Source organism: Hypanus sabinus (genome assembly GCF_030144855.1).
Source record: "Hypanus sabinus isolate sHypSab1 chromosome 24 unlocalized genomic scaffold, sHypSab1.hap1 SUPER_24_unloc_24, whole genome shotgun sequence".
Taxonomy (NCBI): domain Eukaryota; kingdom Metazoa; phylum Chordata; class Chondrichthyes; order Myliobatiformes; family Dasyatidae; genus Hypanus; species Hypanus sabinus.
Window position 1 is genome coordinate 123,252 of NW_026778938.1, and position 70,140 is coordinate 193,391.

At 54.8% G+C, this 70,140-nt stretch overlaps 1 protein-coding gene across 1 annotated transcript; it reads left to right on the top strand.

The window, feature by feature from the left end:
• Positions 1-38,792: 38,792 nt before the first annotated feature.
• LOC132385496 (urotensin-2 receptor-like) lies at positions 38,793-40,079 on the top strand (the record flags this gene model as incomplete). Its single annotated transcript, XM_059957609.1, has 1 exon — positions 38,793-40,079. A coding segment is annotated over exon 1 (1,287 nt), but the record flags the coding sequence as incomplete, so codon positions are not given.
• Positions 40,080-70,140: the final 30,061 nt, after the last annotated feature.

Sequence of the window (70,140 nt, forward strand, 5' to 3'; positions counted from 1 at the left end):
GGGAGTGGGGATCCCAATGGGTTTGGAGGAAGTGTGAGTGGGGATCCCGGTGGGTTTTAAGGGATTTTGAGTGGGGATCCCGGTGGGTTTGAATGGAGTGGGAGTGGGGATCCCGGTGGGTTTGAAGGGATTGGGAGTGGGGATCCCGGTGGGTTTGAAGGGAGTGTGAGTGGGGATCCCGATGGGTTTTAATGGAGTGGGAGTGGGGATCCCGGTGGGTTTGAAGGGATTGGGAGTGCGGATCCCGATGGGTTTGAAGGGATTGGGAGTGGGGATCCCGGTGGGTTTGAAGGGATAGGGAGTGGGGATCCCGATTGGTTTGACGGGAGTGGGAGTGGGGATCCCGGTGGGTTTGAAGGGATTGGGAGTGGGGATCCCGGTGGGTTAGAAGGGAGTGGGAGTGGGGATCCCGGTGGGTTTGAAGGGATTGGGATTGGGGATCCCGTTGGGAATAAAGGAATTGGGAGTGTGGATCCCGGTGTGTTTGAAGGGAGTGTGAGTGGGAATCCCGGTGGGTTTGAAGGGATTGGGAGTGGGTATCCCGGTGTGTTTGAAGGGATTGGGAGTGGGGATCCCGGTGGGTTTGAAGTGATTGGGTGTGGGCATCCCGGTGGGTTTGAAGGGATTGGCAGTGGGGATCCCAATGGGTTTGAAGGGATTGGGAGTCGGGATCCCGGTGTGTTTGACGTGATTGGGAGTGGGGATCCCTGTGGGTTTGAAGATATTGGGAGTGGGGATCCCTGTGGGTTAGAAGGGATTGGGAGTCGGGATCCCGGTGGGTTTGAAGTGGTTGGGCGTGGGTATCCCGGTGTGTTTGAAGGGATTGGGAATGTGGATCCTGGAGGGATTTAAGGAAGTGGGAGTGGGGATCACGGTGGGTTTGTAGGGATTGGTAGTGGGGATCCCGGTGGGTTTGAAGGGATTGGGAGTGGGGATCCCGGAGGGTTTGAAGGGATTGGGAGTCGGGATCCGGGTGCGTTTGAAGGGATTGGGAGTCGGGATCCCGGTGGGTTTGAAGTGGTTGGGCGTGGGGATCCCGGTGCGTTTGAAGGGATTGGGAATGTGGATCCTGGAGGGTTTTAAGGAAGTGGGAGTGGGGATCACGGTGGGTTTGATGGGATTGGGATACGGGATCCAGGTGGGTTTGAAGGGATTGGGAGTGGGGATCCCGGTGGGTTTGAAGGGATTGGGAGTGGGGATCCCGGAGGGTTTGAAGGGATTGGGAGTCGGGATCCGGGTGCGTTTGAAGGGATTGGGAGTGGGCATCCCAGTGTGGTTGAAGAGATTGGGAGTGTGGATCCCGATGGGTTTGAAGGGATTAGGAGATTGGATCCCGTTGGGTTTGAAGGGATTGGGAGTGGGGATCGCGGTGGGTTTGAAGGGAGTTGGGTTAGGGATCCCGGTGGGTTTGTAGGGATTTTGAGTGGGGATCCCGGTGGGTTTGAAGGGATTGGGAGTCGGGATCCGGGAGCGTTTGAAGGGATTGGGAGTCGGGAACCCGGTGGGTTTGAAGGGATTGTGAGTCGGGATCCCGGTGGGTTTGAAGGGATTGGGATTCGGGATCACGGTGGGTTTGAAGGGATTGGGAGTGCGGATCCCGGTGGGTTTGAAGGGAATGGGAGTGGGGATCCCGGTGGGTTTGAAGGGATTGGGAGTCGGGATCCCGGTGGGTTTGAAGGGATTGGGAGTGGGGATCCCGGTGGGTTTGAAGGGATTGTGAGTCGGGATCCCGGTGGGTTTGAAGGGATTGGGATTCGGGATCCCGGTGGGTTTGAAGGGATTGGGAGTGCAGATCCCGGTGGGTTTGAAGGGAATGGGAGTGGGGATCCCGGTGGGTTTGAAGGGATTGGGCGTCGGGATCCCGGTGGGTTTGAAGGGATTGGGAGTGGGGATCCCGGTGGGTTTGAAGGGATTGGGAGTGCGGATCCCGGTGGGTTTGAAGGGATTGGGAGTGGTGATCCCGGTGGGTCTGAAGGGATTGGGAGTGGGGATCCCGGTGGGTTTGAAGGGATTGGGAGTGGGGATCCCGATGGGTTTGAAGGGATTGGGAGTGGGGATCCCGGTGGGCCTGAAGGGATTGGGAGTGGGGATCCCGGTGGGTTTGAAAGGATTGGTAGTGGGGATCCCGGTAGGTTTGAAGGGATTGGGAGTGGGGATCCCGGTGGGTTTGAAAGGATTAGGACTGTGGATCCCGGTGGGTTTGAAGGGATTGGGAGTGGGGATCCCGGAGGGTTTGAAGGGATTGGGAGTAGGGATCCCGGTGGGTTTGAAGGGATTGGGAGTCGGGATCCCGGTGGGTTTGAAGGGATTGGGAGTCGGGATCCCGGTGGGTTTGAAGGGATTGGGATTCGGTATCCCGGTGGGTTTGAAGGGATTGGGAGTGCGGATCCCGGTGGGTTTGAAGGGATTGGGAGTCGGGATCCCGGTGGGTTTGAAGGGATTGGGAGTGGGGATCCCGGTGGGTTTGAAGGGATTGGGATTCGGGATCCCGGTGGGTTTGAAGGGATTGGGAGTCGGGATCCCGGTGGGTTTGAAGGGATTGGGATTCTGGATCCCGGTGGGTTTGAAGGGATTGGGAGTGCGGATCCCGGTGTGTTTGAAGGGATTGGGAGTCGGGATCCGGGTGCGTTTGAAGGTATTGGGAGTCGGGATCCGGGTGAGTTTGAAGGGATTGGGAGTGGGGATCCCGGTGGGTTTGAACGGATTGGGAGTGCGGATCGCGGTGTGTTTGAAGGGAGTTGGATTAGGGATCCCGGTGGGTTTGTAGGGATTTTGAGTGGCGATCCCGGTGGGTTTGAAGGGATTGGGAGTCGGGATCCGGGTGCGTTTGAAGGGATTGGGAGTCCGGATCCCGGTGGGTTTGAAGGGATTGGGAGTGGGGATCCCGGTGGGTTTGAAGGGATTGGGAGCGGGGATCCCGGTGGGTTTAAAGGGATTGGGAGTGGGGATCCCGGTGGGTTTGAAGGGATTGTGAGTCGGGATCCCGGTGGGTTTGAAGGGATTGGGATTCGGGATCCCGGTGGGTTTGAAGGGATTGGGAGTGCGGATCCCGGTGGGTTTGAAGGGAATGGGAGTGGGGATCCCGGTGGGTTTGAAGGGATTGGGAGTCGGGATCCCGGTGGGTTTGAAGGGATTGGGAGTGTGGATCCCGATGGGTTTGAAGGGATTAGCAGATTGGATCCCGTTGGGTTTGAAGGGATTGGGAGTGGGGATCGCGGTGGGTTTGAAGGGAGTTGGGTTAGGGATCCCGGTCGGTCTGTAGGGATTTTGAGTTGGGATCCCGGTGGGTTTGAAGGGATTGGGAGTCGGGATCCGGGTGCGTTTGAAGGGATTGGGAGTCGGGATCCCGGTGGGTTTGAAGGGATTGTGAGTCGGGATCCCGGTGGGTTTGAAGGGATTGGGATTCGGGATCCCGGTGGGTTTGAAGGGATTGGGAGTGCGGATCCCGGTGGGTTTGAAGGGAATGGGAGTGGGGATCCCGGTGGGTTTGAAGGGATTGGGAGTCGGGATCCCGGTGGGTTTGAAGGGATTGTGAGTGGGGATCCCCGTAGGTTTGAAGGGATTGGGAGTGCGGATCCCGATGGGTTTGAAGGGATTGGGAGTGGTGATCCCGGTGGGTCTGAAGGGATTGGGAGTGGGGATCCCAGTGGGTTTGAAGGGATTGGGAGTGGGGATCCCGATGGGTTTGAAGGGATTGGGAGTGGGGATCCCGGTGGGTCTGAAGGGATTGGGAGTGGGGATCCCAGTGGGTTTGAAGTGATTGGGAGTGGGGATCCCGGTGTGTTTGAAGGGATTGGGAGTGGGGATCCCGGTGGGTTTGAAGGGATTGTGAGTCGGGATCCCGGTGGGTTTGAATGGATTGGGATTCGGGATCCCGGTGGGTTTGAAGGGATTGGGAGTGCGGATCCCGGTGGGTTTGAAGGGAATGGGAGTGGGGATCCCGGTGGGTTTGAAGGGATTGGGAGTCGGGATCCCGGTGGGTTTGAAGGGATTGGGAGTGGGGATCCCGGTGGGTTTGAAGGGATTGGGAGTGCGGATCCCGATGGGATGAAGGGATTGGGAGTGGTGATCCCGGTGGGTCTGAAGTGATTGGGAGTGGGGATCCCAGTGGGTTTGAAGGGATTGGGAGTGGTGATCCCGGTGGGTCTGAAGGGATTGGGAGTGGGGATCCCGGTGGGTCTGAAGGGATTGGGAGTGGGGATCGCGGTGGGTTTGAAAGGATTGGTAGTGGGGATCCCGGTAGGTTTGAAGGGATTGGGAGTGGGGATCCCGGTGGGTTTGAAAGGATTAGGACTGTGGATCCCGGTGGGTTTGAAGGGATTGGGAGTGGGGATCCCGGAGGGTTTGAAGGGATTGGGAGTAGGGATCCCGGTGGGTTTGAAGGGATTGGGCGTCGGGATCCCGGTGGGTTTGAAGGGATTGGGAGTCGGGATCCCGGTGGGTTTGAAGGGATTGGGATTCGGGATCCCGGTCGGTTTGAAGGGATTGGGAGTGCGGATCCCGGTGGGTTTGAAGGGATTGGGAGTCGGGATCCCGGTGGGTTTGAAGGGATTGGGAGTGGGGATCCCGGTGGGTTTGAAGGGATTGGGATTCGGGATCCCGGTGGGTTTGAAGGGATTGGGAGTGGTGATCCCGGTGGGTCTGAAGGGATTGGGAGTGGGGATCCCAGTGGGTTTGAAGGGATTGGGAGTGGTGATCCCGGTGGGTCTGACGGGATTGGGAGTGGGGATCCCGGTGGGTTTGAAGGGATTGGGAGTGGGGATCCCGATGGGTTTGAAGGGATTGGGAGTGGGGATCCCGGTGGGTCTGAAGGGATTGGGAGTGGGGATCCCGGTGGGTTTGAAAGGATTGGTAGTGGGGATCCCGGTAGGTTTGAAGGGATTGGGAGTGGGGATTCCGGTGGGTTTGAAAGTATTAGGACTGTGGATCCCGGTGGGTTTGAAGGGATTGGGAGTAGGGATCCCGGTGATTTTGTAGGGATTGGGAGTGGGCATCCCAGTGGGGTTGAAGAGATTGGGAGTGTGGATCCCGATGGGTTTGAAGGGATTAGCAGATTGGATCCCGTTGGGTTTGAAGGGATTGGGAGTGGGGATCGCGGTGGGTTTGAAGGGAGTTGGGTTAGGGATCCCGGTCGGTTTGTAGGGATTTTGAGTTAGGATCCCGGTGGGTTTGAAGGGATTGGGAGTCGGGATCCGGGTGCGTTTGAAGGGATTGGGAGTCGGGATCCCGGTGGGTTTGAAGGGATTGTGAGTGCGGATCCCGGTGGGTTTGAAGGGATTGGGATTCGGGATCCCGGTGGGTTTGAAGGGATTGGGAGTGCGGATCCCGGTGGGTTTGAAGGGAATGGGAGTGGGGATCCCGGTGGGTTTGAAGGGATTGGGAGTCGGGATCCCGGTGGGTTTGAAGGGATTGGGAGTGGGGATCCCGGTGGGTTTGAAGGGATTGGGAGTGCGGATCCCGATGGGTTTGAAGGGATTGGGAGTGGTGATCCCGGTGGGTCTGAAGGGATTGGGAGTGGGGATCCCAGTGGGTTTGAAGGGATTGGGAGTGGGGATCCCGATGGGTTTGAAGGGATTGGGAGTGGGGATCCCGGTGGGTCTGAAGGGATTGGGAGTGGGGATCCCAGTGGGTTTGAAGTGATTGGGAGTGGGGATCCCGGTGTGTTTGAAGGGATTGGGAGTGGGGATCCCGGTGGGTTTGAAGGGATTGTGAGTCGGGATCCCGGTGGGTTTGAAGGGATTGGGATTCGGGATCCCGGTGGGTTTGAAGGGATTGGGAGTGCGGTTCCCGGTGGGTTTGAAGGGAATGGGAGTGGGGATCCCGGTGGGTTTGAAGGGATTGGGAGTCGGGATCCCGGTGGGTTTGAAGGGATTGGGAGTGGGGATCCCGGTGGGTTTGAAGGGATTGGGAGTGCGGATCCCGATGGGTTTGAAGGGATTGGGAGTGGTGATCCCGGTGGGTCTGAAGGGATTGGGAGTGGGGATCCCAGTGGGTTTGAAGGGATTGGGAGTGGTGATCCCGGTGGGTCTGAAGGGATTGGGAGTGGGGATCCCGGTGGGTCTGAAGGGATTGGGAGTGGGGATCCCGGTGGGTTTGAAAGGATTGGTAGTGGGGATCCCGGTAGGTTTCAAGGGATTGGGAGTGGGGATCCCGGTGGGTTTGAAAGGATTAGGACTGTGGATCCCGGTGGGTTTGAAGGGATTGGGAGTGGGGATCCCGGAGGGTTTGAATGGATTGGGAGTAGGGATCCCGGTGGGTTTGAAGGGATTGGGAGTCGGGATCCCGGTGGGTTTGAAGGGATTGGGAGTCGGGATCCCGGTGGGTTTGAAGGGATTGGGATTCGGGATCCCGGTGGGTTGGAAGGGATTGGGAGTGGGGATCCCGGTGGGTTTGAAGGGTTTGGGATTCGGGATCCCGGTGGGTTTGAAGGGATTGGGAGTCGGGATCCCGGTGGGTTTGAAGGGATTGGGATTCGGGATCCCGGTGGGTTTGAAGGGATTGGGAGTGGGGATCCCGGTGGGTTTGAAGGGTTTGGGATTCGGGATCCCGGTGGGTTTGAAGGGATTGGGAGTCGGGATCCCGGTGGGTTTGAAGGGATTGGGATTCGGGATCCCGGTGGGTTTGAAGGGATTGGGAGTGCGGATCCCGGTGTGTTTGAAGGGATTGGGAGTCGGGATCCGGGTGCGTTTGAAGGTATTGGGAGTCGGGATCCGGGTGAGTTTGAAGGGATTGGGAGTGGGGATCCCGGTGGGTTTGAACGGATTGGGAGTGGGGATCGCGGTGTGTTTGAAGGGAGTTGGATTAGGGATCCCGGTGGGTTTGTAGGGATTTTGAGTGGCGATCCCGGTGGGTTTGAAGGGATTGGGAGTCGGGATCCGGGTGCGTTTGAAGGGATTGGGAGTCCGGATCCCGGTGGGTTTGAAGGGATTGGGAGTGGGGATCCCGGTGGGTTTGAAGGGATTGGGAGCGGGGATCCCGGTGGGTTTAAAGGGATTGGGAGTGGGGATCCCGGTGGGTTTGAAGGGATTGTGAGTCGGGATCCCGGTGGGTTTGAAGGGATTGGGATTCGGGATCCCGGTGGGTTTGAAGGGATTGGGAGTGGGGATCCCGGTGGGTTTGAAGGGAATGGGAGTGGGGATCCCGGTGGGTTTGAAGGGATTGGGAGTCGGGATACCGGTGGGTTTGAAGGGATTGGGAGTGGGGATCCCGGTGGGTTTGAAGGGATTGTGAGTCGGGATCCCGGTGGGTTTGAAGGGATTGGGATTCGGGATCCCGGTGGGTTTGAAGGGATTGGGAGTGCAGATCCCGGTGGGTTTGAAGGGAATGGGAGTGGGGATCCCGGTGGGTTTGAAGGGATTGGGAGTCGGGATCCCGGTGGGTTTGAAGGGATTGGGAGTGGGAATCCCGGTGGGTTTGAAGGGATTGGGAGTGCGGATCCCGGTGGGTTTGAAGGGATTGGGAGTGGTGATCCCGGTGGGTCTGAAGGGATTGGGAGTGGGGATCCCGGTGGGTTTGAAGGGATTGGGAGTGGGGATCCCGATGGGTTTGAAGGGATTGGGAGTGGGGATCCCGGTGGGTTTGAAAGGATTAGGACTGTGGATCCCGGTGGATTTGAAGGGATTGGGAGTGGGGATCCCGGAGGGTTTGAAGGGATTGGGAGTAGGGATCCCGGTGGGTTTGAAGGGATTGGGAGTCGGGATCCCGGTGGGTTTGAAGGGATTGGGAGTCGGGATCCCTGTGGGTTTGAAGGGATTGGGATTCGGGATCCCGGTGGGTTTGAAGGGATTGGGAGTGTGGATCCCGGTGGGTTTGAAGGGATTGGGAGTCGGGATCCCGGTGGGTTTGAAGGGATTGGGAGTGGGGATCCCGGTGGGTTTGAAGGGATTGGGATTCGGGATCCCGGTGGGTTTGAAGGGATTGGGAGTCGGGATCCCGGTGGGTTTGAAGGGATTGGGAGTCGGGATCCCGGTGGGTTTGAAGAGATTGGGATTCGGGATCCCGGTGGGTTTGAAGGGATTGGGAGTGCGGATCCCGGTGTGTTTGAAGGGATTGGGAGTGGGGATCCCGGTGGGTTTGAAGGGATTGGGAGTGGTGATCCCGGTGGGTCTGAAGGGATTGGGAATGGGGATCCCGGTGGGTTTGAAGGGATTGGAGGTGGGGATCCCGATGGGTTTGAAGGGATTGGGAGTGTGGATCCCAGTGGGTTTGAAGGGATTGGGAGTAGGGATCCCGGTGGGTTTGAAGGGATTGGGAGTTTGGATCCCGGTGGGTTTGAAGGGATTGGGAGTATGGATCCCGGTGGGTTTGAAGGGAGTTGGGTTAGGGATCCCGGTGTGTCTGAAGGGGTTGGGAGTGGGGATCCCAGTGGGTTTGAAGTGATTGGGAGTGGGGATCCCGGTGTGTTTGAAGGGATTGGGAATGTGGATCCTGGAGGGTTTTAAAGAAGTGGGAGTGGGGATCACGGTGGGTTTGAAGGGATTGGGAGTGGGGATCCCCGTGGGTTTGAAGGGATTGGGAGTGCGGATCCCGTTGGGTTTGAAGCGATTGGGAGTGGGGTTCCCGGTGTGTTTGAAGGGATTGGGAGTCGGGATCCGGGTGCGTTTGAAGGTATTGGGCGTCGGGATCCGGGTGAGTTTGAAGGGATTGGGAGTGGGGATCCCGGTGGGTTTGAACGGATTGGGAGTGGGGATCGCGGTGTGTTTGAAGGGAGTTGGATTAGGGATCCCGGTGGGTTTGTAGGGATTTTGAGTGGCGATCCCGGTGGGTTTGAAGGGATTGGGAGTCGGGATCCGGGTGCGTTTGAAGGGATTGGGAGTCCGGATCCCGGTGGGTTTGAAGGGATTGGGAGTGGGGATCCCGGTGGGTTTGAAGGGATTGGGAGCGGGGATCCCGGTGGGTTTAAAGGGATTGGGAGTGGGGATCCCGGTGGGTTTGAAGGGATTGTGAGTGGCGATCCCGGTGGGTTTGTTGGGATTGGGAGTGGGGATCCCGTTGGGTTTGAAGGGATTGGGAGTGCTGATCCCGGTGGGTTTGAAGGGATTGGGAGTGGGGATCCCGGTGTTTTTGAACGGATTGGCAGTGGGGATCCCGGTGGGCTTGAAGGGAGTGGGAGTGGGGACCCCGGTGGGTTTGAAGGGATTGGGAGTGGGAATCCCGGTGGGTTTGAAGAGATTGCTAGTCGGGATCCCGGTGGGTTTGAAGTGATTGGGAGTGGGGATCCCTGTGGTTTTGAAGATATTGGGAGTGGGGATCCCTGTGGGTTAGATGCGATTTGGAGTCGGGATCCCGGTGGGTTTGAAGTGATTGGGAGTGTGGGTGTGTTTGAAGGGATTGGGAATGTGGATCCTGGAGGGTTTTAAGGAAGTGGGAGTGGGGATCCCGGTGGGTTTGAAGGGATTGGTAGGGGGATCCCGGTAGGTTTGAAGGGATTGGGAGTGGGGAACCCGGTGGGTTTGAAGGGATTGGGAGTGGGCATTCCAGTGGGTTGAAGATATTGGGAGTGGGGATCCCGGTGGGTTTGAAGGCATTGGGAGTTTGGATCCCGGAGGGTTTGAAGGGATTTGGTGTGGGGATCGCGGTGTGTTTGAAGGGAGTTGGATTAGGGATCCCGGTGGGTTTGTAGGGATTTTGAGTGGCGATCCCGGTGGGTTTGAAGGGATTGGGAGTCGGGATCCGGGTGCGTTTGAAGGGATTTGGAGTCCGGATCCCGGTGGGTTTGAAGGGATTGGGAGTGGGGATCCCGGTGGGTTTGAAGGGATTGGGAGCGGGGATCCCGGTGGGTTTAAAGGGATTGGGAGTGGGGATCCCGGAGGGTTTGAAGGTATTGGGAGTAGGGATCCCGGTGGGTTTGAAGGGATTGGGAGTAGTCATCCCGGTAGGTTTGAAGGGATTGGGAGTGGGCATCCCAGTGGGGTTGAAGAGATTGGGATTGTGGATCCCGATGGGTTTGAAGGGATTGGGAGCAGGGATCCCGGTGGTTTTGTAGTGATTGGGAGTGGGCATCCCAGTGGGGTTGAAGAGATTGGGAGTGGGGATCCCGGTGGGTTTGAAGGGAGTGGGAGTGCGGATCCCGTTGGGTTTGAAGCGATTGGGAGTGGGGTTCCCGGTGTGTTTGAAGGGATTGGGAGTCGGGATCCGGGTGCGTTTGAAGGGATTGGGAATGTGGATCCTGGAGGGTTTTAAAGAAGTGGGAGTGGGGATCACGGTGGGTTTGAAGGGATTGGGAGTGGGGATCCCGGTGGGTTTGAAGGGATTAGGACTGTGGATCCCGGTGGGTTTCAAGGGATTGGGAGTGGGGATCCCGGAGGGTTTGAAGGGATTGGGAGTAGGGATCCCGGTGGGTTTGAAGGGATTGGGAGTTTGGATCCCGTTGGATTTGAAGGGATTGGGTGTAGGGATCCCTGTGATTTTGTAGGGATTGGGAGTGGGCATCCCAGTGGGGTTGAAGAGATTGGGAGTGTGGATCCCGATGGGTTTGAAGGGATTAGGAGATTGGATCCCGTTGGGTTTGAAGGGATTGGGAGTGGGGATCGCGGTGGGTTTGAAGGGAGTTGGGTTAGGGATCCCGGTGGGTTTGTAGGGATTTTGAGCTGGGATCCCGGTGGGTTTGAAGGGATTGGGAGTCGGGATCCGGGTGCGTTTGAAGGGATTGGGAGTCGGGATCCCGGTGGGTTTGAAGGGATTGTGAGTCGGGATCCCGGTGGGTTTGAAGGGATTGGGATTCGGGATCCCGGTGGGTTTGAAGGGATTGGGAGTGCGGATCCCAGTGGGTTTGAAGGGAATGGGAGTGGGGATCCCGGTGGGTTTGAAGGGATTGGGAGTCGGGATCCCGGTGGGTTTGAAGGGATTGGGAGTGGGGATCCCGGTGGGTTTGAAGGGATTGGGAGTGCGGATCCCGATGGGTTTGAAGGGATTGGGAGTGGTGATCCCGGTGGGTCTGAAGGGATTGGGAGTGGGGATCCCAGTGGGTTTGAAGGGATTGGGAGTGGGGATCCCGATGGGTTTGAAGGGATTGGGAGTGGGGATCCCGGTGGGTCTGAAGGGATTGGGAGTGGGGATCCCAGTGGGTTTGAAGTGATTGGGAGTGGGGATCCCGGTGTGTTTGAAGGGATTGGGAATGTGGATCCTGGAGGGTTTTAAAGAAGTGGGAGTGGGGATCATGATGGGTTTGAAGGGATTGGTAGTGGGGATCCCGGTAGGTTTGAAGGGATTGGGATTGGGGATCCCGGTGGGTTTGAAGGGATTAGGACTGTGGATCCCGGTGGGTTTGAAGGGATTGGGAGTGCGGATCCCGGTGGGTTTGAAGGGATTGGGAGTTTGGATCCCGGTGGGTTTGAAGGGATTGGGAGCAGCGATCCCGGTGGTTTTGTAGTGATTGGGAGTGGGCATCCCAGTGGGGTTGAAGAGATTGGGATTGTGGATCCCGATGGGTTTGAAGGGATTTGGAGTGCGGATCCCGTTGGGTTTGAAGCGATTGGGAGTGGGGTTCCCGGTGTGTTTGAAGGGATTGGGAGTCGGGATCCGGGTGCGTTTGAAGGGATTGGGAGTCGGGATCAGGGTGAGTTTGAAGGGATTGGGAGTGGGGATCCCGGTGGGTTTGAAGGGATTGGGAGTCGGGATCCCGGTGGGTTTGAAGGGATTGGGAGTCGGGATCCCGGTGGGTTTGAAGCGATTGGGATTCGGGATCCCGGTGGGTTTGAAGGGATTGGGAGTGCGGATCCCGGTGGGTTTGAAGGGATTGGGAGTCGGGATCCTGGTGGGTTTGAAGGGATTGGGAGTGGGGATCCCGGTGGGTTTGAAGGGATTGGGAGTCGGGATCCCGGTGGGTTTGAAGGGATTGGGAGTGGGGATCCCGGTGGGTTTGAAGGGATTGGGATTCGGGATCCCGGTGGGTTTGAAGGGATTGGGAGTGCGGATCCCGGTGTGTTTGAAGGGATTGGGAGTGGGGATCCCGGTGGGTTTGAAGGGATTGGGAGTGGTGATCCCGGTGGGTCTGAAGGGATTGGGAATGGGGATCCCGGTGGGTTTGAAGGGATTGGGAGTGGGGATCCCGATGGGTTTGAAGGGATTGGGAGTGGGGATCCCAGTGGGTTTGAAGGGATTGGGAGTAGGGATCCCGGTGGGTTTGAAGGGATTGGGAGTTTGGATCCCGGTGGGTTTGAAGGGATTGGGAGTAGGGATCCCGGTGATTTTGTAGGGATTGGGAGTGGGCATCCCAGTGTGGTTGAAGAGATTGGGAGTGTGGATCCCGATGGGTTTGAAGGGATTAGGAGATTGGATCCTGTTGGGTTTGAAGGGATTGGGAGTGGGGATCGCGGTGGGTTTGAAGGGAGTTGGGTTAGGGATCCCGGTGGGTTTGTAGGGATTTTGAGTGGGGATCCCGGTGGGTTTGAATGGATTGGGAGTCGGGATCCGGGTGCGTTTGAAGGGATTGGGAGTCGGGATCCCGGTGGGTTTGAAGGGATTGTGAGTCGGGATCCCGGTGGGTTTGAAGGGATTGGGATTCGGGATCCCGGTGGTTTGAAGGGATTGGGAGTGCGGATCCCGGTGGGTTTGAAGGGAATGGGAGTGGGGATCCCGGTGGGTTTGAAGGGATTGGGAGTCGGGATCCCGGTGTGTTTGAAGGGATTGGGAGTGGGGATCCCGGTGGGTTTGAAGGGATTGTGAGTCGGGATCCCGGTGGGTTTGAAGAGATTGGGATTCGGGATCCCGGTGGGTTTGAAGGGATTGGGAGTGCAGATCCCGGTGGGTTTGAAGGGAATGGGAGTGGGGATCCCGTTGGGTTTGAAGGGATTGGGAGTCGGGATCCCGGTGGGTTTGAAGGGATTGGGAGTGGGGATCCCGGTGTGTTTGAAGGGATTGGGAGTGCGGATCCCGGTGGGTTTGAAGGGATTGGGAGTGGTGATCCCGGTGGGTCTGAAGGGATTGGGAGTGGGGATCCCGGTGGGTTTGAAGGGATTGGGAGTGGGGATCCCGATGGGTTTGAAGGGATTGGGAGTGGGGATCCCGGTGGGTCTGAAGGGATTGGGAGTGGGGACCCCGGTGGGTTTGAAAGGATTGGTAGTGGGGATCCCGGTAGGTTTGAAGGGATTGGGAGTGGGGATCCCGGTGGGTTTGAAAGGATTAGGACTGTGGATCCCGGTGGGTTTGAAGGGATTGGGAGTGGGGATCCCGGAGGGTTTGATGGGATTGGGAGTAGGGATCCCGGTGGGTTTGAAGGGATTGGGAGTTGGGATCCCGGTGGGTTTGAAGGGATTGGGAGTCGGGATCCCGGTGGGTTTGAAGGGATTGGGATTCGGGATCCCGGTGGGTTTGAAGGGATTGGGAGTGCGGATCCCTGTGGGTTTGAAGGGATTGGTAGTCGGGATCCCGGTGGGTTTGAAGGGATTGGGAGTGGGTATCCCGGTGGGTTTGAAGGGATTGGGATTCGGGTTCCCGGTGGGTTTGAAGGGATTGGGAGTCGGGATCCCGGTGGGTTTGAAGGGATTGGGATTCGGGATCCCGGTGGGTTTGAAGGGATTGGGAGTGCGGATCCCGGTGTGTTTGAAGGGATTGGGAGTGGGGATCCCGGTGGGTTTGAAGGGATTGGGAGTGGTGATCCCGGTGGGTCTGAAGGGATTGGGAATGGGGATCCCGGTGGGTTTGAAGGGATTGGAGGTGGGGATCCCGATGGGTTTGAAGGGATTGGGAGTGGGGATCCCAGTGGGTTTGAAGGGATTGGGATCCCGGTGGGTTTGAAGGGATTGGGAGTTTGGATCCCGGTGTGTTTGAAGGGATTGGGAGTAGGGATCCCGGTGATTTTGTAGGGATTGGGAGTGGGCATCCCAGTGGGGTTGAAGAGATTGGGAGTGTGGATCCCGATGGGTTTGAAGGGATTAGGAGATTGGATCCCGTTGGGTTTGAAGGGATTGGGAGTGGGGATCGCGGTGGGTTTGAAGGGAGTTGGGTTAGGGATCCCGGTGGGTCTGAAGGGGTTGGGAGTGGGGATCCCAGTGGGTTTGAAGTGATTGGGAGTGGGGATCCCGGTGTGTTTGAAGGGAATGGGAATGTGGATCCTGGAGGGTTTTAAAGAAGTGGGAGTGGGGATCACGGTGGGTTTGAAGGGATTGGGAGTGTGGATCCCGATGGGTTTGAAGGGATTAGGAGATTGGATCCCGTTGGGTTTAAAGGGATTGGGAGTGGGGATCGCGGTGGGTTTGAAGGGAGTTGGGTTAGGGATCCCGGTGGGTTTGTAGGGATTTTGAGTTGGGATCCCGGTGGGGTTGAAGGGATTGGGAGTCGGGATCCGGGTGCGTTTGAAGGGATTGGGAGTCGGGATCACGGTGGGTTTGAAGGGATTGTGAGTCGGGATCCCGGTGGGTTTGAAGGGATTGGGATTCGGGATCCCGGTGGGTTTGAAGGGATTGGGAGTGCGGATCCCGGTGGGTTTGAAGGAATGGGAGTGGGGATCCCGGTGGGTTTGAAGGGATTGGGAGTCGGGATCCCGGTGGGTTTGAAGGGATTGGGAGTGGGGATCCCGGTGGGTTTGAAGGGATTGGGAGTGCGGATCCCGATGGGTTTGAAGGGATTGGGACTGGTGATCCCGGTGGGTCTGAAGGGATTGGGAGTGGGGATCCCAGTGGGTTTGAAGGGATTGGGAGTGGGGATCCCGATGGGTTTGAAGGGATTGGGAGTGGGGATCCCGGTGGGTCTGAAGGGATTGGAAGTGGGGATCCCAGTGGGTTTGAAGTGATTGGGAGTGGGGATCCCGGTGTGTTTGAAGGGATTGGGAATGTGGATCCTGGAGGGTTTTAAAGAAGTGGGAGTGGGGATCACGGTGGGTTTGAAGGGATTGGTAGTGGGGATCCCGGTAGGTTTGAAGGGATTGGGAGTGGGGATCCCGGTGGGTTTGAAGGGATTAGGACTGTGGATCCCGGTGGGTTTGAAGGGATTGGGAGTGGGGATCCCGGTGGGTTTGAAGGGATTGGGAGTTTGGATCCCGGTGGGTTTGAAGGGATTGGGAGCAGGGATCCCGGTGGTTTTGTAGTGATTGGGAGTGGGCATCCCAGTGGGGTTGAAGAGATTGGGATTGTGGATCCCGATGGGTTTGAAGGGATTGGGAGTGCGGATCCCGTTGGGTTTGAAGGGATTGGGAGTGCGGATCCCGGTGTGTTTGAAGGGATTGGGAGTGGGGATCCCGGTGGGTTTGAAGGGATTGGGAGTGGTGATCCCGGTGGGTCTGAAGGGATTGGGAATGGGGATCCCGGTGGGTTTGAAGGGATTGGGAGTGGGGATCCCGATGGGTTTGAAGGGATTGGGAGTGGGGATCCCAGTGGGTTTGAAGGGATTGGGAGTAGGGATCCCGGTGGGTTTGAAGGGATTGGGAGTAGGGATCCCGGTGGGTTTGAAGGGATTGGGAGTTTGGATCCCGGTGGGTTTGAAGGGATTGGGAGTAGGGATACCGGTAATTTTGTAGGGATTGGGAGTGGGCATCCCAGTGTGGTTGAAGAGATTGGGAGTGTGGATCCCGATGGGTTTGAAGGGATTAGGAGATTGGATCCCGTTGGGTTTGAAGGGATTGGGAGTGGGGATCGCGGTGGGTTTGAAGGGAGTTATGTTAGGGATCCCGGTGGGTTTGTAGGGATTTTGAGTGGGGATCCCGGTGGGTTTGAAGGGATTGGGAGTCGGGATCCGGGTGCGTTTGAAGGGATTGGGAGTCGGGATCCCGGTGGGTTTGAAGGGATTGTGAGTCGGGATCCCGGTGGGTTTGAAGGGATTGGGATTCGGGATCCCGGTGGGTTTGAAGGGATTGGGAGTGCGGATCCCGGTGGGTTTGAAGGGAATGGGAGTGGGGATCCCGGTGGGTTTGAAGGGATTGGGAGTCGGGATCCCGGTGGGTTTGAAGGGATTGGGAGTGGGGATCCCGGTGGGTTTGAAGGGATTGTGAGTCGGGATCCCGGTGGGTTTGAAGGGATTGGGATTCGGGATCCCTGTGGGTTTGAAGGGATTGGGAGTGCAGATCCCGGTGGGTTTGAAGGGAATGGGAGTGGGGATCCCGCTGGGTTCGAAGGGATTGGGAGTCGGGATCCCGGTGGGTTTGAAGGGATTGGGAGTGGGGATCCCGGTGGGTTTGAAGGGATTGGGAGTGCGGATCCCGGTGGGTTTGAAGGGATTGGGAGTGGTGATCCCGGTGGGTCTGAAGGGATTGGGAGTGGGGATCCCGGTGGGTTTGAAGGGATTGGGAGTGGGGATCCCGATGGGTTTGAAGGGATTGGGAGTGGGGATCCCGGTGGGTCTGAAGGGATTGGGAGTGGGGATCCCGGTGGGTTTGAAAGGATTGGTAGTGGGGATCCCGGTAGGTTTGAAGGGATTGGGAGTGGGGATCCCGGTGGGTTTGAAAGGATTAGGACTGTGGATCCCGGTGGGTTTGAAGGGATTGGGAGTGGGGATCCCGGAGGGTTTGAAGGGATTGGGAGTAGGGATCCCGGTGGGTTTGAAGGGATTGGGAGTTGGGATCCCGGTGGGTTTGAAGGGATTGGGAGTCGGGATCCCGGTGGGTTTGAAGTGATTGGGATTCGGGATCCCGGTGGGTTTGAAGGGATTGGGAGTGCAGATCCTGGTGGGTTTGAAGGGATTGGGAGTCGGGATCCCGGTGGGTTTGAAGGGATTGGGAGTGGGGATCCCGGTGGGTTTGAAGGGATTGGGATTCGGGATCCCGGTGGGTTTGAAGGGATTGGGAGTCGGGATCCCGGTGGGTTTGAAGGGATTGGGATTCGGGATCCCGGTGGGTTTGAAGGGATTGGGAGTGCGGATCCCGGTGGGTTTGAAGGGATTGGGATTCGGGATCCCGGTGGGTTTGAAGGGATTGGGAGTCGGGATCCCGGTGGGTTTGAAGGGAGTTGGGTTAGGGATCCCGGTGGGTCTGAAGGGGTTGGGAGTGGGGATCCCAGTGGGTTTGAAGTGATTGGGAGTGGGGATCCCGGTGTGTTTGAAGGGATTGGGAATGTGGATCCTGGAGGGTTTTAAAGAAGTGGGAGTGGGGATCACGGTGGGTTTGAAGGGATTGGGAGTGGGGATCCCGGTGGGTTTGAAGGGATTGGGAGTCGGGATCCCGGTGGGTTTGAAGGGATTGGGATTCGGGATCCCGGTGGGTTTGAAGGGATTGGGAGTGCAGATCCTGGTGGCTTTGAAGGGATTGGGAGTCGGGATCCCGGTGGGTTTGAAGGGATTGGGAGTGGGGATCCCGGTGGGTTTGAAGGGATTGGGATTCGGGATCCCGGTGGGTTTGAAGGGATTGGGAGTCGGGATCCCGGTGGGTTTGAAGGGATTGGGATTCGGGATCCCGGTGGGTTTGAAGGGATTGGGAGTGCGGATCCCGGTGGGTTTGAAGGGATTGGGATTCGGGATCCCGGTGGGTTTGAAGGGATTGGGAGTCGGGATCCCGGTGGGTTTGAAGGGAGTTTGGTTAGGGATCCCGGTGGGTCTGAAGGGGTTGGGAGTGGGGATCCCAGTGGGTTTGAAGTGATTGGGAGTGGGGATCACGGTGGGTTTGAAGGGATTGGGAGTGGGGATCCCGGTGGGTTTGAAGGGATTGGGAGTGCGGATCCCATTGGGTTTGAAGCGATTGGGAGTGGGGTTCCCGGTGTGTTTGAAGGGATTGGGAGTCGGGATCCGGGTGCGTTTGAAGGTATTGGGAGTCGGGATCCGGGTGAGTTTGAAGGGATTGGGAGTGGGGATCCCGGTGGGTTTGAAGGGATTGGGAGAAGGGATCCCGGTGGGTTTGAAGGGATTGGGAGTCGGGATCCCGGTGGGTTTGAAGGGATTGGGAGTGCGGATCCCGGTGGGTTTGAAGGGATTGGGATTCGGGATCCCGGTGGGTTTGAAGGGATTGGGAGTCGGGATCCCGGTGGGTTTGAAGGGAGTTGGGTTAGGGATCCCGGTGGGTCTGAAGGGGTTGGGAGTGGGGATCCCAGTGGGTTTGAAGTGATTGGGAGTGGGGATCCCGGTGTGTTTGAAGGGATTGGGAATGTGGATCCTGGAGGGTTTTATAGAAGTGGGAGTGGGGATCACGGTGGGTTTGAAGGGATTGGGAGTGGGGATCCCGGTGGGTTTGAAGGGATTGGGAGTGCGGATCCCGTTGGGTTTGAAGCGATTGGGAGTGGGGTTCCCGGTGTGTTTGAAGGGATTGGGAGTCGGGATCCGGGTGCGTTTGAAGGTATTGGGAGTCGGGATCCGGGTGAGTTTGAAGGGATTGGGAGTGGGGATCCCGGTGGGTTTGAAGGGATTGGGAGTCGGGATCCCGGTGGGTTTGAAGGGATTGGGAGTCGGGATCCCGGTGGGTTTGAAGGGATTGGGATTCGGGATCCCGGTGGGTTTGAAGGGATTGGGAGTGCGGATCCCGGTGGGTTTGAAGGGATTGGGAGTCGGGATCCCGTTGGGTTTGAAGGGATTGGGAGTGGGGATCCCGGTGGGTTTGAAGGGATTGGGAGTCGGGATCGCGGTGGGTTTGAAGGGATTGGGAGTCGGGATCCCGGTGGGTTTGAAGGGATTGGGATTCGGGATCCCGGTGGGTTTGAAGGGATTGGGAGTGCGGATCCCGGTGTGTTTGAAGGGATTGGGAGTGGCGATCCCGGTGGGTTTGAAGGGATTGGGAGTGGTGATCCCGGTGGGTCTGAAGGGATTGGGAATGGGGATCCCGGTGGGTTTGAAGGTATTGGGAGTGGGGATCCCGATGGGTTTGAAGGGATTGGGAGTGGGGATCCCAGTGGGTTTGAAGGGATTGGGAGTAGGGATCCCGGTGGGTTTGAAGGGATTGGGAGTTTGGATCCCGGTGGGTTTGAAGGGATTGGGAGTAGTGATCCCGGTGATTTTGTAGGGATTGGGAGTGGGCATCCCAGTGGGGTTGAAGAGATTGGGAGTGTGGATCCCGATGGGTTTGAAGGGATTAGGAGATTGGATGCCGTTGGGTTTGAAGGGATTGGGAGTGGGGATCGCGGTGGGTTTGAAGGGAGTTGGGTTAGGGATCCCGGTGGGTTTGTAGGGATTTTGAGTGGGGATCCCGGTGGGTTTGAAGGGATTGGGAGTCGGGATCCGGGTGCGTTTGAAGGGATTGGGAGTCGGGATCCCGGTGGGTTTGAAGGGATTGTGAGTCGGGATCCCGGTGGGTTTGAAGGGATTGGGATTCGGGATCCCGGTGGGTTTGAAGGGATTGGGAGTGCGGATCCCGGTGGGTTTGAAGGGAATGGGAGTGGGGATCCCGGTGGGTTTGAAGGGATTGGGAGTCGGGATCCCGGTGGGTTTGAAGGGATTGGGAGTGGGGATCCCGGTGGGTTTGAAGGGATTGGAGTGCGGATCCCGGTGGGTTTGAATGGATTGGGAGTGGTGATCCCGGTGGGTCTGAAGGGATTGGGAGTGGGGTTCCCGGTGTGTTTGAAGGGATTGGGAGTCGGGATCCGGGTGCTTTTGAAGGGATTGTGAGTCGGGATCCGGGTGAGTTTGAAGGGATTGGGAGTGGGGATCCCGGTGGGTTTGAAGGGATTGGGAGTCGGGATCCCGGTGGGTTTGAAGGGATTGGGAGTCGGGATCCCGGTGGGTTTGAAGGGATTGGGATTCGGGATCCCGGTGGGTTTGAAGGGATTGGGAGTGGGGATCCCGGTGGGTTTGAAGGTATTGGGAGTCGGGATCCCGGTGGGTTTGAAGGGATTGGGAGTGCGGATCCCGGTGGGTTTGAAGGGAATGGGAGTGGGGATCCCGGTGGGTTTGAAGGGATTGGGAGTCGGGATCCCGGTGGGTTTGAAGGGATTGGGAATGGGGATCCCGGTGGGTTTGAAGGGATTGGGAGTGGGGATCCCGATGGGTTTGAAGGGATTGGGAGTGGGGATCCCAGTGGGTTTGAACGGAGTGGGAGTGGGGATCCTGGTGGGTTTGAAGGGATTGGGAGTAGGGATCCCAGTGGGTCTGAAGGGATTGGGAGTGCGGATCCCAGTGGGTTTGAAGGGATTGGGAGTGGGGATCCTGGTGGGTTTGAAGGGATTGGGAGTGGGGATCCCAGTGGGTCTGAAGGGATTGGGAGTGGGGATCCCAGTGGGTTTGCAGGGATTGGGAGTGGGGATCCCAGTGGGTTTGAAGGGATTGGGAGTGGGGATCCCAGTGGGTTTGAAGGGATTGGGAGTGGGCATCCCAGTGGGTTTGAAGGGATTTGGAGTGTGGATCCCGGTGGTTTTGAAGGGATTGGGAGTGGGGATCCCGAGGGTTTGAAGGGATTGGGAGTAGGGATCCCGGTGGGTTTGAAGGGATTGGGGGCTGGGATCCCGGTGGGTTTGAAGGGATTGGGGGCTGGCATCCCAGTGGGTTTGAAGGGATTGGGAGTGGGAATCCCGAGGGTTTGAAGGGATTGGGAGTACGGATCCCGGTGGGTTTGAAGGGATTGGGAGTCGGGTTCCTGGTCGGCTTGACGGGAGCAAGGGATCTTCCGGTGGGTTTGAAAGGAGCAGGAGTCGGGTCCTGGTGGGTTTCAAGGGAGTGGGAGACATTCTGGTGGGTTTGAGTGAAGCAGGAGATGGTTTCCCGGAGGTTTTGGGTGGAGTGGGAAACATCCCTCTGAGTTTGAAGGGACTGGGAGACAGGTTGTTGTTGGGTTTGAAGGGAGTTGCAGACAGGGTCCTGGTATGTTGAAGTGAGCGGGAGTCGGTGTCCTGATGTGTTTGAATGTAGCCGGAGACGTTCTGTTGGCAGACGGGAGTGGCAGATGATCCTGTTTTCATAAACTTCAAAAGGTTTTTGGAGTTATATAAGCCTGTTCAGCACATCCAGTCTATTCCTGGTTACAGTTCAAATGAGAGAGTGTGAGAATCCCAATAACATTTGGGAAATAAAGTGTTCACTCGCTACTGAAGTGCAGACGTCCTTAAAATTTTTTGCAGGTGTTAACAAAAGATGGAAACTTTAAGCTGAGTCCAGCTGGACAGGATGAAAGAGTCTCTTGTTCCGTCCATAAAGTCGGAAGTGAGTCTGTCTCAGCCACAATTCCACCTTCTCCGGGGACTGTGAGATTAACCCTCTCACTGCCAACACACAATTCTATCAAGGACAGAGGCGATGAACCCATTCACTGCTGATCCACAATGCCACCAATTCCAGAAATCGGGTTTATTAAACCACACAGTCAATCTGTGTTAACAACACACACACACATAGAGACGCGCACACACCGAGGCACAGACACGCATACACACAGACACACGCACTCGCACTCTATCTCACACACACACATAGAGACGCGCACACACCGAGGCACAGACACGCACACACACAGACACACGCACTCGCACTCTATCTCACACACACACACACATAGAGACGCGCACACACCGAGGCACAGACACGCACACACACAGACACACGCACTCGCACTCTATCTCACACACACACTTAAAAGGAGAGAAGTTGCAACGCCGTCTCCATAGTCACTGCTGCTCATACAGGGCAAAGGGGAGCAGGAGACAGGGGCCTGGCTGATTGAAATGCAGTGAGAGTCTCTCCCATCTCCCCCCTCCCCCTCTCTCCACCCTTCTCCCCATCTCTCATCACCTCTCTCTGCTCTCTCTAGCATTCCATCCCTCCTCTCTACCCTCTCCCTCACCCCATCTCTACTCCCATCTCTACCCCATCTCTCCCCATATACCCCATCTCTTCCTCATCTTTCCCCATCTCTCCCCCTCTCTCCCCTATCTTTCCCCATCTCTCTCCCCACCTCTCTACACCCTCCCTCCCCCAATCCATCCATAACTGGCTTGCCCACAGAAGGCAAAGAGTGGTTGTAGACGGGTGTGGTGTGACTCAGGGATCTGTACTGTGACCCTTACTCTTCGTGATTTTTATAAATGACCTGGATGAGGAAGTGGAGGGATGGGTTAGTAAGTTTGCTGATGACACAAAGGTTGGAGGTGTTGTGGATAGTGTCAGAGGTTACAGAGGGACATTGATAGGATGCAAAACGAGGCTGAGAAGTGACAGATGGAGTTCAACCCCGATAAGTGTGAGGTGGTTCAGTTTGCTCGGTCAAATATGATGGCAGAATGTACTCACCCCCCCCCCCTGGTCTTCTCCTATCATTTTGCATTTCCCCCTCCCCCCACTACTTTCAAATCTCTTACTATCTTTCCTTTCGGTTAGTCCTGACAAAGGGTCTCGGCCCAAAACATCGACAGTGCTTCTCCCTATAGATGCTGCCTGGCCTGCTGTGTTCCACCAGCAGTTTGTGTGTGTTGTCTGTCCTGACGAAGGGTCTCGGCCCAAAACATCGACAGTGCTTCTCCCTATAGATGCTGCCTGGCCTGCTGTGTTCCATCAGCATTTTGTGTGTGTTGTTGATAGCATTAATGGTAAGACTCTTGACAGTGTGGAGGATCAGAGGGATCTTGGGGTCCGAGTCCATTGGACGCTCAAAGCAGCTGTGCAGGTTGACCCTGTGGTTAAGAAGGCGTACGGTGTATCGGTCTTCATCAATCATAGAATTGAGTTTAGGAGCCGAGAGGCAATGCTGCAGCTATATAGGACCCCAGTCAGACCCCACTTGGAGTACTGTGCTCAGTTCTGGTCGCCTCACTACAGGAAGGACGTGGAAGCCATAGAAAGGGTGCAGAGGAGATTTACAAGGATGTTGCCTGGACTGGGGAGCATGCCTTATGAGAATAGGTTGAGTGAACTCGGCCTTTTCTCCTCGGAGCGATGAAGGATGAGAGGTGACCTGATAGAGGTGTATAAGATGATGAGAGGCATTGATCGTGTGGATAGTCAGAGGCTTTTTCCCAGGGCTGAAATGGTTGCCACAAGAGGACACAGGTTCAAGGTGCTGGGGAGTAGGTACAGAGGAGATGTCAGGGGTAAGTTTTTTACTCAGAGAGTGGTGAGTGTGTGGAATGGGCTGTCAGCAACGGTGGTGGAGGTGGATATGATAGGGTCTTTTAAGAGGCTTTTGGATAGGTACATGGAGCTTAGAAAAATAGAGAGATATGGGTAAGTCTAGTAATTTCTAAGGTAGGGACATGTTCAACACAACTTTGTGGCCGAAGGGCCTGTATTGTGCCGTAGGTTTTCTGTGTTTCTATCTCTCACGCACCTCTCTACCCCTCCCTCCCCACTTCCTTCACCCTTATCTCTCCCTTTCCTTCCCCACTCCCTCCCCATCTCTCCCCACTTCTCTACTGCCCTCTCTACCCCTCCCCCATCTCTCCCCTTCTCTCTCCTTACCCTCTCCCTCTTTCTCCTGCTTTCTTCCTACTCTCTTTTCTCACCTTATCTACACCCTCTACACTCCTTTCCCCTCACCCCATTCTTCCTCTCACCCCTCCTCCCTATCACACGCTCTCCCCTCCACCCTTTCCTTCTCTCTTCCCATCTCTCCGCAATCCCTCACAACCAATTATCCGACTTCCCTTCCCCTCTCCCTGCTCCCCCTTTACCCCCCCACTTTCAACCCCTCTCCCCACTCCCTCACTCACTTCTCATCCCTCTCTCAGCCATCACTAATTCATCTCTCATCCATCACAACCATCTCTCCCCATCTCTCTCCATCATTTTTCCCCCATTTCCCCTCTTCCCCAGCTCTCCCCTGCCTACCCCCTCCCCTTTTTCCCTCTCTCTTTGCTCTCTACCCACTCTTCCTACTCCCTCATCTCCACTCCTTCTCTCCTCTCCCTCTCCTCTCTCCCCTCTCCCCCTCTCTCCCCTTTCTTCACCCTTTCCCCTCCCCTTCCTCCTTTTCCCCCTCTCTTCACCTCCCTGCCTTCCCTCTCTCCTCTCTCTCTCCCCTTTTCTTCCCCCTTTTCCTCTTCAATCCCCTCCTCTCCTGTCTCTCCTCTCTCTCCCCTCCCTCTTCCACTCTTTCAACACCTATCATGCAGCACTGAGCTTGGGTCCGTGGTGCAGAAGGGAAGGATAGAGAAGAAGGGAGCGGTAGTGATGGGGGACTCAATAGTCAGGGGAACAGACAGGAGATTCTGTGGACACAAATGGGACAGCCGAAAGGCATGTTGCCTCCCAGGTGCCAGGGCCGGGGACGTCTCAGATCGCATCCACAATGTTTTGGAGAGGGAGAGGGAACAGTTAGATGTCTTGGTACATACTGGTACCAATGATGTAGGAAGGAAAAACAAAGAGGTCCTGAAAAGAGAATTTAGAGAGCTCGGTAGAAAGTGAGAAGCAGGACCTCCAGGATAGTAATTTCTGGATTGCTGCCTATGTTACATGCCGGGGAGGGTTTTAACAAGATGATTTGGTGCAGGGGGTAGGGCTTCAAATTCTTGGATCATTGCGATCTGTTCTGGAGGAGGTATGACCCACTGAAAAGTGACGGGTTGCACCTGAACCCGAGAGGGACCAACATTCTTGCAAGCAGGTTTGTTAGAGCCATTGGGGAAGGTTTAAACTAATTTGCTAGAGGGTGGGGACTGGAGTGATGGGACTCAGGATAGGACAGATGGTAAAAAAAATAAAGATAGTGTGCAGTCGGACTGTCAGGAAGGGCAGGCAGGTGATGGGCCGTAGTTGCAGCCAACAGGCTGAGTATCAAAACATTAGGGATACAAAATCAAAAAGGGTAGCAAATGCAGTACTCAAGGTGTTGTAGTTCAATGCACAGACTATAAGAAATAAAGTGGATGATCTTGTTACAATATTACACTTTGCGGGTAAGATGTTATGGCTGTCACTGAATCGTGGCTGAAGGATGGTTGTAGTTGGGAGCTGAATGTCCAAGATTACATGTTGTATTGGAGGGAGAGGAAGGGAGGCCGGGGGGAGGTGTGTCTCTACTGGTTAAGAATGGCATTAAATCAGTAGAAAGATGTGACATAGGATCGAAAGATATTGAATCCTTGTAGGTAGAGTTAAGTAACTGCAAGGGTAAAAGGACCCTGATGGTAGGTATATACAGGCCTCCCAACAGTGGCTGGGAGGTGGACTACATTACAACAGGAAATAGAAAAGGCGAGTCAAAATGGCAACGTTATGATAGTCAGGGGAGATTTTAACATGCAGGGCGATTGGGAAAATCAGGTTGGTAATGGATCTCAAGAGAGTGAGTTTGTTGAATGCCTAAGAGAGGGAATTTTAGATCAGTTTGTCGTTGAGTCTACTGGGGATCAGCTACACTGGACTGGGTGTTATGTAATGAACCGGAGACGGTTCGGGAGCTTAAAGTAAAAGAACCCTTAGGAACCAGTGATCACAATATCATTGAGCTCAACTTGAAACTTCATAGGGAGAAAGTAAAGTCTGACGTAGCAGTGTTTCAGTCGAAGGGAAGTTACAGGGGCATGAGAGAGGAGTTGGTGGAAGTAAATCGGAAGGAGTTGCTGGCAGGGATGTCAGCAGAGCAGCAATGGTGTGTGTTCTGGGGAAAATGAGGAAGGTGCAGGACACGTGTATTCCAAAAACAAAAAAATACTCAAATGGTAAAATAGTACAACCGTGGCTGGCAAGGGAAGTCAAAGCTAATGTAAAAGCAAAACAGAGGTTATACAACAAAACAAAAAAAAGTGAGAAGATAGAAGATTGGGAAATTTATAAAAAACTACAGAGAGCAATGAAAAAATTCATTAGAAGGGGAAAGATGAAACCTGAAAGCAAGCGAGGAAATAATATCAACATAAAAGAATGTAAAAAATAAAAGAGAGATGAGAGTGGATATAGGACTGCTAGAAAATGAGGCAGGAGAAGTAATAACAGAGGACAAGAAGGTAGCTGATGAAATAAATGAGTATTTTGCATCAGAATTCACTGTGGAAGACACAAGCAGTGTGCCTGATGTTGCAGTGTCTGAAGGAAGAGAAGTGAGTGCAGTTACTGTTACAAGGGAGGAGATGCTCAAAAAGCTGACAGACCTAAAGGTACATAAGACACCCAGAGCAGATGAACTGCACAAAGAGGACAGATAAAGGGGATGTAGTGGATGTTGTATATTTGGACTTTCAGAAGGCCTTTGACAAGGTGCCAGACAACAGGCTGCTAAACAAGTTAAGACCCGTGGTATTACAAGAAAGTTACCAACACAGTTAGAGCATTGGCTGATTGGAAGAAGGTAGCGAGGGGGAATAAAGGATCCTTTTCTGGTTGGCTGCCAGCGACTAGTGGTGTTCTGCAGGGGTCGGTGTTGGGGCCACTTCTTTTTATGCTGTGTATCAATGATTTAGATGATGGAATAGGTGGCTTTGTTGTCAAGTTTACAGATGATATGAAGATTGGTGGAGGGGCAGGTAGTGTTGAGGAAACGGGTAGGCTGTGGAAGGACTTAGATTAGGAGAATGGGCAAGAAAGTGACAAATGAAATACAATGCATGGTCATGCACTTTGGTAGTAAAATAAATGTGCGGACTATTTTCTAAATGGGGAGAAAATCCAAAAATCTGAGATGCAAATGGACTTGGGATCCTTGTACCGAACACCCTGAAGGTTAACTTGCAGCTTGAGTCGGTGGTGAGGAAGGCAAATGTCATGTTAACATTCATTTCAAGTGGTCTGGAATCCAAGAGCAGGGATGTGATGCTGAGGCTTTATAAGGCACTGGTGAGGCCTCTCCTCGAGTTTTGGGCCCCCCATCTAAGAAAAGATGCGCTGGCATTGAAGAGGGTCCAGAGGAGGTTCACAAGGATGATTCTGGGAATGAAAGGGTTGTCACATGAGGAACGTTCGAAGGCTCTGAGTCTGTACTTGCAGGAATTTAAAAGGATGAGAGGGTATCTGGGTGAAACGTTTCAAATGTTGAAAGGCCTAGACAGAGTAGATGTGGAAAGGATGTTTCCAATGGTGGGGGAGTCCGGGACAAGAGGGCACAGCCTCAGGATAGCCTGAGTACTAATTTCTTTAGCCTGAGGGTGGTGAATTTGATTGAATGGTGGAGCAGACTCGATGGCCTGAATTCTGCTTCTATGTCTCTCTGCCACCCCCCCAGCTCCCCACTTCCCCTCCTCCATCCCTCATTCCCTCTTCACCCCAGCTCCATCCACGCCCCCACTTACCCCTCTCCCACCCACAGCCTGCAATTACCCCCTCCTCATCCATTCCCCATTTCTTCCCTTCCACTCCTCACTCCCCTCCCTCTGCTCTCTCATTTCTCTCTCCCTCTACCCTCTCTCATTCTTTGCTCCCACATTCCCCCTCTCTCACACAACTCCACTCTCTTCCCCCTCTACTCCCCCTCCCTTCCACCTTCCTTCCCACCCTCTTTCCATCTCTCCCCCTCTCTCCCCCTTCTCTTCCCCTTCTCTTCCTCCTCTCTTACCCCTCTCCCCCTCTCTCCCCTTCTCTTCCCCTTCTCTTCCTCCTCTCTTACCCCCTCTTCCCCTCTTTCCCCTCTCATTACCCTCACTCTTACCCCTCTTGTACCCCTCTCTTCCCCACTCTTCCCCCATCTCTTCCACCTTGCTTCCTTTCTCATTCCTCTCCCCCACTTCTCTCTCCTCTCTCTTCCTCCCTCTCCCTCGTCCCTTTCCTCCCCACTACCCCCTCACCCCTTTTCACCCCTCCTCCCCCACTCTCCCCTTCCCCTCTTTCCCCACCCCCCTCTCTCTCCCCTCACCCTCTACCCTCTCTTCCCCACTGTTCCCACTCTCTCCCCCTCTCCTCCTCTCCCCTTCCCCCTCCACTCCCATATCACTCCCTCATCTCTCCCCACTCTCCCCTCTCCCCTTACCCCGTCTCCTCACTACACCTCTTCCTCTCTTCCATCTCCCCTTCCACCCTCTCCCTCCCTCTTGCCCCTTTCCTCCCCTCTCTTCCCTTCCCCCACTCTCCCCTGTCTACCTGCCTCTTCCCCACTCTTCAGTCACTTCACCCTCTGTCCCCCATATCACTCCCACATCTCTCCCCTATTTGCCCCCTCTCTTCCCCTCTTTCCCCTCTCTTCACCCCTTTCCCCCTTCCCTCTCTTCCCCTCCTAATCTCTTCCCTCTCACCCTCTCTTCCCCATTTCTTCCCCCCTCTACCCTCACTTTCCCCTCTCTCCCTCTCTTCCTCCCTCTCCCTCCCTCTTGCCACTTTCCTCCCCTTGATGCCCTCCCCACTCACCCCTCTCCTGCTCATTCCCCCTCTTCCCCAATACCCCATTCTTCTCTCTTCCCCATCTCATCTCCCTCTCTCACTCCCTCACTTAGCCCTATCTTCCCCCACTTCCTCCTCCCCCTCTTCCCCTTTCTTCCCACCCTCACCCCCACCACCCCTCTCTTCCCCTCCCCTTCTTCTTCCCCCCTTCCCCTCTCTTCCCACCCTCTCCCACCCTCTTGCCCCTTTCCTCCCTTCTCCCCTGCCCCACTCTACCCTGTTATCTCCCCTTCCCACTTTGTCCCCTTCCCCCACTCTTTCCCCACTCCCATCTCTTCCCCATCTCTCTCACCCCTCCCTCCACCTCTTTCCTCCTCCCTCTCCATTTTCTTCTACCTCTTCTGCACCTCTCTCCCACTCTTTCCCCTCTCTTCTCTCTCCCCTCTCTCTTTCCCTCTCTTCCACTCTCTTCCCCTATTATCCCACATCTCCCTCACTGTTCCCCTCTTCCCTCTCCACTTTCACCCCACTTCCCCAACCCTTCCCCTCTCTTCCCCCCTTCCCCCACTCTCTCCCCCACTCTCCCACTCTCTTCCCCCTCTCCCACTCTCTTCCCCCACTATCTCCCCCCCTTCCCTTCTCTCTTCCCCCTCCATTCCCCTCTCTCTTTCCCCTCTCTTTCCCTTTCTCTTTCCCTCTCTTCCCCCTCTCTTCCCCTCTCTCTTCCCCCTCCCTTACTCTCTCTCTTCCCCCTCTCTTCCCCTCTCTCTTCCCCCTCCCTTACTCTCTCTCTTCCCCCTCTCTTCCCCTCTCTCTTCCCCCTCCCTTACTCTCTCTCTTCCCCCTCTCTTCCCTCTCACTTTCCACTTTCAGCCCACTTCCCCAACATTTCCCCCTCTCTTACACCACTTCTCCCTTACGCTTCCCTCTTCCCCCTCTTCCCCTTCTTCCCCACCTCTTCCCACTTTCCCCACCTCTTCCCACTTTCCCCACCTCTTCCCCCCTCTCTTCCCCTACTCTTCCACGTCTCTTCCTCCCTCTCTTCCCCTCTCCCCGTCTCTCTTCCTGCTCTGTTCCCCCTCTTCAGCTCTTTCTTACCCCTCTCTTAACCTACTCTTCCTTCACGCTGCCCCATCCCCCTCTATTCCCACTCTCTTCCCCCTCTTGCCCCTCTTCTCCCCTCTTCCCCCTTATGTTCCCCCTCTTCCCTTCCCCTCTTCTCCCCTCTTCCCCACATTTTCCCCACCTCTTCCCCCCTTTCCCCACTCTTCCCCAGGCTTCCACGTCTCTTCCCTCTCTCTTCCTGCTCTGTTCCCCCTCTTCAGCTCTTTCTTAACCCTCTCTTAACCCGCTCTTCCCTCATGCTACCCCACCCCCTCTCCAACTCACTTCCCCCTCTGTCCCCCACTCTCTTCTCCATCCACTCTTCCCCTTCTCCCCTCTCTCTCCCCCCTTAACCCCATCTTACCCCTCTCTTTCCCCCTTTCCCTTCTTACCCCGCTCTACCCTCATGTTTCCCCTTCCCCTCATTTCCCCCTCTTCCCCAACACTTCCCCTCTCTCCTCGTCTCCTCCACCCTCTCCCCTCGCTCCCCCTCCCAATCTTCCCCCTCTTACCCCTTCCCCTCTTTCCCAATCTTTCCCACTCTTTCCCCTCTTTTCCCCTCCCCCCACTCTCTCCCCCTCTTCCCCTTCCCCTCCTCTTCCCCTTCCCCCCTCTTCCCCTTCCCCTCCTCTTCCCCTTCCCCCCTCTTCCCCTTCCCCTCCTCTTCCCCCTCTCCCCTCTCTTCCCCCTCTCCCACTCTCTCCCCCTCCTCTCTCTCTGCTCTCTCTTCCCCTCTCTCCCCTCTCTTTCCGTCTCTTTCTCTTTCCCTCTCTTCCCCTCTCTTCCCTTCTCTCTCCCCTTTCTCTTCCCCTCTCCCCCTCTTCACTCTCACTTTCCACTTTCACCCCACTCCCCCAAAACTTCCCCCTCTCCCCCACTCTCTTCTCCATCCCCTCTCCCCCTCTCTTTTACCCCCCTAACCCCTCTCTTAACTCTCTCTTCCCTCACACTTCCCCCTTCCCCCTCTCTTCCCCTTTTCCCCAACTCTTCCACTCTCTGTCCCACTCTTTTCCCCCTCAATTCACCCTCTCCCCTCGCTCCCCCTCCTCCCCAATCTTCCCCTCTTTCCCTTCCCCATCTTTCCCCATATCTTCCCCTCTCTTGCCCATCTGTTCCCCACTGCCCCCTCTTCCCCACTCCCCCCACTCTTCCCCATCTCTACACCCTCTCTCCACTCTCTCTCCCTTTCTCCCCACTCTCTTCTCCCTCTCTCCCCATCTCTTCCACATCTCTTCCCCCAATCTGACCCTCTCTTCCACCGCTTCTCCCCTTCTCTTCCTCACTCTTCCCCCTCTCTTCTCCATCTTTCTTCCTCCTCTTTCTTCCAACTCTGTCCCCCTTCCCCACCCCTCTCTCCCTCCTTCTGCCTCCTTCCCTCCTTTCTCCCCCTCTCTTCCCCTCTTCCCCCACTCCACCCACTCTTCCCCCTCTCTTATTCCTCTATTCCCCTTCTCTACCCCACTCTTTCTGCTCTCTTCCCCCTCTATTCCTCTCTCTCCTCCATCTCTCTCTGGCCATTCCACTATTTCTCTCCCCCTTTGCCCTCTCCTCAACCCCTATTTAACCGCTCCCCTCTCCCCCTTTCCACATCTCCACCTCTCCCTCCCCCTCACTCCATTCTCTCCCCATCTCTCCCCCTCTCTTTCTCCCTCTCTCTCCATGACCTCTTACTCTCCCTCTCTATCCCCCCTCTATCCCTACTCTCTTCTCCCTATCTTCCCCATCTCTTCATCCACTCTTTCCCCTCTCTTCCATCTCTTCCCCTCTAACCCTCTCTTCCCTTCTCTCATCCCCTCTTCCCCCTCTCATCCCCTCTTCCCCCTATTACCCCTCTATCGCCCTCTCTTCTCCCCGTCTCCTTCCCTCTCACCCCCCTTTTCCCACTCTTTTCTCCCTCTCTACATGGTCTCTTCCCCATCTCTTCATTCACATACACATCTCTTCCGCCTCTCCCCCCTCTTTAATCGTTCTCCCCCTCTGACCCGCATCTTCTCCCACTCCCTCTCTTCCTCGTCTCTTCCCCCACTCATCCCCCTTTCATGCCCCTCTCATCTCCCTATTGCCTTCTCTTCCCCCTATCGCCCTGTCTTCCCCATCTCTTCCCCTCTTCTCCTCTCTTTCCCTCTCTACCTTCTCTCCTCTCACCAACCTCTTCCCCCTCTTACCCTCTATCGCCCTCTCTTTCCTTCTCTCCCTTCTGTCCTCTCACCTGCTCACTTCCCCCTCTCTTCCCCCTCTTCTCCCTCACTCTACCCCCTTTCTTAACCCTCTCTTACCCCTTCCCCCTCTTCCCTCTCTTTCCCTCTCTCTCCTCTCACCCGCTCTCTTCCCCCTCTTCTCCCTCACTTTACCCCCTTTTTCATACCCCTCTCTTACCCCTCCCCCTCTCTTTCCCTCTCTCCTCACCTGCTCTCTTCTCCCTCCTCACTCTTCCCCTCCCTCACTCTACCCCCTCTTTCTTAACACTCTCTGCCCCCTCTCTCCACTCTTCCCCCTCTCTTCCCTCTTCCCTCTCTCTACCCCCTCTCTTCCCCCACATCCCCCTCTCTTGCCCCTCTCATCTCCCTATTGCCTTCTCTTCCCCCTATTGCCCTGTCTTCCCCATCTCCCCCTCTTCTCTCTTTCCCTCTCTACCTTCTCTCCTCTCACCACCCTCTCTTCCCCCTCTCTTCCCCTCTTTTTCCCTCTCTACCTTCTCTCCTCTCACCTCCCTCTCTTACCCTCTATCGCCCTCTCTTCCCCATTCCCCTCTTTCCCTCTCTCCTCTCCTCACCTGCTCTCTTCTCCCTCTCTTCCTCACTCTTCCCCCTTCCTCACTCTACCCCCTCTTTCTTAACACTCTCTGCCCCCTCTCTTCCCCCACTCATCCCCCTCTCTTGCCCTTCTCATCTCCCTATTGCCCTCTTCCCCCTATCACCCTGTCTTCCCCGTCGCTTCCCCTCTTCCCCTCACTTTCCCTCTCTACCTTCTCTCCTCTCACCAACCTCTCTTCCCCTCTTACCCTCTATCGCCCTCTCTTCCCCATTCCTCTCTCTTTCCTTCTCTCCCTTCTCTCCTCTCACCCGCTCACTTCCTCTCTTCCTCACTTCCCCCCTTCTCCCTCACTACCCCTCTTTCTTAACCCTCTCTTACCCCTCTATCACCCTCTCTTACCCCTCTTCCCCTCTCTTTCCTCTCTCCCTTCTCTCCCCTCACCCGCTCTCTTCCCCCTCTCTTCTCTTCCCCCTTCTCCTTCACTCTACCACTTTCTTAACACTCTCTGCCCCTCTCCCCTCTTCCCTCTCTCTACCCCTCTTTCCCCTCTCTACCCCCTCCCCACTCTTTCCCCTCTCTTCCCCCTCTTCCCTCTCACCCCCCTCTATTCCCACTCTTTTCTCCCTCTCTACATGGTCTCTTCCCCATCTCTTCATTCACATACCCATCTCTTCCCCTCCCCCTCTCTCCCTCTCCCCCTCTCTCCCTACTCTCTTCCCCATCTCTTCATCTACTCTTCTCCCTCTCTTCCATGTCTCTTCCCCTCTCTGACCCTCTCTTCCCCATTTCCCCCACTCTCTCCCTCCTCTCTCTACCCTTCGCTCCCCCTCTCTTCCTCACTTTTCCTACCTCCCTTCTCCCGATCTCTTCCCCCTCTTTCTTACCGCTCACTTACCAAGCTCTTCCCTCACACTTCCCTCTTCCCCCTCTCTTCCTCACTCTTCTCCCTCTCCTACGTCTCTTCTCCCTCTCTCTTCCCCTCCTTACCCCTCTCTTCCCCCTCTCGTTCCCTCTACCTTCCCTCCTCTCACCTGCTCTCTTCCCCCCTCTTCCTCTGTTCCCCCTCTTCTCCCTCTCTCTACCCCCTCTTTCTTAACCCTCTCTTACCCCTCTATTGCCCTCTCTCTTCCCCCTCTCACCCCTTCTCTTCCCCCTCACTTCCCCTTCCCTCTCTACCCCCTCACTACCCCCTCTACCCCCTCCCCCCTCTCTTCCTCACTCTCTTCCCCCTCTTACTCACTTCCCCCTCTACACCCTCTCTCCACTCTCTCCACTTTCCCCCACTCTCTTCTCCCTCTCTTTCCCATCTCTTGTCTCTTCATCCACAATTTCCACTCTCTTCCATGTCTCTTCCCCCAATTTGACCCCCTCTCCCCTTGCTCCCCCTCTCTTCACCCTCTCTACCCCCACTCTACCTCACTCTTCCCCCTTCTCTAGCTCACTCTTCCCCTTCTCCCTCTCTCTTCCCTCTCTTCCCCTTTCTTCACCCTCTCTACCCCCTCTTCCCCTTCTCCCTCAGTTCCCCCTCTGTTCCCCCTCTTGCCCCTATCTCCCTATTGCCTTCTTCCCCTATTGCCCCCTCTTCCCCATCTCTTTCCCTCTCATTCCCTCTCTACCTCTCCTTTCACGCTTTCCCCCTCCCTCACTCTACCCCCTCTTTCTTAACTCTCTCTTACCCCTCTAACACCCCTCTTCCCCTCTCTTTCCCTCTCTACCTTCTCTCCTCTCATCAACCTCTTCCCCTCTCTACCTTCTCTCCTCTCATCAACCTCTTCCCCTCTCTTACCATCACCCCTTCTCTTCCCCCTCACTTCCCCTCTTCCCTCTCTCTTCCCCACTCTTCCCCTCTCTACACCCTCTCTCCACTCTCTCTCCGTTTTCCTCACTCTCTTCTCCCTCTCTTTCCCGTCTCTTGTCTCTTCATCCACAATTTCCACTCTCTTCCACGTCTCTTCCCCCAATTTGACCCTCTCTTCCACACCTCCCCCTCTCTCTCAGCTCGCTCCCCCTCTCTTCACCCTCTCTACCACCTCTCTACCTCACTTTTCCCCCTTCTCCCACTGTTCCCCCTCTCTACCCCCTCTCTTCCCCTCTTCCCCTCTCTTTCCCTCTCTAACCTCTCCTCTCACCCCCTCTCTTCCTCACTCTCCTACCTGTCTCTTCTCCCTCTCCCCCCTCCTTACCCCTCTCTTCCCACTATCGCACTCTCTTACCCCTCTCGTTCCCTCTCTACCTTCTCTCCTCTCCCACTCTCTTCCCATTTCCCTCTCTCTTCCCCCTCTCACCCCTCTTCCCCGTCTATCCCCTCTCTAGCCTCTCTCTTCCCCCTCTCTTCCTCACTCTCTTCCCCCTCTCTTCCTCACTCTTCCCCTCTCTGCACCCTCTCTCTCTCCCTCTTTTCCCCACTCTCTTCTCCCTCTCTCCCTCTCTTCCGTCTCTTCCTTGTCTCTTCATCCACGTCTCTTCCCCCAATTTGACCCTCTCTTCCCCACCTCCCCCTCTCTCCCCTCGCTCCCCCTCTCTTCCCCCTCTTCCCCCACTCTTCCCCTTCCTTATTCTTCCCTGATCTCTTCTTCCTCTCTTCCCCCCTCCCCCTCTCTCCTCTCTCAGTGCTTTCTCCCCACCCTCTACCCCATTTCTACCTCACTCTTCCCCCTCCTTCCTCTTTCTTCCCCCTCTTTCTTCCAACTCTCTCCCTCCTTCCCCACCCCTCTCTTCCTCCTCCCACCTCTCTTCCTCTCTCTCTCCCTCTCTATCTGTCTCTCTCTCTCTCTCTCTCTCTCACTCTTTCAGTCTCCAATCTCTCTCTTCCTCCCCCTATCTCTTCTGCTCAATCTCTCTCCTCTCTAATCCACCTCTGTTTCTCTTCTCTCCACTGCCTCTCCCCCCTCCCTCTTCCCTCTTCTCTCCCTCCCTCCACAGAATTCTCTTACTTTGGTTAGAGTGTTTGGGAATTGGAGACGGGGCAAATTTCAGCCTTTGCCTCAGAGACTGACTCAGCAACACTCTACCCCTCCCTCGCTCGCTCTGCGAAGTTTCTGAAATATCACACCCTGCAGCGAGGAACACAGCAGGCTGTCAGTGTGCTTAACCTCGACCGGCACAGTCTGCTGTCTGTTTTTTCCCCACTGGCCCGATTCACATCTGCAGCACTACTGTTAATACAGGGATTTGATTGTCAACGTCTGCATTGCCCCAACAATCCATGCAACTGTGTGACGGGACGGTGTGGAGGGAGATTCGCTCTGTGTCTGACCCGGGGTGTGTGTGATGGGACGGTGTGGAGGGAGATTCACTCTGTGTCTGACCCCGGGAGTGTGTGATGGGACGGTGTGGAGGGGGATTCACTCTGTGTCTGAACCCGGGAGTGTGTGATGGGACCATGTGGAGGGAGTTTCACTCTGTGTCTGACCCCGGGAGTGTGTGATGGGACGGTGTGGAGGGAGATTCACTCTGTGTCTGACCCCGGGAGTGTGTGATGGGACGGTGTGGAGGGAGATTCACTCTGTGTCTGACCCCGGGAGTGTGTGATGGGACCATGTGGAGGGAGTTTCACTCTGTGTCTGACCACGGGAGTGTGTGATGGGACGGTGTGGAGGGAGATTCACTCTGTCTGACCCCGGGAGTGTGTGATGGGACGGTGTGGAGGGAGATTCACTCTGTGTCTGAACCCGGGAGTGTGTGATGGGACCATGTGGAGGGAGTTTCACTCTGTGTCTGACCACGGGAGTGTGTGATGGGCCGGTGTGGAGGGAGATTCACTCTGTGTCTGACCCCGGGAGTGTGTGATGGGATGGTGTGGAGGGAGATTCACTCTGTGTCTGACCCTGGGAGTGTGTGATGGGACAGTGGGAAGGGAGATTCACTCTGTGTCTGACCCCGGGAGTGTGTGATGGGACCATGTGGAGGGAGTTTCACTCTGTGTCTGATCCCGGGAGTGTGTGATGGGCCGGTGTGGAGGGTGATTGTGTCTGACCCCGGGATTGTGTGATGGGACAGTGGGGAGGGAGATTCACTCTGTGTCTGACCACGGGAGTGTGTGATGGGACAGTGTGGAGGGAGATTCACACTATGTCTGACCCCGGGAGTGTGTGATGGGACGGTGTGGAGGGAGATTCACTCTGTGTCTGACCCCGGGAGTGTGTGATGGGATGGTGTGGAGGTGGCTTCACTCTGTGTCTTACCCCGCGAGTGTGTGATGGGACGGTGTGGAGGGAGATTCACTCTGTGTCTGACCCCGGGAGTGTGTGATGGGACGGTGTGGAGGGAGATTCACTCTGTGTCTGACCCCGGGAGTGTGTGATGGGACGGTGTGGAGGGAGATTCACTCTGTGTCTGACCCCGGGAGTGTGTGATGGGACGGTGTGGAGGGAGATTCACTCTGTGTCTGACCCCGGGAGTGTGTGATGGGACGGTGTGGAGGGAGATTCACTCTGTGTCTGACCCCGTGTGTGTGTGATGGGACGGTGTGGAGGGAGATTCACTCTGTGTCTGACCCCGGGAGTGTGTGATGGGACGGTGTGGAGGGAGCTTCACTCTGTGTCTGACCCCGGAAGTGTGTGATGGGACGGTGTGGAGGGAGATTCACTCTGTGTCTGACCCCGGGAGTGTGTGATGGGACAGTGTGGAGGGAGATTCACTCTGTGTCTGACCCCGGGAGTATGTGATGGGGCGGTGTGGAGGGAGATTCACTCTGTGTCTGACCCCAGGAGTGTGTGATGGGACGGTGTGGAGGGAGATTCACTCTGTGTCTGACCCCGGGAGTGTGTGATGGGATGGTGTGGAGGGAGTTTCACTCTGTGTCTGACCCCGGGAGTGTGTGATGGGACGGTGGGGAGGGAGATTCACTCTGTGTCTGACCCCGGGAGTGTGTGATTGGACGGTGTGGAGGGAGATTCACTCTGTGTCTGACCCCGGGAGTGTGTGATGGGACGGTGTGGAGGGAGATTCACTCTGTGTCTGACCCCGGCAGTGTGTGATGGGACGGTGTGGAGGGAGATTCACTCTGTGTCTGACCCCGGCAGTGTGTGATGGGACGGTGTGGAGGGAGATTCACTCTGTGTCTGACCCCGGGAGTGTGTGATGGGACGGTGTGGTGGGAGATTCACTCTGTGTCTGACCCCGTGTGTGTGTGATGGGACGGTGTGGAGGGAGATTCACTCTGTGTCTGACCCCGGGAGTGTGTGATGGGACGGTGTGGAGGGAGCTTCACTCTGTGTCTGACCCCGGAAGTGTGTGATGGGACGGTGTGGAGGGAGATTCACTCTGTGTCTGACCCCGGGAGTGTGTGATGGGACAGTGTGGAGGGAGATTCACTCTGTGTCTGACCCCGGGAGTATGTGATGGGACGGTGTGGAGGGAGATTCACTCTGTGTCTGACCCCAGGAGTGTGTGATGGGACGGTGTGGAGGGAGATTCACTCTGTGTCTGACCCCGGGAGTGTGTGATGGGATGGTGTGGAGGGAGTTTCACTCTGTGTCTGACCCCGGGAGTGTGTGATGGGACGGTGGGGAGGGAGATTCACTCTGTGTCTGACCCCGGGAGTGTGTGATTGGACGGTGTGGAGGGAGATTCACTCTGTGTCTGACCCCGGGAGTGTGTGATGGGACGGTGTGGAGGGAGATTCACTCTGTGTCTGACCCCGGCAGTGTGTGATGGGACGGTGTGGAGGGAGATTCACTCTGTGTCTGACCCCGGCAGTGTGTGATGGGACGGTGTGGAGGGAGATTCACTCTGTGTCTGACCCCGGGAGTGTGTGATGGGACGGTGTGGAGGGAGATTCACTCTGTGTCTGACTCCGGGAGTGTGTGATGGGACCGTGTGGAGGGAGATTCACTCTGTGTCTGACTCCGGGAGTGTGTGATGGGACCGTGTGGAGGGAGATTCACTCTGTGTCTGACTCCGGGAGTGTGTGATGGGACGGTGTGGAGGGAGATTCACTCTGTGTCTGACTCCGGGAGTGTGTGATGGGACGGTGTGGAGGGGTTTTCACAGTAGATCCCAGTAGAGATTTTCTCCCCTCCCCTTTCACTCCCCCTCCCCTCCGTCCTCTTCCCTCCCTTTCCCCCTTCCCTCCCTGCTCTCCCTCAACCCTCCTTCTCCCTGCCCCCTCCCTCTCCCTCTCGCCCTCCTCCCTCACAGTCTGTTCCCAGGTGTTTATCCGTCCTCAGTTTCCTCTCTGCTTGTCCCAGACGGGCCTTGGCCGTTTGCCTCGTCTCTGCAGGTTGCCAGGAATGTGTGGTGTGTGAGAGAGAGAGAGAGGGAGGGATTGACAGAGAGCCATTCGCCCGAGAGTATTCTTCACCCGTATAGCGAGGGAGAGTCGTGACACTCGGACCAGCGAGGGAGAGAGTCGTGACACTCGGACCAGCGAGGGAGAGAGTCGTGACACTGAACAGCGAGGGAGAGAGTTGTGACACTCGGACCAGCGAGGGAGAGAGTCGTGACACTCGGACCAGCGAGGGAGAGAGTTGTGACATTGAACAGCGAGGGAGAGAGTCGTGACACTCGGACCAGCGAGGGAGAGAGTCGTGACACTCGGACCAGCGAGGGAGAGAGTTGTGACATTGAACAGCGAGGGAGAGAGTTGTGACACTCGGACCAGCGAGGGAGAGAGTCGTGACACTGAACAGCGAGGGAGAGAGTTGTGACACTTGGACCAGCGAGGGAGAGAGTCGTGACACTGAACAGCGAGGGAGAGAGTCGTGACACTGAACAGCGAGGGAGAGAGTCGTGACACTCGGAAAGTTGTGACTCTCCGAAGGCGAGATTCTTTGTGCAGTTAATGAGGGAGATTCTCTGTAGGGTGACTGAAGGAGGTTGATTTTTCGTCCAGTGACGGACAGAGGGAGATTTTCTGCAGACTAAGCTTGCTTCCTCTCCCCAGTGTGTGAGAGAGGGGGAAGTCAGGGGCAGCCATGGGCTCCATGCTGGGGCCCAACCTGAGCTGTTTCTGGTGCAGGGGTCGGCTGTCGCTGCCCGAGGGTCTTTGGAGCACCTGGGCCCCCCCGGATACTGACAGCGACTCCCCGTGGGTCCAGCGACAGAACAGGACCTCAGGACCCCACTCCAACAGCAGTCCGATCTCCTCCTGGGCCCCGGGACTGGAGGTTTGGGATTGGGAGTGGGAGGAGGAGGAGGAGGGCCACTCGAGAGGGTGGTCACCCTCCTGGCTGACAGGGGCTCTGCTTTGGCTGGCCTGTGGGGTGGGTCTGGCCGGAAACTTGTACGCCCTGGGCCTCGGCTGCTGCCGAGGAGACCGGGGCAGCCGTCTGCGTCTGCACCTCCGCAGCCTGGCTGCCTCCGACCTGCTGTACCTGTGTACGGCCCCGTTCGCTGGCTACGGCGCCTGGTCGCGGGACTGGGCCTTCGGAGAGACCGGCTGCCGCCTGCTGCTCGGCCTCGACATCTGCACCATGCACGCCAGCGCCTTCACCCTGGTGCTGATGAGCGCCCAGCGATACCGGGCCATCTCGAGGCCGCTGCGGGGTCCCCTCTCCCCCTCGGGCTCCTCCTCCACTGCCGCTGCCTTGCTGGCGGCCTGGATGACAGCCTTGGCCCTGTCGTTGCCCGTGGCGACGGCAGTGAGAGTCGAGGAGGGGGACAGTGAAGGTGGCGGCCGAAGACTGTGCGCTCCGGGCTGGAGTCAGCAGGAGAGTCGGGGTTACCTCACGCTGCTCTTCATCACCAGCAGCTTGGTGCCCGGGCTGCTGATCGCCGGCCTGTACGCAGGCCTGGCGCGGGCCTACTGCCGGGCGCGGCGGAGGTGGCGGCGGCAGGCCTGGCCGGCGAGGGGAGCGGGCCGGCGGCCTCTGCTGCTGACGCTGGCCGTCGTGCTCAGTCACTGGCTCTGCTTCCTGCCTTTCTGGCTGTGGCAGCTGGCCCCACTCTACCTGGAGGGTGCTGCCCTGCCCTTCCCCGCCCAGGGCCTGGTCAACGATCTACTCTCTGTTCTGACCTATGCCAACAGCTGCCTCGATCCCTTCCTCTACACCCTGCTCACCCAGCAACACCGCAGGGCCGAGCGACCGCAGGCCAAGGGGGGTGGCAGGGTTGTCAGGCTCCGCCAGGGGCAGGCCGGAGGAGACGGAGGAGGTGGTGGACAAGCAGGAGATTCTGGACAAGGTGAGGGAGACCATGCAGGAGGAGGGAATAGTGACAGCAGGAGGGAGAGCAAGCCAACTGATGGGCCGAACGTCACTGAGGTAAGACTGGGGCTGGATCTCACCCCGTTGCTCGTGAGGGAGTATGGGGGGGTGGGGTTCATTCACCGAATAATCGATCCCTGAGGGTGGGTTACAGGCCAGGATCTAATTCAAGGGTTTAAATATAGATCCCTGGGGCTGGTTGGGACTTAATCACTAAGACGATAAGATCCAAGAACAGAATTAGACCATCGAGTCTGCTCACGGCTGATCCCTTTTCCCGCTCAGCCTCAATCTCCTGCCTTCTCATGCTCTGACAAAGCAAGAATCTGTCATCCTCTGCATTAGACATAACCAGTGACAAACATGAGAAAATCTGCAGCTGGAAGTCAAATTTATTATCAGTGTACATATGTGTCACCATGTACAGTCCGAGAGTTTTTCTGTGGGCACTCTTAGCCAATCTATAGAAGAGTAACTGTAATCTGTAAGCAAACTGTGCAAATACATATATAAATAAATAGCAATAAATAGCGAGCATGAAATAACAAGATAACGGAATCCTTTATTGAGTGTAGTTAAGCCCTTTTGTTCAGGAGCCTGCTGTTTGAGGGGCAGTAACTTTTCCTGAACCTGGTGGTGCGCGTCCTGAGGTTCCTGTTGGCAGCAGTGAGAGGAGAGCCTGGCCTGGGTGGTGGGATCGCTAATGATGAATGCTGCTTTCCTACAGCAATGCTTCCTGTAGATGTGCTCAGTAGTTGGGAGGGTTTTACCCGTGACGTACTGGGCAGAATCTTACAGTTTGTGGGATTTTCTGCTCAAACGCATTGGTGTTTCCATACTAGGCCGTGATGTAGCCAGTCAACACGCTCTCCACCACACATCTGTAAAACTTTGTCACTCCACCACACATCTGTAAAACTTTGTCACTCTCCATCACACATCTGTAAAACTTTGTCACTCTCCACCACACATCTGTAAAACTTTGTCACTCCACCACACATCTGTAAAACTTTGTCACTCTCCACCACACATCTGTAAAACTTTGTCAGTCTCCACCACACTTCTGTAAAACTTTGTCACTCTCCACCACACATCTGTAAAACTTTGTCAGTCTCCACCACACATCTGTAAAACTTTGTCAGTCTCCACCACACATCTGTAAAACTTTGTCACTCTCCACCACACATCTGTAAAACTTTGTCAGTCTCCACCACACATCTGTAAAACTTTGTCAGTCTCCACCACACATCTGTAAAACTTTGCCATGACATCCCGAACCTCCGCAGACTCCTGAGGAAGAAGAGGCAGTGTCATGTTCCCTTCTCAGGACAGGCCTTTTGAGATAGTGATACCCAGGAATTTAACCTCTGATCCTCCGATGAGGACTGGCTCCTGGACCTCTGCAATCTACAATCAGTTCTTTGGTCTTGCTGACACTGAGTGAGATACCACTCCGCCAAGTTTTCACTCTCCCTCTGATTCAACACCCCCTTTGATCCGGCCCACAGCAGCAAACTTGAACCTGGTGCTGGACCTGTACTGAGCCTCACAGTCACAGGAGTAAAGCAAGTAGAACAGGGGGCCGAGCACACATCCCCGCGGTGCTCCTGTGCTGATGGAGATTGTGCAGGAGATGCTTTTGAACTGAACTGACTGTGATCTACAAGTGTGGAAATCCCAGATCCAATTGCACAAGGGTTTTTGAGACCCCCTTGTTATTTTATTGATGACTTTTCAGGGCTGGAAATCCATAGCAACGCACACAAAATGCTGGAGGAGCTCAGCAGGTCAGGCAGCGTCTGTGGGAACGAGTACAGCCAATGTTTCATGCTTCATCAGGACTGGAAAGGAAGAGGAGGTCAGTTAGAAGGTGGGAGATGAAACATAAGGTGGGGAGGGAGGGGTGAAATAAAGCACTGGGAAGTTGATTAGTGTAAAAGATACAAGGCTGGAGAAGGGGGAATCTGACAGGAAAGGGTTGAAGTCATGGAAGAAAGGAAAGGGGGATTTAATGGACAGAAGTAATGTGGGAGAAGTTTAGGGACCACTTGAGCTGGGTTCAGGATAGGTTTGCCCCACTGAGGCAAGGAAAAAATGGTAGGAAAAGGGAACCATGGCTGACGAAACATGTGAGGCAACTCATCAAGAGGGAAAAGGAAGCATATGTTAGATATAAGAAGCAGGAAATAGGAGGGGCTTATGAGAAATAAAGGGTACCCAGGAAGGAGCTAAAGAAAGGACTTAGGAGAGCTCGGAGGGGGCATGAGAAGGCCTTGGCATGTAGGATTAAGGAGAACCCCAAGATGTTCTATGCGTATGTGAAGAATAGGAGGATGACAAGAATGAAGGTGGGACCGCTAAAGGACATAGAGGGCAACATGTGCCTGGAAGCGGAGGAGGTTGGGGAGGTCCTAAATGAATACTTTGCTTCAGTATTCATAGATGAAAAGGATCTTGATCAGGATGAGGTTGAAATAGAACAGGCCTGTGTGCTGGACAATGTGGAGATTAAGGAAGAAGAAGTGCTGGATCTTCTTAAAAACATTAAGATTGATAAATCCCCAGGGCCGGATATGATACACCCCAGGTTGCTGTGGGATTGCAGGAGAGAAGAGATCACAGGAGCATTAGCTATGATCTTTGGCTGCAGGGGAGGTGCCGGAGGACTGGAGAATGGCAAATGTAGTTCCCTTGTTTAGGAAAGGTAAAAGGGAGAAACCTGGGAACTATAGACCGGTGAGTCTTATGTCAGTCATCTGCAAACTACTGGAAAGGATTCTTAAGGATAGGATCTATGAGCATTTGGAGAAGTACAGTCTACTCATGGATAGTCAACATGGCTTTGTGAAGGGAAGCTCGTGCCTCACGAGCCTGATAGAGTTTTTTGAAGAGGTAACAAAAGAAATTGATGAGGGTAGGGCAGTGGATGTGGTCTACATGGACCTTAGCAAGGCATTTGACAAGGTCCCCCATGAGAGACTCATCCAGAAAGTCATGAGGCATGGGATCAGTGGAACCTTGGCTGTTTGGATAAAAAATTGGCTTAAAGGAAGAAAGCAGAGAGTAGTTGTGGAAGGAAAGTATTCTGCCTGGAGGTCGGTGACTGGTGGAGTGCCACAGGGATCTGTCCTGGGACCCCTGCTATTTGTTATTTTTATAAATGACCTGGATGTAGAGGCGGAAGGATGGGTGAGTAAGTTTGCGGATGACACGAAGATTGGAGAAGTCGTGGATGGAGCTGTAAGTTGTCGAAGGTTACAAGAGGATATAGACGGGATGCAGAGTTGGACAGAAAAGTGGCAGATGGAGTTCAATCCGGACAAGTGTGAGGTGATGCATTTTGGAAGGACAAACCAGAAGACTGAGTACAGGATTAATGGTCAGTTACTTAAGAGTGTGGATGAACAGAGGGACCTTGGGGTTCAAATCCATACATCCCTCAAGGTCGCTGCGCAGGTTGATAGGGTAGTGAAGAAGGCCTATGGGATGCTAGGCTTCATTAACAGGGGGATTGAGTTCAAGAGTAGAGAGGTCATGTTGCAACTCTACAAATCTCTGGTGAGTCCACACTTAGAGTATTGTGTTCAATTCTGGTCACCTCATTATAGGAAGGATGTGGAAGCTATGGAGAGGGTGCAGAGGGGATTTACCAGGAGGGATGCCTGGTTTGGAGAACAAGTCTTATGAGGCAAGGTTAGCAGAGCTGGGACTTTTCTCTTTGGAGCGTAGAAGAATGAGAGGGGACTTGATAGAGGCCTACAAGATTATGAGAGGCATAGATAGGGTGGATAGTCAGTACCTGTTTCCCAGGGCACCAATAGCAAACACAAGAGGGCATTTGTACAAAATTAAGGGAGGGGAGTTTAGGGGAGACATCAGGGGTATGTTTTTTTACACAGAGGGTTGTGAGTGCCTGGAATGACTTGCCAGGGACGGTGGTGGAGGCTAAAACATTAGGGGTATTTAAGAGCCTCTTGGACAGGCACATGGATGTACAAAGTGGAGGATTATGGGGTAGTGTGGGTTTAGTACTCTTTTTTAAGGGGTTATATGGGTTATATACATGGCACAACATGGAGGGCTGAAGGGCCTGGTTTTAGGTGAGAGAGGGAATGGGGAATGGTGAAGCAGGGAAGGGTGGCAATTATCAGAAGTTAGAGAAATCAGTGTTCATGCCATCAGGTTGGAGGCTACCCAGACGGAATATAAGGTGTGGCTCCTCCAACCCAAGCATGGTCTCTTTGCGACGGTAGAGGAGGCCATGGATTGACATATCGGAATGGGAATGGGTGGCTACAGGGAGGTCCCATTTTCTTCTGGCAGATGGAGCGTAGATGCTTGACAAAGTGCTCTCGCAACCTATCTGGGGTCAGCGCTATACGGGAGGCCACACCAGGAGCACTGGATACAGTAGGTGGCCCCAACACTCACAGGTGAAGAGTTGCCTCACTTGGAAGGAGTGTTTGGGGCCCTGAGTGGTAGTGAAGCAGGAGGTGTAGGGGCAGGTGTAGCACTTGGGCTGCTTGCAAGGATAGTACAACAAAGATCAGTTGGGAGGGATGAATGACGACCTCCATAGCTGCATCTGGCAGTGAATTCCACTGATTCATCACCGTCTGGATAAAGAATTTCCTCCTCATCTCTGTTCGAAATGGACGCCCCTCTTTTATGAGATCTTAGACTTCCTTAGCATTAGAAATGTCGTCTCCACATCCACTATCGAGGCCTTCCAGCATTAGATAGATTCTTCTTCTGGTAGAAGCCCAAAGCTCCTGGAATTATTTTTGTGAACCCCCTTTGAACCCTCTCCAATGTCAGCACACCCTTTCTGAGATAGGGGGCCCTAAATTGCTCACAATTCTCTGAGAGGACTCACCAGCGCTTTATAAAGCCTCAGCATAACATTCTTGATTTTATATTCTAGTCCTCTTGAAATGAATGCTAACATTTCATTTAAAGTAAAATTGGATAGGTATATGGACAGGAAAGGAATGGAGGGCTTTGGGCTGAGTGCAGGTCGGTGGGACTAGGTGAGAGTAAGCACTCGGCACAGATTAGAAGGGCCGAGTGGCCTGTTTCCGTGCTGTAATTGTTATGTGGTTATATGGGCCAGTGGGACTAGGTGAGAGTAAGCACTCGGCACAGATTAGAAGGGCCGAGTGGCCTGTTTCCGTGCTGTAATTGTTATGTGGTTATATGGGCCAGTGGGACTAGGTGAGAGTAAGCGTTCGGCACAGACTAGAAGGGCCGAGTGGCCTGTTTCCGTGCTGTAATTGTTATGTGGTTATATGGGTCGGTGGGACAAGGTGAGAGTAAGCACTCGGCACAGACTAGGAGGGCCGAGTGGCCTGTTTCCGTGCTGTAATTGTTATGTGGTTATATGGGCCAGTGGGACTAGGTGAGAGTAAGCGTTCGGCACAGACTAGAAGGGCCGAGTGGCCTGTTTCCGTGCTGTAATTGTTATGTGGTTATATGGGTCGGTGGGACAAGGTGAGAGTAAGCACTCGGCACAGACTAGGAGGGCCGAGTGGCCTGTTTCCGTGCTGTAATTGTTATGTGGTTATATGAGCCAGTGGGACTAGGTGAGAGTAAGCGTTCGGCACAGACTAGAAGGGCCGAGTGGCCTGTTTCCGTGCTGTAATTGTTATGTGGTTATATGGGTCGGTGGGACTAGGTGAGAGTAAGCACTCGGCACAGACTAGGAGGGCCGAGTGGCCTGTTTCCGTGCTGTAATTGTTATATGGTTATATTGCATTTGGCTTCCTAACCAGACACAACCTGCAAGCAAACTTTTAGAGAATCCTGCATGAGAACTCTTAAGTTCATTTGAATTTTCTCTCCATTTAGAAGATAGTCAATACTTCTATTTCCCGACACTGTTTTCCATCTGCCATCCTTTACCATTCCACTGATCTGTAGCCTCTCTGCTTCCTCAGCACTACTGCCCCTGCACCTGCACCTATCTTCACATCATCCGAAACTTGGCACAAAGCCATCAATTCCATCATCAAGCACACACAAAATGCTGGTGGAACGCAGCAGGCCAGGCAGCATCTATAAGGAGAAGCCCTGTCGATGTTTCAGGCCGAGACCCTTCGTCAGGACAGACAACACACACAAAATGCTGGTGGAACGCAGCAGGCCAGGCAGCATCTATAGGGAGAAGCCTGTCGACGTTTCGGGCCGAGACCCTTCGTCAGGACTAACTGAAGGGGAAGATAGTAAGAGATTTGAAAGTAAGAGGGGGAGGGGAAAATGCAAAATGATAGGAGAAGCCCGGAGGGGGTGGGGTGAAGCTGAGAGCCGGAAAGGTGATTGGCAAAACGGATACAGAGCTGGAGAAGGGAAAGGATCATGGGACGGGAGGCCTCGGGAGAAAGAAAGGGGGAGGGGAGCACCAGAGGGAGATGGAGAACAGGCAGAGTGATGGGCAAAGAGAGAGAAAAAAATGGGAGGGGGGAAATAAATATATCAGGGATGGGGTAAGAAGGGAACGAGGGGCATTAACAGAAGTGAGAGAAGTCAATGTTCATGCCATCAGGTTGGAGGCTACCCAGCCGGTATACAAGGTGTTCTTCCTCCAACCTGAGTGTGGCTTCATCTTGACAGTAGAGGAGGCCGTGGATAGACATATCAGAATGAGAATGGGACGTGGAATTAAAATGTGTGGCCACTGGGAGATCCTGCTTTCTCTGGTGGACCGAGCGTAGATGTTCAGCGAAACGGTCTCCCAGTCTGCGTCGGGTCTCACCAATATTTAAAAGGCCACACTGGGAGCACCAGACGCAGTATACCACACCAGCTGACTCAGAGGCGAAGGGCTGTCTGTCCCTTACACTTCCCCCCTCACCACCTTTCAGGGCCCCACACAGTCCTTCCAGGTGAGGCGATTCTATACTTTATGTACCTGAAGAAACTTAGTTTCCTCTTTATCATTATTGGCTAGCTTACTTATGCACATCATCTTTTCTTGTCGAATGACTTTTTTGTTGATTTTTAAAAGATTCCACTAACTTCCCAGGGATTTTTGCTCCATTATCTGCCCTCTCTTTGGCTTTTCTGTGTGGTTTGACTTCCCTTGTTGGCCAGTTATGTCTTTGCCTTTCGAACACTTCTTCTGCTTTGGAACGTATCTTTCCTGCAGCTTCTGAATTGCTCCCAGAAACTCCAGCCGTTGCTGCTCTCTCGTTGTCCCTGTTAGTCTTCCCTTTCAATCAGTTTTGGTCAGCTCCTCTCTCATGCCTCTAAAATTCTGTTTGTTCCACTGTAATAGTGACACATAAAAACATCAGGAGCCAGCCATCTGTCCCACTGTTCAATAAGATTGTGTCTAATCTGACCATGGACTCATCTCCACCTCCCTGCTTTTCCCCGTAACCCTTAATTCTCCCAGAATGCAAAAATCTGACTTTAGCATCTCCTTGAATTTCAAAGTGAATTTGATCATAACATGAGCTCGAAGGGTTCCTTTACCTCAAGCTTTCTCATCCATTACAGTTCTGGTCACCTCTCTACAGGAAGGGTGCAGAGGAGGTGTTGCCGGGATTGGGGAGCGTGCCTTATGAGAATAGGGTGAGTGAACTCAGCCTTTCCTCCGTGGAGCGATGGAGGATGAGAGGTGACCGATAGAGGTGTTTAAGATGATGAGAGGCACTGATCCAAGGGCTGAAATGGTGAACATGAGGAGGCATCGTTTCGAAGTGCCTCTGTATAGGTATAGAGACTGGTGGGTGTGTGGAATGGGCTGCCGGTGGCGGTGTTGGGGGCAGATACAATAGGGTCTTTTAAGAGACTTAGAAAGGTGCATGGAGCTTAGGTAAATAGAGGGCTAGTGCGAAGGAGATTCTAGGCAGAGTAGCTTACATCTTTGGCATATTTCTATGTTCAATGCTCAATGACAGTTCACCGTAGAACAGCCAATGCAGAATAGCCAAACCCGAGCGGGTTGAACCAGGAACGCCGCGTTGTAGGCATTCTACAAATTCCGCCCCTGGGGATCCAGAACAAATCCGATTTTCCCAAGGCACCAATCTCACCGTAACATTGCTCATTTGAAATTCTTCTTCTGTTTCCTATTGGAATTAATAAATGATACTTTAAGTACTGTTCAGAGGCCTGAAGATTCTGCCTGCCAAGCGGTTTTCACCCTACCCCCAACGACTCTACATCTTCTAACTCAATGTCACCTCTTTCTAAGGGTTTGAGTTCATTCTTTACCAACTGGAACCCCCTTGCCCCCACCCATCTGTCCTCTCAATAAAAATGTATCCTAGCTATAATATTGAAACCCAGGGGGTTCCAGAGATAGTATAACAGATCCCCATGAGTGGGTTACAGGCTGTGATCAAATCCAGAGTTTAGAAATAGACAAACAGACCCCCAGAACCTGATTACAGGCTGGGAACGAATCCGACTGCTCAGTAGTTCTACAAACACAAGAACAGATGCCTAGAAGTGGCCAAAAAAGCTGTATTTTAATCCTTTGCTGCATTATGTTCATTTAGATAATTGTAGATCCCAGGAGTGGATTACAGGCTGGAACCTAGTGAGGAGTATCATGGTTTACATATATAAAACAGATCCTCAGGAGTGGGTTAAAGCCTGAGATCTAATCCAGGGGTTTGAGGGTGTTTAAATGTTGAGGAAAAGCTCACTGTTTGAGGAAATGCAAGCATTCAGTATATTGAATAACAGAGTCCTAGGAGCAGGTGACAACCTGGGATCTAAACAGGGTTTTGGGGAAGGGTAATATTTGGGATGTGCATCTCTGGCACTGGTTTACTAGTTGAGATCCCATATGCTTCTATCCAGGTTTTGAATCACGCCAACTCTGCAAAACGCATTCCCAGTGGATGGGTCTTCTCCCAAAGCTGACGAAAGATGGAAGCTGCTGACTTTGACCCTGGGCTTCGCTGCTGCCTCCTGTCTCCCGGCTCATTGACGGACATTCAGACGGCTCCTTCGACACGTTCATTGGCATGATCAGATCTGACTTCATCTCAGTCACCAAACTGTGACGTGTTACACTGCAGGCTCAGACTTACTGATGTGGGGGAGAGGTGGACAGTAGTGCAGGTCAACAACCTCATGCATTCGCGGATCAGACACAGAGTGAAACTCCCTCCGCACCGTCCCATCACACACTCCCGGGGTCAGACACAGAGTGAATCTCCCTCCACACCGTCCCATCACACACTCCTGGGGTCAGATACACAGTGAAGCTCCCTCCACACCGTCCCATCACACACTCCCGGGCTCAGACACAGAGTGAATCTCCCTCCGCACCGTCCCATCACACACTCCCGGGGTCAGACACGGAGTGAATCTCCCTCCACACCGTCCCATCACACACTCCCGGATCAGAGACAGAGTGAAGCTCCCTCCGCACCGTCCCATCACACACTCCCGGGGTCAGGCAAGAAGTGAATCTCCCTCCACAAGGTCCCATCACACAATCCCGGGGTCAGACACAGCGAGAAACTCCCTCCACACTGTCCCATCACACACTCCCGGGGTCAGACACAGAGTGAATCTCCCTCCACACCGTCCCATCACACACTCCCAGGGTCAGACACAGAGTGAATCTCCCTCCACACCGTCCCATCACACACTCCCGGATCAGAGACAGAGTGAAGCTCCCTCCACACCGTCCCATCACACACTCCCGGGGTCAGACACAGAGTGAATCCCCCTCCCCACCGTCCCATCACACACTCCCGGGGTCAGACACAGAGTGAATCTCCCTCCACACCGTCCCATCACACACTCCCGGGATCAGACACAGAGTGAATCTCCCTCCACACCGTCCCATCACAAACTCCCGGGGTCAGACACAGAGTGAATCTCCCTCCACACCGTCCTATTACACACTCCCGGGGTCAGACACAGAGTGAATCTCCCTCCACACCCACTCACGCCCATCATGCACTCCCGGAGTCAGACACAGAGTGAATCTCCCTCCATACCGTCCCATCACACACTCCCTGGGTCAGACACACAGTGAATCTCCCTCCACACCGTCCCATCACACACTCCCGGGGTCAGACACAGAGTGAAACTCCCTCCACACGGTCCCATCACACAATCCCGGGGTCAGACACAGCGAGAATCTCCCTCCACACCGTCCCATCACACACTCTCGGGGTCAGGCACAGAGTGAATCTCCCTCCACACCGTCCCATCACACACTCCCGGGGTCAGACACAGAGTGAATCTCCCAACACACTGTCCCATCACACACTCCCGGGGTCAGACACAGAGTGAATCTCCCTCCACACTGTCCCATCACACACTCCCGGGGTCAGACACAGAGTGAATCTCCCTCCACACCGTCCCATCACACACTCCCGGGGTCAGACACAGAGTGAGGCTCCCTCCAAACCTTCCCAATTTTTTAAATGCGGGAGGAATCTCGAAACAGGCTTGTATAATCTGTTCTGTGAATATATAATCTGTATAGATGTCTGATGTATTATTACAGTACAATGGGTGAAACCCTCTGTTGTGTCTGTCTGTCGGTCTGTGAGTGGACGAAAGTCAATACCTGTCCACCCCATGCTAAAACAGCAAGTTTGGCATCTCCCAGCCTGTCCAATATGTCCTGGAATGTAACTGCTATTTCTAAACCTCTCCACTACAAAAATCTGTCTGATTGGCTTTTAAATGTTGTTCATGTTAGAGACTCAAGCCGTTCTTCCAGCAGCTCGATACACGGATGGATCTGACACCCCCGGAGTCTCGAGACCCCGATAAACTTCGGTGATGGAGAGGGACTGGGAGGGGATGATGGAGAGGGAGTGGGAGGGGATGATGGAGAGGGAGGAGAAGGTTATAATGGAGAGGGCGGAGGTGCTGAGGGGGAGGGAGGAGATGCAGATGGGAGGAGGACGATTTGATAGAGATGGAGAGAGATGGAGATGGAAAGGAGAAGGGGCTGATGAAGAGGGAGGAGGTGCTGATGGAGAGGGAGGAGGAGTTGACTGAGAGGGAGGAGGAGGTGCTGATGGAGAGGGAGGTGGTGATGATGGAGAGGGAGGAGCAGGTGATGGAGAGGGAAGAGGTGATGATGAAGAGGGAGGAGGAGGTGATGATGGAGAGGATGGAGGATGATTTGATGGAGATGGAGTGGTAGATGGGGATGGAAAGGATTAGGGGCTGTGAGAGGGAGGAGGACGTGGAGAGGGAGGAGGAGTTGACTGAGGGAGGAGGAGTTGACTGAGGGAGGAGGAGGTGCTGTTGGTGATTGAGGAGGCGCTGATGGAGAGGGTGGAGTTGATGGAGAGGGAGGGGGTGCTGATGGAGTGGTAGGAGGAGGTGATGATGGAGAGGGAGTTGGTGATGATGGAGAGGGAGGAGTAGGTGATGGAGAGGGAGGAGGTGATGATGAAGAGGGAGGAGGAGGTGATGGATTGGAGGTGATGATGGAGAGGATGGAGGATGATTTGATGGAGATGGTAGATGGGGATGGAAAGGATTAGGGGCTGATTGAGAGGGAGGAGGACGTGGAGAGGGAGGAGGAGTCGATGTAGTGGGAGGAGGTGCTGAAGGAGAGGGTGGAGTTGATGGAGAGGGAGGAGGAGGTGGAGATGGAGAGGAAGAGGTGGTGATGGAGAGGGAGGAGGATGATTTGTTGGAGATGGTGATGGAAAGGAGAAAGGGCTGATGGAGGGAGGAGGTGCTGATGGAGAGGGAGGAGGAGTTGATTGAGAGGGAGGAGGAGGTGATGGAGAGGGAGGTGGTGCTGATGGAGGGAGGAGGTAATGATGGAGAGGGAGGGGGTGCTGATAGAGAGGGAGAAGGTAATGATGGAGGGAAGGGGTGCTGATGGAGAGGGAGGAGGACAATTTGATGGAGATGGTGATGGAAAGGAGAAGGGGCTGATTACGAGGGAGGTGGAGGTGATGATGGAGAGGGAGGTGGTGCTGATGGAGAGGGAGGAGGAGGTGAGGGAGGAAGAGGGACTGATTGAGAGGGAGAAGAAGGTGATGATAGAGAGGGAGGAGGTGAAAATGGTGATGGAAAAGACAGAGGACAATTTGTTGGAGATGGAGAGGGAAATGGTGATGGAAAGGAGTTGGGGCTGATGGAGAGGGAGCAGGAACTGATGGTGAAGGAGGTGGAGGTGATAATGGAGATGGAGGAGGAGGTAATGATGGAGAGGGAGGAGGTGCTGATGGAAAGGGAGGAGCTAGTGATGGAGTGGGAGTAGGAGGTGCTGGAGGAGGAGGTGCTGAAGGAGAGGGAGGAGGTCAATATGGAGATGGAGGAGGACGATTTGATGGAGAGGGAAATGGTGATAGAAAGGAGTAGGGGCTGATGGAGAGAGAGGAGGACGTGTGGAGAGGGAGGAGGGCTGATGGTGAGGGAGGTGGTGATGATGGAGATGAAGGAGGTGCTGCAGCAGAGGGATGAGGAAAGGGTGATAATGGAGGGAGTAGATGACGTTGGAGAGGGTGGAGGAGGTGATAATGGAGAGGGAGGAGGAGTTGATGTAGAGGGAGGAGGTGCTGAAGCAGAGGGCTGAGGAGGAGGAGGAGGTGCTGATGGAAAGGGGAAGGGGCTGATGTAGAGGGAGATGGTGATGGAAAGGAGAAGGGGATGATGGAGAGGGAGATGGTGATGGAAAGGTGAAGGGGCTGATGGAGAGGGAGATGGTGAAGGAAACGTAAAGGGGCTGTTGGAGAGGGAGATGGTAATGGAAAGGGGAAGGGGATGGAGAGGGAGGGTGATGAAAAGCAGATGGGGCTGATGGAGAGGGAGATGGTGATGGAAAGGGGAAGGGGCTGATGGAGAGGAAGGAGGATGTGTGGAGGGAGATGGTGATGGAAATGGAAAGGGGCTGATGGAGAGGGAGATGGTGATGGAAAGGGGAAGGGGCTGATGTAGAGGGAGATGGTGATGGAAAAGGGAAGGGGCTGATGGAGAGGGAGATGGTGATGGAAAGGGGAAGGGGCTGTTGGAGAGGGAAATGGTAATGGAAAGGGGAACGGGATGATGGAGAGGGAGATGGTGATGAAAAGCGGAAGGGGCTGATGGAGAGGGATATGGTGATGGAAAGGGTACGGGGCTGATGGAGAGGGAGTAGGAAGATTTGTGGGAGATGCTAATGGAGAGATTGTGATGGAAAGAGGAGGGGGCTGATGGAGCGGGAGGAGGATGACTTGAGGGAGATGGTGATGGAAAGGGGAAGGGGCTGATGGAGAGGGGGACACTGAAGGAAAGGGGAAGTGGCTGATGGACAGGGATATGGTGATAGAAAGGTGAAGGGGCTGAAGGAGAGGGAGATGGTGATGGAAAGGGGAAGGGGCTGATGGAGAGGGAGATTTTGATGGAAACGGAAAGGGGCTGTTGGAGGGGGAGATGGTAATGGAAAGGGGAAGGGGATGGAGAGGGAGATGGTGATGAAACACGGATGGGGCTGATGGAGAGGGAGATGGTGATGGAAAGGGAAAAAGGCTGATGGAGAGGGAGGAGGACAATTTGAGGGAGATGGTGATGGAAAGGGGAATGGGCTGATGGAGAGGGAGATGGTGATGGAAAGGGGAAGGGGCTGATGGAGAGGGAGATGCTGAAGGAAAGGGGAAGGGGCTGATGGACAGGGATGGTGATGGAAAGGGGAAGGGGATGATGGACCGGGAGATGGTGATGGAAAGGGGAAAGGGCTGATGGAGAGGTAAGAGGACGATTTGAGGGAGATGGTGATGGAAAGGGAAATGGGCTGATGGAGAGGGAGGAGGACGATTTGAGGGAGATTTTGATGGAAGGGGAAGGGGCTGATGGAGAGGGAGATGGTCATGGATAGGGGAAGGGGCTGCTGGTGAGGGAGATGTTAATGGAAAGGGGAAGGGGATGATGGAGAGGGAGATGGTGATGGAAAGGGGAAGGGGCTGATGGAGACGGAGCAGGAAGATTTGAGGGGTATGGTGATGGAAAGGGGAAGGGGCTGATGGAGAGGGAGGAGGAAGATTTGAGGAAGATGGTACTGCAAAGGGGAAGGGGCATGGAGAGGGAGGAGGACGTGTGGAGGGAGATGGTGATGGAAAGGGGAAGGGGCTGATGGAGAGGGAGATGGTGATGGAAAGGGGAATGGGATGGAGAGGGAGATGGTGATGAAAAGCAGATGGGGCTGATTTGAGGGAGATGGTGATGCAAAAAGGGGAGGGGCTGATGGAGAGGAAGGAGGACGTGTGGAGGGAGATGGTGATGGAAAGGGAAAGGGGCTGATGGAGAAGGAGATGGTGATGGAAAGGGGAAGGGGCTGATGGACAGGGAGATGGTGAAGGAAAGGGGAAGGGGCTGATGGAGAGGGAGATGGTGATGGAAAGGGGAAGGGGCTGATGGAGAGGGAGATGGTGAAGGAAAGGGGAAGGGGCTGATGGAGAGGGAGATGGTGAAGGAAACGGAAAGGGGCTGTTGGAGGGGGAGATAGTAATGGAAAGGGGAAGGAGATGGAGAGGGAGATGGTGATGGAAAGGGGAAGGGGCTGTTGGAGAGGGAAATGGTAATGGAAAGGGGAAGGGGATGATGGAGAGGGATATGGTGATGGAAAAGCGGAAGGGGCTGATGGAGAGGGAAATGGTAATGGAAAGGGGACGGGGCTGATGGAGAAGGAGTAGGAAGATTGGAGGGAGATGCTAATGGAGAGATTGTGATGGAAAGAGGAGGGGACTGATGGAGATGGAGATGGTGATGGAAAGGGGAAGGGGCTGTTGGAGAGGGAGATGGTGAAGGAAACGGAAAGGGGCTGTTGGAGAGGGAGATGGTAATGGAAAGGGGAAGGGGCTGGAGAGGGAGATGGTGATGAAAAGCAGATGGGGCTGATGGAGAGGGAGATGGTGATGAAAAGCAGATGGGTCTGATGGAGAGGGAGATGTTGATGCAAAGGGGAAGGGGCTGATGGAGATGGAGATGGTGAAGGAAACGGAAAGGGGCTGTTGGAGAGGGAGATGGTGACGGATAGGGGAAGGGGCTGTTGGAGAGGGAAGTGGTAATGGAAAGGGGAAGGGGATGATGGAGAGGGAGACGGTGATGAAAAGCGGAAGGGGCTGATGGAGAGGGAAATGGTAATGGAAAGGGGAAGGGGATGATGGAGAGGGATATGGTGATGGAAAAGCGGAAGGGGCTGATGGAGAGGGAAATGGTAATGGAAAGGGGACGGGGCTGATGAGGAAGATTGGAGGGAGATGCTAATGGAGAGATTGTGATGGAAAGAGGAGGGGGCTGATGGAGATGGAGATGGTGATGGAAAGGGGAAGGGGCTGATGGAGAGGGAGATGGTGAAGGAAAGGGGAAGGGGCTGGAGAGGGAGATGGTGATGAAAAGCAGATGGGGCTGATGGAGAGGGAGATGGTGATGGAAAGGGGAAGGGGCTGGAGAGGGAGATGGTGATGAAAAGCAGATGGGGCTGATGGAGAGGGAGATGGTGATGGAAAGGGGATGGGGCTGATGGAGAGGGAGATGGTAATGGAAAGGGGAAGGGGCTGGAGAGGGAGATGGTGATGAAAAGCAGATGGGGCTGATGGAGAGGGAGATGGTGATGGAAAGGGGACGGGGCTTATGGAGAGGGAGTAGGAAGATTGGAGGGAGATGCTAATGGAGAGATTGTGATGGAAAGAGGAGGGGGCTGATGGAGAGGGATATGGTGATGGAAAGGGGAAGGGTCTGATGGACAGGGAGATGGTGATGAAATGGGGAAGGGGCTGATGGAGAGGGAGATGGTGATGGAAAGGGGAAGGGGCTGATGGAGAGGGAGATGGTGATGGAAAGGGGAAGGGGCTGATGGAGAGGGAGATGGTGATGGAAAGGGGAAGGGGCTGATGGAGAGGGAGATGGTGAATGAAACGGAAAAGGGCTGTGGGAGAGGGAGATGGTAATGGAAAGGGGAAGGGGATGGAGAGGGAGATGGTGATGAAAAGCAGATGGGGCTGATGGAGAGGGAGATGGTGATGGAAAGGGGAAGGGGCTGACGGTGAGGGAGGAGGAAGATTTGAGGGAGATGGTGATGCAAAGCGGAAGGCTCTGATGGATAGGGGCTGATGGAGAGGGAGATGGTGATGGAAAGGAGAAGGGGCTGATCTAGAGGGAGATGGTGATGGAAAGGTGAAGGGGCTGATGGAGAGGGAGATGGTGATGGAAAGGGGAAGGGGCTGATGGAGAGGAAGATGGTGAAGGAAAGGGGAAGGGGCTGATGGAGAGGGAGATGGTGATGGAAAGGAGAAGGGGCTGATGTAGAGGGAGATGGTGATGGAAAGGGGAATGGGCTGAAGGAGAGGGAAATGGTGATGGAAAGGAGAAGGGGCTGATGTAGAGGGAGATGGTGATAGAAAGGTGAAGGGGCTGATGGAGAGGGAGATGGTGATGGAAAGGGGAAGGGGCTGATGGAGAGGGAGATTTTGAAGGAAACGGAAAGGGGCTGTTGGAGGGGGAGATGGTAATGGAAAGGGGAAGGGGATGGAGAGGGAGATGGTGATGAAACACGGATGGGGCTGATGGAGAGGGAGATGGTGATGGAAAGGGGAAGGGGATGATGGAGAGGGAGGAGGAAGATTTGAGGGAGATGGTGATGGAAAGGGGAAGGGGCTAATGGAGAGGGAGATGGTGATGGAAAGGAGAAGGTGCTGATGGAGAGGGAGATGGTGATGGAAAGGGGAAGGGGCTGATGTAGAGGGAGATGGTGATGGAAAGGAGAAGGGTATGATGGAGAGGGAGATGGTGATGGAAAGGGGAAGGGACTGATGGCGAGGGAGATGGTGATTTAAAGGGGAAGGGGCTGATGGAGAGGGAGATGGTGAAGGAAACGGAAAGGGGCTGTTGGAGAGGGAGATGGTAATGGAAAGGGGAAGGGGATGGAGAGCGAGATAGTGATGAAACGTGGATGGGGATGATGGAGAGGGAGATGGTGATGGAAAGTGGAAGGTGCTGATGGAGACGGAGGAGGACGTGTGGAGGGAGATGGTGATGGAAAGGGAAAGGGGCTGATGGAGAGGGAGGGTGAAGGAAACGGAAATGGGCTGTTGGAGGGGGAGATGGTAATGGAATGGGGAAGGGGATGGAGAGGGAAATGGTAATGGAAAGGTGAAGGGGCTGATGGAGAGGGAGATGGTGATGGAAAGGGGAAGGGGCTGATGGAGAGGGAGATAGTGATGAAACGCGACAGGGGCTGATGGAGAGGGAGATGGTGATGGAAAGGGGAAGGGGCTGATGGAGAGGGAGGAGCAAGATTTGAGGGAGATGGTGATGCAAGGAGGAAGGGGCTGATGGAGAGGTAGGAGTACGTGTGGAGAGAGATGGTGATGGAAAAGGAAAGGGGCTGATGGAGAGGGAGATGTTGATGGAAAGGGGAAGAGCCTGTTGGAGATGGAGATGGTGATGGAATACGGAAGGGGCTGATGGAGAGAGAGGAGGATGATTTGAGGGAGATGGTGATGGAAAAGGGAAGGGGCTGATGGAGAGGGAGATGGTGATGGAAAGGGAAAGGGGCTGATGGAGAGGGAGGAGGACGATTTGAGGGAGATGGTGATGGAAAGTTGAAGGGGCTGATGGAGAGGGAGGAGGACGACTTGAGGGAGTTCGAGATGGAAAGGGGAATGGGCTGATGGAGAGGGAGGAGGAAGATTTGAGGAAGGTGTTGGAAAGGGAAAGGGGCTGATGGAGAGGGAGATGGTGATGGAAAGGGAAGGGGATGATGGAGAGGGAGGTGGCGATGGAAAGGGGAAGGGGCTGATGGAGAGGGAGTAGGAAGATTTCAGGGAGATGGTGATGGAAAGGGGAAGAGGCTAATGGAGAGGGAGGAGGACAATTTGCGGGAGATGGTGATGGAAAGGGGAATGGGCTGATGGAGAGGGAGATGGTGATGGAAAGGGAGATGGTGATGGAAAGGGGAAGGGGCTGATGGACAGGGAGATGGTGAAGGAAAGGGGAAGGGGCTGATGGAGAGGGAGATGGTGAAGGAAACGGAAAGGGGCTGTTGGAGGGGGAGATAGTAATGGAAAGGGGAAGGAGATGGAGAGGGAGATGGTGATGGAAAGGGGAAGGGGCTGTTGGAGAGGGAAATGGTAATGGAAAGGGGAAGGGGATGATGGAGAGGGATATGGTGATGGAAAAGCGGAAGGGGCTGATGGAGAGGGAAATGGTAATGGAAAGGGGACGGGGCTGATGGAGAAGGAGTAGGAAGATTGGAGGGAGATGCTAATGGAGAGATTGTGATGGAAAGAGGAGGGGACTGTTGGAGATGGAGATGGTGATGGAAAGGGGAAGGGGCTGTTGGAGAGGGAGATGGTGAAGGAAACGGAAAGGGGCTGTTGGAGAGGGAGATGGTAATGGAAAGGGGAAGGGGCTGGAGAGGGAGATGGTGATGAAAAGCAGATGGGGCTGATGGAGAGGGAGATGGTGATGAAAAGCAGATGGGGCTGATGGAGAGGGAGATGTTGATGCAAAGGGGAAGGGGCTGATGGAGATGGAGATGGTGAAGGAAACGGAAAGGGGCTGTTGGAGAGGGAGATGGTGACGGATAGGGGAAGGGGCTGTTGGAGAGGGAAGTGGTAATGGAAAGGGGAAGGGGATGATGGAGAGGGAGATGGTGATGAAAAGCGGAAGGGGCTGATGGAGAGGGAAATGGTAATGGAAAGGGGAAGGGGATGATGGAGAGGGATATGGTGATGGAAAAGCGGAAGGGGCTGATGGAGAGGGAAATGGTAATGGAAAGGGGACGGGGCTGATGAGGAAGATTGGAGGGAGATGCTAATGGAGAGATTGTGATGGAAAGAGGAGGGGGCTGATGGAGATGGAGATGGTGATGGAAAGGGGAAGGGGCTGATGGAGAGGGAGATGGTGAAGGAAAGGGGAAGGGGCTGGAGAGGGAGATGGTGATGAAAAGCAGATGGGGCTGATGGAGAGGGAGATGGTGATGGAAAGGGGAAGGGGCTGGAGAGGGAGATGGTGATGAAAATCAGATGGGGCTGATGGAGAGGGAGATGGTGATGGAAAGGGGAAGGGGCTGATGGAGAGGGAGATGGTAATGGAAAGGGGAAGGGGCTGGAGAGGGAGATGGTGATGAAAAGCAGATGGGGCTGATGGAGAGGGAGATGGTGATGGAAAGGGGACGGGGCTTATGGAGAGGGAGTAGGAAGATTGGAGGGAGATGCTAATGGAGAGATTGTGATGGAAAGAGGAGGGGGCTGATGGAGAGGGATATGGTGATGGAAAGGGGAAGGGTCTGATGGACAGGGAGATGGTGATGAAATGGGGAAGGGGCTGATGGAGAGGGAGATGGTGATGGAAAGGGGAAGGGGCTGATGGAGAGGGAGATGGTGATGGAAAGGGGAAGGGGATGGAGAGGGAGATGGTGATGAAAAGCAGATGGGGCTGATGGAGAGGGAGATGGTGATGGAAAGGGGAAGGGGCTGACGGTGAGGGAGGAGGAAGATTTGAGGGAGATGGTGATGCAAAGCGGAAGGCTCTGATGGATAGGGGCTGATGGAGAGGGAGATGGTGATGGAAAGGAGAAGGGGCTGATCTAGAGGGAGATGGTGATGGAAAGGTGAAGGGGCTGATGGAGAGGGAGATGGTGATGGAAAGGGGAAGGGGCTGATGGAGAGGAAGATGGTGAAGGAAAGGGGAAGGGGCTGATGGAGAGGGAGATGGTGATGGAAAGGAGAAGGGGCTGATGTAGAGGGAGATGGTGATGGAAAGGGGAATGGGCTGAAGGAGAGGGAGATGGTGATGGAAAGGAGAAGGGGCTGATGTAGAGGGAGATGGTGATAGAAAGGTGAAGGGGCTGATGGAGAGGGAGATGGTGATGGAAAGGGGAAGGGGCTGATGGAGAGGGAGATTTTGAAGGAAACGGAAAGGGGCTGTTGGAGGGGGAGATGGTAATGGAAAGGGGAAGGGGATGGAGAGGGAGATGGTGATGAAACACGGATGGGGCTGATGGAGAGGGAGATGGTGATGGAAAGGGGAAGGGGATGATGGAGAGGGAGGAGGAAGATTTGAGGGAGATGGTGATGGAAAGGGGAAGGGGCTAATGGAGAGGGAGATGGTGATGGAAAGGAGAAGGTGCTGATGGAGAGGGAGATGGTGATGGAAAGGGGAAGGGGCTGATGTAGAGGGAGATGGTGATGGAAAGGAGAAGGGTATGATGGAGAGGGAGATGGTGATGGAAAGGGGAAGGGACTGATGGCGAGGGAGATGGTGATTTAAAGGGGAAGGGGCTGATGGAGAGGGAGATGGTGATGGAAACGGAAAGGGGCTGTTGGAGAGGGAGATGGTAATGGAAAGGGGAAGGGGATGGAGAGCGAGATAGTGATGAAACGTGGATGGGGATGATGGAGAGGGAGATGGTGATGGAAAGTGGAAGGTGCTGATGGAGACGGAGGAGGACGTGTGGAGGGAGATGGTGATGGAAAGGGAAAGGGGCTGATGGAGAGGGAGGGTGAAGGAAACGGAAATGGGCTGTTGGAGGGGGAGATGGTAATGGAATGGGGAAGGGGATGGAGAGGGAAATGGTAATGGAAAGGTGAAGGGGCTGATGGAGAGGGAGATGGTGATGGAAAGGGGAAGGGGCTGATGGAGAGGGAGATAGTGATGAAACGCGACAGGGGCTGATGGAGAGGGGGTGATGGAAAGGGGAAGGGGCTGATGGAGAGGGAGGAGCAAGATTTGAGGGAGATGGTGATGCAAGGAGGAAGGGGCTGATGGAGAGGTAGGAGTACGTGTGGAGAGAGATGGTGATGGAAAAGGAAAGGGGCTGATGGAGAGGGAGATGTTGATGGAAAGGGGAAGAGCCTGTTGGAGATGGAGATGGTGATGGAATACGGAAGGGGCTGATGGAGAGAGAGGAGGATGATTTGAGGGAGATGGTGATGGAAAAGGGAAGGGGCTGATGGAGAGGGAGATGGTGATGGAAAGGGAAAGGGGCTGATGGAGAGGGAGGAGGACGATTTGAGGGAGATGGTGATGGAAAGTTGAAGGGGCTGATGGAGAGGGAGGAGGACGACTTGAGGGAGTTCGAGATGGAAAGGGGAATGGGCTGATGGAGAGGGAGGAGGAAGATTTGAGGAAGGTGTTGGAAAGGGAAAGGGGCTGATGGAGAGGGAGATGGTGATGGAAAGGGAAGGGGATGATGGAGAGGGAGGTGGCGATGGAAAGGGGAAGGGGCTGATGGAGAGGGAGTAGGAAGATTTCAGGGAGATGGTGATGGAAAGGGGAAGAGGCTAATGGAGAGGGAGGAGGACAATTTGCGGGAGATGGTGATGGAAAGGGGAATGGGCTGATGGAGAGGGAGGAGGATGATTTGTGGAAGGTGTTGGAAAGGGAAAGGGGCTAATGGGGAGGGAGATGGTGATGGAAAGGGAAGGGGATGATGGAGAGGGAGGTGGTGATGAAGCATGGATGGGGCTGATGGAGAGGGAGATGGTGATGGAAAGGGGAAGGGGCTGTTGGAGAGGGAAATGGTAATGGAAAGGGGAACGGGATGATGGAGAGGGAGATGGTGATGAAAAGCGGAAGGGGCTGATGGAGAGGGATATGGTGATGGAAAGGGTACGGGGCTGATGGAGAGGGAGTAGGAAGATTTGTGGGAGATGCTAATGGAGAGATTGTGATGGAAAGAGGAGGGGGCTGATGGAGCGGGAAGAGGATGACTTGAGGGAGATGGTGATGGAAAGGGGAAGGGGCTGATGGAGAGGGGGACGCTGAAGGAAAGGGGAAGTGGCTGATGTACAGGGATATGGTGATAGAAAGGTGAATGGGCTGAAGGAGAGGGAGATGGTGATGGAAAGGGGAAGGGGCTGATGGAGAGGGAGATTTTGATGGAAACGGAAAGGGGCTGTTGGAGGGGGAGATGGTAATGGAAAGGGGAAGGGGATGGAGAGGGAGATGGTGATGAAACACGGATGGGGCTGATGGAGAGGGAGATGGTGATGGAAAGGGGAAGATGCTGATGGAGGGAGATGGTGATGGAAAGGAGAAGGGGCTGATGTAGAGGGAGATGGTGATGGAAAAGGGAAGGGGCTGATGGAGAGGGAGATTGTGATGGAAAAGGGAAGGGGCTGATGGAGAGGGAGATGGTGAAGGAAACGGAAAGGGGCTGTTGGAGGAGGAGCTGGTAATGGAAAGGGGAAGGGGATGCAGAGGGAGGTGGTGATGAAACATGGATGGGGCTGATGGAGAGGGAGATGGTGATGGAAAGGGGAAGGGGCTGATGGAGAGGGAGGAGGAAGATTTGAGGAAGGGTGTTGGAAAGGGAAAGGGGCTGATGGAGAGGGAGATGGTGATGGAAAGGGGAAGGGGCTGTTGGAGAGGGAAATGGTAATGGAAAGGGGAACGGGATGATGGAGAGGGAGATGGTGATGAAAAGCGGAAGGGGCTGACGGAGAGGGATATGGTGATGGAAAGGGTACGGGGCTGATGGAGAGGGAGTAGGAAGATTTGTGGGAGATGCTAATGGAGAGATTGTGATGGAAAGAGGAGGGGGCTGATGGAGCGGGAGGAGGATGATTTGAGGGAGATGGTGATGGAAAGGGGAAGGGGCTGATGGTGAGGGAGATGCTGACGGAAAGGGAAAAAGGCTGATGGAGAGGGAGGAGGACAATTTGAGGGAGATGGTGATGGAAAGGGGAAGGGGCTGATGGAGAGGGAGATGCTGAAGGAAAGGGGAAGGGGCTGATGGACAGGGAGATGGTGATGGAAAGGGGAAGGGGATGATGGACCGGGAGATGGTGATGGAAAGGGGAAAGGGCTGATGGAGAGGTAAGAGGACGATTTGAGGGAGATGGTGATGGAAAGGGAAATGGGCTGATGGAGAGGGAGGAGGACGATTTGAGGGAGATTTTGATGGAAGGGGAAGGTGCTGATGGAGAGGGAGATGGTCATGGATAGGGGAAGGGGCTGCTGGTGAGGGAGATGTTAATGGAAAGGGGAAGGGGATGATGGAGAGGGAGATGGTGATGGAAAGGGGAAGGGGCTGATGGAGAGGGAGCAGGAAGATTTGAGGGGTATGGTGATGGAAAGGGGAAGGGGCTGATGGAGAGGGAGATGGTGATGCGAAGGGGAAGAGGCTGATGGAGAGGGAGATGGTGATGGAAAGGAGAAGGGGCTGATGTAGAGGGAGATGGTGATGGAAAGGCGAAGGGGCTGTTGGAGAGGGAGGAGGAAGATTTGAGGGAGATGGTGATGGAAAGGGGAAGGGGCTGATGGAGAGGGAGGAGGAAGATTTGAGGAAGATGGTACTGCAAAGGGGAAGGGGCATGGAGAGGGAGGAGGACGTGTGGAGGGAGATGGTGATGGAAAGAGGAAGGGGCTGATGGAGAGGGAGATGGTGATGGAAAGGGGAATGGGATGGAGAGGGAGATGGTGATGAAAAGCAGATGGGGCTGATTTGAGGGAGATGGTGATGCAAAAAGGGGAGGGGCTGATGGAGAGGAAGGAGGACGTGTGGAGGGAGATGGTGATGGAAAGGGAAAGGGGCTGATGGAGAGGGAGATGGTGATGGAAAGGGGAAGGGGCTGATGGACAGGGAGATGGTGAAGGAAAGGGGAAGGGGCTGATGGAGAGGGAGATGGTGATGGAAAGGGAGATGGTGATGGAAAGGGGAAGGGGCTGATGGAGAGGGAGATGGTGATGGAAAGGGAGATGGTGAAGGAAAGGGGAAGGGGCTGATGGAGAGGGAGATGGTGAAGGAAACGGAAAGGGGCTGTTGGAGGGGGAGATAGTAATGGAAAGGGGTAGGAGATGGAGAGGGAGATGGTGATGGAAAGGGAAAGGGGCTGATGGAGAGGGAGATGGTGATGGAAAGGGGAAGGGGCTGATGGACTGGGAGATGGTGAAGGAAAGGGGAAGGGGCTGATGGAGAGGGAGATGGTGATGGAAAGGGAGATGGTGAAGGAAAGGGGAAGGGGCTGATGGAGAGGGAGATGGTGAAGGAAAGGGGAAGGGGCTGTTGGAGAGGGAAGTGGTAATGGAAAGGGGAAGGGGCTGGAGAGGGAGATGGTGATGAAAAGCGGAAGGGGCTGATGGAGAGGGAAATGGTAATGGAAAGGGGAAGGGGATGATGGAGAGGGATATGGTGATGGAAAAGCGGAAGGGGCTGTTGGAGAGGGAAATGGTAATGGAAAGGGGACGGGGCTGATGAGGAAGATTGGAGGGAGATGCTAATGGAGAGATTGTGATGGAAAGAGGAGGGGGCTGATGGAGATGGAGATGGTGATGGAAAGGGGAAGGGGCTGATGGAGAGGGAGATGTTGAAGGAAACGGAAAGGGGCTGTTGGAGAGGGAGATGGTAATGGAAAGGGGAAGGGGCTGGAGAGGGAGATGGTGATGAAAAGCAGATGGGGCTGATGGAGAGGGAGATGGTGATGGAAAGGGGACGGGGCTTATGGAGAGGGAGTAGGAAGATTGGAGGGAGATGCTAATGGAGAGATTGTGATGGAAAGAGGAGGGGGCTGATGGAGAGGGATATGGTGATGGAAAGGGGAAGGGTCTGATGGACAGGGAGATGGTGATGAAATGGGGAAGGGGCTGATGGAGAGGGAGATGGTGATGGAAAGGGGAAGGGGCTGATGGAGAGGGAGATGGTGATGGAAAGGGGAAGGGGCTGATGGAGAGGGAGATGGTAATGGAAAGGGGAAGGGGATGGAGAGGGAGATGGTGATGAAAAGCAGATGGGGCTGATGGAGAGGGAGATGGTGATGGAAAGGGGAAGGGGCTGACGGAGAGGGAGGAGGAAGATTTGAGGGAGATGGTGATGCAAAGCGGAAGGCTCTGATGGATAGGGGCTGATGGAGAGGGAGATGGTGATGGAAAGGAGAAGGGGCTGATCTAGAGGGAGATGGTGATGGAAAGGTGAAGGGGCTGATGGAGAGGGAGATGGTGATGGAAAGGGGAAGGGGCTGATGGAGAGGGAGATGGTGAAGGAAAGGGGAAGGGGCTGATGGAGAGGGAGATGGTGATGGAAAGGAGAAGGGGCTGATGTAGAGGGAGATGGTGATGGAAAGGGGAATGGGCTGAAGGAGAGGGAGATGGTGATGGAAAGGAGAAGGGGCTGATGTAAAGGGAGATGGTGATAGAAAGGTGAAGGGGCTGATGGAGAGGGAGATGGTGATGGAAAGGGGAAGGGGCTGATGGAGAGGGAGATTTTGAAGGAAACGGAAAGGGGCTGTTGGAGGGGGAGATGGTAATGGAAAGGGGAAGGGGATGGAGAGGGAGATGGTGATGAAACACGGATGGGGCTGATGGAGAGGGAGATGGTGATGGAAAGGGGAAGGGGATGATGGAGAGGGAGGAGGAAGATTTGAGGGAGATGGTGATGGAAAGGGGAAGGGGCTAATGGAGAGGGAGATGGTGATGGAAAGGAGAAGGTGCTGATGGAGAGGGAGATGGTGATGGAAAGGGGAAGGGGCTGATGTAGAGGGAGATGGTGATGGAAAGGAGAAGGGGATGATGGAGAGGGAGATGGTGATGGAAAGGGGAAGGGACTGATGGAGAGGGAGATGGTGATTTAAAGGGGAAGGGGCTGATGGAGAGGGAGATGCTGAAGGAAACGGAAAGGGGCTGTTGGAGAGGGAGATGGTAATGGAAAGGGGAAGGGGATGGAGAGCGAGATGATGAAACGTGGATGGGGCTGATGGAGAGGGAGATGGTGATGGAAAGGGAAGGGGATGATGGAGAGGGAGATGGTGATGGAAAGTGGAAGGTGCTGATGGAGACGGAGGAGGACGCGTGGAGGGAGTTGGTGATGGAAAGGGAAAGGGGCTGATGGAGAGGGAGGGTGAAGGAAACGGAAATGGGCTGTTGGAGGGGGAGATGGTAATGGAATGGGGAAGGGGATGGAGAGGGAGATAGTGATGAAACGCGACAGGGGCTGATGGAGAGGGAGATGGTGATGGAAAGGGGAAGGGGCTGATGGAGAGGGAGGAGGACGATTTGAGGGAGATGGTGATGCAAAGGGGAAGGGGCTGATGGAGAGGTAGGAGTACGTGTGGAGAGAGATGGTGATGGAAAAGGAAAGGGGCTGATGGAGAGGGAGATGTTGATGGAAAGGGGAAGAGCCTGTTGGAGATGGAGATGGTGATGGAATACGGAAGGGGCTGATGGAGAGAGAGGAGGATGATTTGAGGGAGATGGTGATGGAAAGGGGAAGGGGCTGATGGAGAGGGAGATGGTGATGGAAAGGGAAAGGGGCTGATGGAGAGGGAGGAGGACGATTTGAGGGAGATGGTGATGGAAAGTTGAAGGGGCTGATGGAGAGGGAGGAGGACGACTTGAGGGAGTTCGAGATGGAAAGGGGAATGGGCTGATGGAGAGGGAGGAGGAAGATTTGAGGAAGGTGTTGGAAAGGGAAAGGGGCTGATGGAGAGGGAGATGGTGATGGAAAGGGAAGGGGATGATGGAGAGGGAGGTGGTGATGGAAAGGGGAAGAGGCTAATGGAGAGGGAGGAGGACAATTTGCGGGAGATGGTGATGGAAAGGGGAATGGGCTGATGGAGAGGGAGGAGGAAGATTTGTGGAAGGTGTTGGAAAGGGAAAGGGGCTAATGGGGAGGGAGATGGTGATGGAAAGGGAAGGGGATGATGGAGAGGGAGGTGGTGATGAAGCATGGATGGGGCTGATGGAGAGGGAGATGGTGATGGAAAGGGGAAGGGGCTGATGGAGAGGGAGGGTGAAGGAAAAGGAAATGGGCTGTTGGAGGGGGAGATGGTAATGGAATGGGGAAGGGGATGGAGAGGGAGATAGTGATGAAACGCGACAGGGGCTGATGGAGAGGGAGATGGTGATGGAAAGTGGAAGGGGCTGATGGAGAGGGAAGAGGAAGATTTGAGGGAGATGGTGATGCAAAGGGGAAGGGGCTGATGGAGAGGTAGGAGTACGTGTGGAGAGAGATGGTGATGGAAAAGGAAAGGGGCTGATGGAGAGGGAGATGTTGATGGAAAGTGGAAGAGCCTGTTGGAGATGGAGATGGTGATGGAATACGGAAGGGGCTGATGGAGAGAGAGGAGGATGATTTGAGGGAGATGGTGATGGAAAAGGGAAGGGGCTGATGGAGAGGGAGATGGTGATGGAAAGGGGAAGGGGCTGATGGAGAGGAAGGAGGACGATTTGAGGGAGATGGTGATGGAAAGTTGAAGGGGCTGATGGAGAGGGAGGAGGACGACTTGAGGGTGTTCGAGATGGAAAGGGGAATGTGCTGATGGAGAGGGAGGAGGAAGATTTGAGGAAGGTGTTGGAAAGGGAAAGGGGCTGATGGAGAGGGAGATGGTGATGGAAAGGGAAGGGGATGATGGAGAGGGAGGTGGTGATGGAAAGGGGAAGGGGCTGATGGAGAGGGAGTAGGAAGATTTCAGGGAGATGGTGATGGAAAGGGGAAGAGGCTAATGGAGAGGGAGGAGGACAATTTGAGGGAGATGGTGATGGAAAGGGGAATGGGCTGATGGAGAGGGAGGAGGAAGATTTGTGGAAGGTGTTGGAAAGGGAAAGGGGCTGATGGGGAGGGAGATGGTGATGGAAAGGGAAGGGGATGATGGAGAGGGAGGTGGTGATGAAGCATGGATGGGGCTGATGGAGAGGGAGATGGTGATGGAAAGGGGAAGGGGCTGTTGGAGAGGGAAATGGTAATGGAAAGGGGAACGGGATGATGGAGAGGGAGATGGTGATGAAAAGCGAAAGGGGCTGATGGAGAGGGATATGGTGATGGAAAGGGTACGGGGCTGATGGAGAGGGAGTAGGAAGATTTGTGGGAGATGCTAATGGAGAGATTGTGATGGAAAGAGGAGGGGGCTGATGGAGCGGGAGGAGGATGACTTGAGGGAGATGGTGATGGAAAGGGGAAGGGGCTGATGGAGAGGGGGACACTGAAGGAAAGGTGAAGTGGCTGATGGACAGGTATATGGTGATAGAAAGGTGAAGGGGCTGAAGGAGAGGGAGATGGTGATGGAAAGGGGAAGGGGCTGATGGAGAGGGAGATTTTGATGGAAACGGAAAGGGGCTGTTGGAGGGGGAGATGGTAATGGAAAGGGGAAGGGGATGGAGAGGGAGATGGTGATGAAACACGGATGGGGCTGATGGAGAGGGAGATGGTGATGGAAAGGGGAAGGGGCTGATGTAGAGGGAGATGGTGATGGAAAGGAGAAGGGGATGATGGAGAGGGAGATGGTGATGGAAAGGGGAAGGGACTGATGGAGAGGGAGATGGTGATGGAAAGGGGAAGGGGCTGATGGAGAGGGAGATGGTGATGGAAAGGAGAAGGTGCTGATGGAGAGGGAGATGGTGATGGAAAGGGGAAGGGGCTGATGTAGAGGGAGATGGTGATGGAAAGGAGAAGGGGATGATGGAGAGGGAGATGGTGATGGAAAGGGGAAGGGACTGATGGAGAGGGAGATGGTGATTTAAAGGGGAAGGGGCTGATGGAGAGGGAGATGGTGAAGGAAACGGAAAGGGGCTGTTGGAGAGGGAGATGGTAATGGAAAGGGGAAGGGGATGGAGAGCGAGATGATGAAACGTGGATGGGGCTGATGGAGAGGGAGATGGTGATGGAAAGGGGAAGGGGCTGTTGGAGAGGGAAATGGTAATGGAAAGGGGAACGGGATGATGGAGAGGGAGATGGTGATGAAAAGCGGAAGGGGCTGATGGAGAGGGATATGGTGATGGAAAGGGTACGGGGCTGATGGAGAGGGAGGAGGAAGATTTGAGGAAGGTGTTGGAAAGGGAAAGGGGCTGATGGAGAGGGAGATGGTGATGGAAAGGGAAGGGGATGATGGAGAGGGAGGTGGTGATGGAAAGGGGAAGGGGCTGATGGAGAGGGAGTAGGAAGATTTCAGGGAGATGGTGATGGAAAGGGGAAGAGGCTAATGGAGAGGGAGGAGGACAATTTGAGGGAGATGGTGATGGAAAGGGGAATGGGCTGATGGAGAGGGAGGAGGAAGATTTGTGGAAGGTGTTGGAAAGGGAAAGGGGCTGATGGGGAGGGAGATGGTGATGGAAAGGGAAGGGGATGATGGAGAGGGAGGTGGTGATGAAGCATGGATGGGGCTGATGGAGAGGGAGATGGTGATGGAAAGGGGAAGGGGCTGTTGGAGAGGGAAATGGTAATGGAAAGGGGAACGGGATGATGGAGAGGGAGATGGTGATGAAAAGCGGAAGGGGCTGATGGAGAGCGATATGGTGATGGAAAGGGTACGGGGCTGATGGAGAGGGAGTAGGAAGATTTGTGGGAGATGCTAATGGAGAGATTGTGATGGAAAGAGGAGGGGGCTGATGGAGCGGGAGGAGGATGACTTGAGGGAGATGGTGATGGAAAGGGGAAGGGGCTGATGGAGAGGGGGACACTGAAGGAAAGGGGAAGTGGCTGATGGACAGGGATATGGTGATAGAAAGGTGAAGGGGCTGAAGGAGAGGGAGATGGTGATGGAAAGGGGAAGGGGCTGATGGAGAGGGAGATTTTGATGGAAACGGAAAGGGGCTGTTGGAGGGGGAGATGGTAATGGAAAGGGGAAGGGGATGGAGAGGGAGATGGTGATGAAACACGGATGGGGCTGATGGAGAGGGAGATGGTGATGGAAAGGGGAAGGGGCTGATGGAGAGGGAGATGGTGATGGAAAGGAGAAGGTGCTGATGGAGAGGGAGATGGTGATGGAAAGGGGAAGGGGCTGATGTAGAGGGAGATGGTGATGGAAAGGAAAAGGGGATGATGGAGAGGGAGATGGTGATGGAAAGGGGAAGGGACTGATGGAGAGGGAGATGGTGATTTAAAGGGGAAGGGGCTGATGGAGAGGGAGATGGTGATGGAAAGGAGAAGGGGCTGATGTAGAGGGAGATGGTGAAGGAAACGGAAAGGGGCTGTTGGAGAGGGAGATGGTGATGGAAAGGAGAAGGGGATGATGGAGAGGGAGATGGTAATGGAAAGGGGAAGGGGATGGAGAGCGAGATGATGAAACGTGGATGGGGCTGATGGAGAGGGAGATGGTGATGGAAAGGGAAGGGGATGATGGAGAGGGAGATGGTGATGGAAAGTGGAAGGTGCTGATGGAGACGGAGGAGGACGTGTGGAGGGAGTTGGTGATGGAAAGGGAAAGGGGCTGATGGAGAGGGAGGGTGAAGGAAACGGAAATGGGCTGTTGGAGGGGGAGAT